The following is a 62,681-nucleotide window of genomic DNA, read 5'->3' as shown; positions in this document are numbered from 1 at the left end:
CCCCAAGATTAGGGGAGTGTGTGTATAAAGGAGACCCCAAAATGAGGCAGTGTGTGTATAAAGGAGACCCCAAGATGAGGCAGTGTGTGTGTATAAAGGAGACCCCAAGATTAGGGGAGTGTGTGTATAAGGGAGACCCCAAGATGAGGGAGTGTGTGTATAAAGGAGACCCCAAGATGAGGGAGTGTGTGTATAAAGGAGACCCCAAGATAAGGGGAGTGTGTATGAAGGAGACCCCAAGATGAGGGAATGTGGGTGTATAAAGGAGACCCCAAGATGAGAGGAGTGTGTATAAAGGAGACCCCAAGATGAGAGAGTGTGTATAAAGGAGACCCCAAGATGAGGGAATGTGGGTGTATGAAGGAGACCCCAATATGAGGCAGTGTGTGTATAAAGGAGACCCCAAGATGAGGGGAGTGTGTATAAAGGAGACCCCAAGATGAGGAAGTGTATAAAGGAGACCCCAAGATTAGGGGAGTGTGTATAAGGGAGACCCCAAGATGAGGCAGTGCGTGTATAAAGGAGACCCCAAGATGAGGAAGTGTGTGTATAAAGGAGACCCCAAGATTAGGGGAGTGTGTATAAAGGAGACCCCAAGATGAGGGGAGTGTGTATAAAGGAGACCCCAAGATGAGGGAATGTGGGTGTATGAAGGAGACCCCAAGATGAGGGAATGTGGGTGCATGAAGGAGACCCCAAGATGAGGCAGTGTGTGTATAAAGGAGACCCCAAGATGAGGGAGTGTGTGTATAAAGGAGACCCCAAGATGAGGGGAGTGTGTATAAAGGAGACCCCCAAGATGAGGGAATGTGGGTGTATAAAGGAGACCCCAAGATGAGGCAGTGCGTGTATAAAGGAGACCCCAAGATGAGGGGAGTGTGTATAAAGGAGACCCCAAGATGAGGGAGTGTGTGTATAAGGAGACCCCAAGATGAGGGGAGTGTGTGTATAAAGGAGACCCCAAGATGAGGGAATGTGTGTATAAAGGAGACCCCAAGATGAGGCAGTGTGTGTGTATAAAGGAGACCCCAAGATTAGGGGAGTGTGTGTATAAGGGAGACCCCAAGATGAGGGAGTGTGTGTATAAAGGAGACCCCAAGATGAGGGAGTGTGTGTATAAAGGAGACCCCAAGATGAGGGGAGTGTGTGTATAAAGGAGACCCCAAGATGAGGGAATGTGGGTGTATAAAGGAGACCCCAAGATGAGGGGAGTGTGTATAAAGGAGACCCCAAGATGAGTGTGTATAAAGGAGACCCCAAGATGAGGGAATGTGGGTGTATGAAGGAGACCCCAAGATGAGGGAGTGTGTGTATATAGGAGACCCCAAGATGAGGGAGTGTGTGTATAAAGGAGACCCCAAGATGAGGGGAGTGTGTATAAAGTAGACCCCAAGATGAGAGAGTGTGTATAAAGGAGACCCCAAGATGAGGGAATGTGGGTGTATGAAGGAGACCCCAAGATGAGGCAGTGCGTGTATAAAGGAGACCCCAAGATGAGGGGAGTGCGTGTATAAAGGAGACCCCAAGATGAGGGAGTGTGTATAAAGGAGACCCCAAGATGAGGGAATGTGGGTGTATGAAGGAGACCCCAAGATGAGGGAATGTGGGTGTAGGAAGGAGACCCCAAGATGAGGGGAGTGTGTATAAAGGAAACCCCAAGATGAGGGAGTGTGTGTATAAAGGAGACCCCAAGATGAAGGGAGTGTGTGTATAAAGGAGACCCCAAGATGAGGAAGTGTGTGTATAAAGGAGACCCCAAGATGAGGGAGTGTGTGTATAAAGGAGACCCCAAGATGAGGGGAGTGTGTTTATAAAGGAGACCCCAAGATGAGGGAGTGTGTGTAAAGGAGACCCCAAGATGAGGGAGTGTGTATAAGGGAGACCCCAAGATGAGGCAGTGCGTGTATAAAGGAGACCCCAAGATGAGGAAGTGTGTGTATAAAGGAGACCCCAAGATTAGGGGAGTGTGTATAAAGGAGACCCCAAGATGAGGGGAGTGTGTATAAAGGAGACCCCCAAGGTGAGGGAATGTGTGTATAAAGGAGACCCCAAGATGAGGGGAGTGTGTATAAAGGAGACCCCAAGATGAGGGAGTGTGTGTATAAAGGAGACCCCAAGATGAGGCAGTGTGTGTGTATAAAGGAGACCCCAAGATTAGGGGAGTGTGTGTATAAGGGAGACCCCAAGATGAGGGAGTGTGTGTATAAGGGAGACCCCAAGATGAGGGGAGTGTGTGTATAAAGGAGACCCCAAGATGAGGGAATGTGGGTGTATGAAGGAGACCCCAAGATGAGGGGAGTGTGTATAAAGGAGACCCCAAGATGAGAGAGTGTGTATAAAGGAGACCCCAAGATGAGGGAATGTGGGTGTATGAAGGAGACCCCAAGATGAGGGAATGTGTGTATAAAGGAGACCCCAAGATGAGGGAGTGTGTGTATAAAGGAGACCCCAAGATGAGGGGAGTGTGTATAAAGGAGACCCGAAGATGAGAGAGTGTGTATAAAGGAGACCCCAAAATGAGGGTAGTGTGTGTATAAAGGAGACCCCAAGATGAGGGAATGTGGGTGTGAAGGAGACCCCAAGATGAGGCAGTGTGTGTATAAAGGAGACCCCAAGATGAGGGAGTGTGTGTATAAAGGAGACCCCAAGATGAGACAGTGTGTGTATAAAGGAGCACCCAAGATGAGGGGAGTGTGTATAAAGGAGACCCCAAGATGAGGGGAGTGTGTAAAAAGGAGACCCCAAGATGAGGGAGTGTGTGTATAAAGGAGACCCCACAATGAGGGAATGTGTGTATAAAGGAGACCCCAAGATGAGGGAGTGTGTGTATAAAGGAGACCCCAAGATGAGGGAGTGTGTGTATAAAGGAGACCCCAAGATGAGGGAGTGTGTATAAAGGAGACCCCAAGATGAGGCAGTGTGTGTATAAAGGAGACCCCAAGATGAGAGGAGTGTGTATAAAGGAGACCCCAAGATGAGGGGAGTGTGTATAAAGGAGACCCCAAGATAAGGGAATGTGGGTGTATGAAGGAGACCCCAAGATGAGGCAGTGTGTGTATAAAGGAGACCCCAAGATGAGGGGAGTGTGTATAAAGGAGACCCCAAGATAAAGGAGTGTGTGTATAAAGAAGACCCCAAGATAAGAAGTGTGTGTATAAAGGAGACCCCAAGATGAGGAAATGTGTGTATAAGGAGACCCCAAGATGAGGGAATGTGTGTATAAGGAGACCCCAAGATGAGGGGAGTGTGTATAAGGAGACCCCAAGATGAGGGGAGTGTGTATAAGGAGACCCCAAGATGAGGGAATGTGTGTATAAGGAGACCCCAAGACAACTGACACCCAAACACTTTCCATTGCTGTCCACACAATCATAGGGTAGCACCATATGCTGCAAAAAATATTTTTCAGCAAAAGAAGCTACAATGCTGCAGATAAAGCCTGCCAGGGACTTGGTTACATCAGCTCTCTCAGAAGGGAGGGGGAGACAGAGAGAAAGGCTCACATACAGATGTTTGTGTCTTCAGCAGAAAGCAGCAGCTGGGAACTGGGGGAAGGAGTCCAAATAGATAATAACAAGTATGGAAGGAATTGTTAGTCTCACCATGGACAGCAACATATCAAAAGTTATGTTTGAGTGGAACACCCCTTGAAGCACAGGTTCCACATCGAAATAGGGCTGTGTTTACATCTGCATTGTGGTATCTGTTTCGAGCTGATCTGATAGAGCCTAAGAAAAGGTTGACAAATAGACCCCTCCTCCAGGCTGTGCTGTGGTGGTTCTGTTTGTAAGATGGCCAAAATGGAGGAGCATGTGATCATGCCGCACCCCCAGTGCCCATCACTGAGCTTGTATATCATTGTAGAGGACACTGGGGATGCGGCATGGTCACAGATTCCTCCATGTTTGGCCATTATATACATAGAATCACCACAGGGCAGCCCAGCCTGGAGGAGGAGCGTCTGATTTAAGTTCTATGAGGTACACGGGGAGCTGCTGTCAGTATATACAGTGAGTACCCTTGTTAATACTGTACACTGAACTATTTTACTATAAAGTGGCCAACCTCTTTAATTTCCATTTGTTGTGCTAAAAAAAACCCTCTTTGTCTATTCAAATACCACAGAAGGGACACAAACTGATATAAAAACTGACCTTACATTACAAGATCTCTAACAAGAACCCCCATGGCTTCTTAGAGGAAAACCCCAGACTGAAATGTGTTGTCTAAACCAGGTGCAACCCAGTAACTATAAGAATATGTTTCTATGATATTACACTAGTGTTATTGCCATGGCCCAGGTTGCTGGAGCAGACGTTGGGCCTGCTGGTGGGTCCTGGTGTTTTGGAAGCTACTTGTCAATGTGGCCAGGAGCGATAACACCCACCCCCAGACACACGGCAACCGGACTCTGGTTTGGACAGGTGTGAGGTGTGGTGTGTAGGTGCAGATGCGATAGTAGAGAGTCCAAGTTTAAGCAACTTGAAACTTTACTTGAAAAAGGTATCTTAGTGCGAACAGTTACAAACATTGCTCAGGTACTTAGTGCAAAAATAATACAATAGTTTAAGGAAGATAGATAAGTTGATAGAAGAAACTGTAACAGGTGATAAGGACCAGATAGGAGGGCCCTCGCCTAATGTACTAGGTACTCTGCCGGGATGTGGTGAAGTGTTTGAAGAATCCTTGTACTCATATATGGATGAGTCTAGTTATTTCACCTAACGACCTTTTGCCCCACATTGTCAGGTTTCCGTCCTACTGGGGTAGTACGAGTCCCCGGTCCCTGTTCTGGGTGGAGGTGGCTTGTAGTGTCCTTCCTACAAAGCTGAGCGCTTGTCAGTAGAAAGTGGCTGAACTTGAACTGTGCTCCACTGCAGGTCCAGTCTTAAGTTTGTCCGTTCCTTTTTTAAGGTGGACTATCCGGTTTTAGCTAGTCCTCGAAGGCAAGGCGAAGGCAAGAGTGACGACTCCCTTGTCTCCAGTTTTTCTAGGGTTCTGGTCTAGCAACCCATGGTGGTTGGGAAGCTAGTGGCAGGAACAACTGAATACATGTCCTGCCTGGCCTTAAGCCAGCACTAACTGCTATCTAAGGGTACAAACACACGTACAGTATCCGCAGCGATGCAAATTGGCAGCACAACCCGCTCCGGATACCTGCCCATTCACTTCAATGGGCTGACATACTCGCAGCGGGATTGTCATCCCGCTGCCCGGGTACATACTTTACCAGGACCCCGCTCTGGGGCTTCCGCTGCTTATTCAATCAGTGCACTGCCCCGCCACAGCACACTGATTGGCTGACCACCGGGAGCCCCTGCAGCAAGCCGGAGCGGGGACCCGGTAAAGTATGTACCCGGGCCGTGGGAGTTAAGGGCGCTGACTTTTAGATACTTGCACAGCGGGATTACAATCCCACTGCGAGGATGTTGTCTGCAGCGTGAGAGTGACATCTAGTGGTTGGAGTAAAGAACAGCAGCCACCTGTCCTAACCTGAGACACCTGAGTGATACAGTTTTACCAAGGTGTTAGAAGAGAAAAAAGAAACACATAGTGGGACATTACATAAGGTGATGTGGGAGCTCCAGACAGTATAAAGATGTAGAATAAAATGGCTGCCAAACAGAAGGCCCTGTTAGTTCACACACATAGGAATGATTGTAAACATTTGCCTATAAGTGTTTTTTCCACTGTAAACATACCATTTTATTATTATTGCTTTTTATTCATTTATGGCTAAAAAGAAAAGGGAATTCAAAACACATAAAATAATGTGGATTTGCAATCTTTTCACATCTTTTTTCCTTCATGGAGGTTTCATTTGCAGAAAATGTATCAAATTGTTTCACAATTTGCACTTTTCTGAAGTGGGGTCTGTACACCACTCATCATCTCAGGTGTGGGGACTCTCACTCAAAACAAAATCTCAGGATGGGTAAAGAAACCACTGGTGAGAAACACAAGGAGCTATCTCCAAAACACCACTGACTTGTTTATTAATCATTGGTCTCCACCCTGTTGGTGCCATTCTAGCCACCATGGATGTAAAATCTTTGTATTACGTGAAAATGGAAGGCCACCGTCCAGGAAAACTTGAGGGTAACAGGATTGACTTCTTGGTATGCTTCTCCATCAAAACCTCAGCCTACTTCTGCTACACAGACAATGTGCTTATCATTTGGACTACCTCTAAACTAGATTTTATTCATTCCATCTGATAGGGTTAACCCGAATTATTCTAATTTGTGGGATTATTCCTTCATCCTTGAATACATGGACACAACAAGTATTTCCCAGTAACTGTTCTTTAGAGACTCAAGACTCCTTATCAGTGTTTAAGGTCTCTCTCAGACCAGACTGTCTAGTACTGCACCAGCCTGACTGTGCAGGACAGGAAACTGCTGACCATCTATAGATTGACCTATCACAGTGTGATATGTATGTGTCTTGTGACTTCAGACCCCGCCGGTGTTGAGAGTTTATGTATTTCATGTGAATACATTGCGCATGAGTACTACCGCCCCATATTCTGTCTATAAAAGTTAACACAAATCAATAAAGGGGGCGCTTTCCAAACTTATGTTACTGATACGTACATCAGATGTCTGTGTCTGTGATTTTAAATTGTAAGCAGAACTGCAGCTGCTAACTCTAATGTGAAACCATCCTATACCTGGGAGGACCTGTCTCCATAGAGTCAGGTCAAAGTCAAAATTTAACCTTAACACATCCCAGTAAAACTATTGGTTGCTAGTGGCAACTGAGCCAGTTTCACTTTCCACCATGTTTGATAAATCTCCCTCTTTGTTTTCTTTTTATTGTGAATTGACAAATATAACAAACAGAAAACATCAGTGTGTATAACTATTAGGCCCCCTTGTCAGTTTTTACTGTCAGGAAATCCTGATCAGGAGACCTTAAATGTCATCAGGAAAGTATCAGGATTTCCTGACAGTAATCCGTTTTTACCTTCAGGAAACCATCAGGAAAAACCTTCAGGATTTCCTGATGGAAGAAGTAAAAATAGGACATGATGGGAGATGTAGTTCTGCAAACTGGATGGCCACAGCTTGCGGAAGTACAACTCCCATCATGCCCGTCTGACAGGTCATGATGGGAGTTGTACTTTTGCAGCCTGTGGCCATCCAGGTTGCAGAAGTACAACTCCCATCATGACCTGTCAGCAGGGCATGATGGGAGTTATACTTCTGCAACCTAGATGGCCACAGGCTGCAGAAGTACAACTCCCATCATGACCTGTCAGCAGGGCATGATGGGGGTTATACTTCTGCAAGCTGTGACCATCCAGTTTGCAGAACTACATCTCCCATTATGACCTGTCAGATGGGCATGATGGGAGTTGTACTTCTGCAGCCTGTGGCCATCTAGGTTGCAGAAGTATAACCCCCAACATGCCCTGCTGACAGGACATGGTGGGAGTTTTACGTCTTTGGGGGGGGGGGGGGGGAGGAGGAGAGCGAGAGCAGTGATCTCACCTGTCCTGGTCTTCTGCTGGGCTGCTGGGTAAGCGATCGGGCGAGCGAGCAGGCGGGCGGCCGAGATTCGGGGGCCGCCGGTGCTGGTGGTTGGGGGCGGTCCGGGGGGGGGGGGTCGTCAACCTGAAGTCCGGGGGGGGCGGGGTGTCCGTCGGTTGCCGCCAAGCGAGGGGGCCGGGCGGGGGCCGCCAACCCGAGGGCAGGTGCGGCGGCGGCAGCAGGACCCGGTGGACACCAGGACGCGCGGCACCAGGAAGCAGGAGGACGGAAGAGTCGGGTGCAGGGTGAGTTGTGGGGGAGAGGGGTATAGACGATGGGGGGTGAGAAGGCAGTCCGGAATCCCGGCCACTTTCCTGATGTACATCAGGAAAGTGCCCGTGATTCCGGCGCTCCCATAGACTTCTATGGGGGCGTCCGGGCCGGAATTCCGGACAAAAATAGGACATGACATCAGCAGCACATCTCCTGGTTAAACGGAAATGTGCAGCCGGAAAACAATGATTTTTAGGGCTGCTCAAACAATGTGATCAGTTCACAATTTCCCGCTCCTCGGCTGATCGCTGACACTTTTACACGGCCAATTATCAACCGTTTTTAGTTGGCCGTGTGAAGGGGCCCTAAGTGTTTTTAGACCTGCCAGACTGGGACAGATAGAGCCTGAATACTCAGCTTGTTTCCTCTAGTTCAGAGTTCTCCAAGTCACTGCTTTTTGTGTTGAGCCTTGTAAGTGAATGCTTGGCAATGAAAATGCAAAGTGAAGCATAAACGCCGGAGGGCCCCAGTGCAAAATTTTTTATAGGGCCCCTCAACTATAATGCTTAATTTATAGTACTTGCCTTCTCATATAGGGAAATGAGACTTTATGAGCCCCCTGAGGCTCCTGGACCTTGATGCAACCTCACTCTCCGCACCCCTATAGCCAAACCCTTGTAAATGAAGTTCTCAAGAGGCATGTCTTGCGCAGATGGTTCTTCCAGAGGATATGTAATGCTATTTGGAGGTCCATCCCGGGAGTACCAGTTTCCCAGTTTTTTGGCTGAGCTCACATAATGGTCTCACTTACATAATGAACACCCTTCTTGAAGGGCATGTATCTCACTTGAGCTGTTTGTAACAAAAAAAAATAGTGATATGCTTTCCAGCAAACCCCATAGACATAGATGACAATAGGCAGGATCTGTCTGTTTCAGATGAGTGTGAAACATTGCTGAGCACACTCTGTGACCTGTGAAGTCATGTCACAGGGAGCTGCTATTTTCTTATACGGGTGCTATCTATCTTGTGGTGTTACCTGTCGCTGTAATGCTGTATAAATCACTTTACAGAAGCCTCCTCTTATCACCACAGGCAGAACAGGAAGTCTCAGCTTAGTTTTTGACCTAGTGGTGAGAATGAAAATTGAAAGATTTCCGGATTATTTTATAATATATTGAGTAAAATGGAAAATAAACTAGATTAAAACAATAGTTTATTGTTTCCTGATGACACCTTGCCTTTTAACATTAAATTGCAAAACCTAAAAAGACAAGCAGTAAGGTAATGCAAATCGAGGCAGTAGCAAGCGTCACTAAGATCTGCAAATAATTATATTTCACAATCTGTGACACGTGGGAGCAGCTTCAGTGGTATAAAAGACAGAAATCTGAGCATGACATGACAGTATAATTGTGTGCCGCTTCCTGCTCGTCGATGTGCCAGCTGTTTGCTCCACAAACTGAGAGGGACAGAATCCTAGAACTGGGAGGACTTGATTTATTACTTAGATTGCTATGTGTGAAGGCTGAGATATCAGCACGGTTCAACATTGTGTGTCCCAGTGGTTGGGAGACCAATTACGAACTGGAATGACAGATGTGACCCTCTGCACGGATGAATTGTCAGATTAGAAGAATGGTGTGTGGTATTCCATTCTGCACTGAGAGTGAAATTGGACGTCACATAACAAATCTAGGCCGTCTACAGTGTCTTCAAACCAGAAGGCATGAGATTGGGCTACAAGTCAGACATCCAGCTACAGGTGTTCCATTTACCTCACACCATCGCTGTTAAAAGGCCCTATTATATGGAACGACTATTGGGCAAAAAATCCTTCTATCGTTTAAATTTAAACGATAATTGTTTTGTGTAAATGCAGGCAACAAGAAATCATTCATGTGTTGTTGATTTTGGACTGACACCAAGATCATTAGTCGTTGGCTAATTTTTCGCTGTAATTCCACATTTGTTCGCTGTAATTCCACATTCGTTGCCTAATCGTTCAGTGTAATTCCACATCGTTCGTTCAGTTGCTGGGATCAGATGGAGTAAACGATCATAGTAACGATTGTAACTAACGACTATCGTTCTGTGTAATACGGTGAACAATTTAAAGTAGCTCTTGTTTGCTAATTGTTTAAAATCACTTTATTTAGTAAGACCCAAAGGCTATCATGGGCTAGAGCAGGGATGGGGAACCTTTGGCGCTCCAGCTGTTGCAAAACTACAACTCCCATCATGCCTGGAGAGGACATGATGGGAATTGTATTTTTGTAGCAGCTGGAGGGTCGAAGGTTCCCCATCCCTGGTGCAGAGCAAGATGGCAACTGAGGCTGGAATAGAAGCCTATCCTCTTCAGTGATTAGTCCCCCTTTTGTCTTGGACACAATGATAGCCAGAGATTGGGCTGGAGGCCATGTGGGCAATAAATATGTCTATTGTTCCTGATATTGCCATACCTCCATGACTTTTCAATGTTGAGGAGTATAGAATAGGCATGGAAATTCTGCAACAAATCTTATGAACTTATGATTGAGCTAGACCATGGGTCTCCAAACTTCGGCCCTCCAGCTGTTGCAATACTACATTTCCCATCATGTCTGGACAGCAAAATCCAAATCTTTAGCTGTCCGGGCATGATGGGAATTGTGGTTTTGCAATAGCTGGAGGACCACAGTTTGGAAAACCATGAGCTAGACAGTTGGCAACAAAACATGCTGGAAAATAGGCAACTTTAACATAGACATAAACATCAACAGAGATTTTAGGGCTATATACTTGTTTTTTTTTAGCTTTAAGTATAGCTGAAATAGCAGTTTCCAGTAAGTAACCAGCAGTGGATAGCAGAAGAAAAAATTATGATTACTTGAAAAGCAATGACACTAATGCTGGGTTTACACGAAACGATAATTGGCCCGATCATACGATTAACGATGTCCGAGTAACGATTTTTTTTTCTCATAACGATCAGTGTTTAGACAGTACGATATATCGTACGGAAAAATTATTTTGCGATCGTTTTGCTATCGCGCACCCACAGCCTGGCCCCCCACTTATCCGCAGCCCGGACCCACGGTCAACCGCAGCCCCCCGCGCCGCCCTGATCGTCACCCCATGTGGCGATCAGAGCGGCGGGGGTGGCGATCGAGCCGGCGCAGGGGCTACGGATGAGCGGGGGGCCGGGCTGCGAGCAGGGGGCGGCCGGACTTTCGCGCGACAACCGTTTACACGGAACGATCAGCGAATTTTTTGCGAACGACGATTTAAGAACAAGATAAAAGATCAAAATGAACGATTTCTCGCTCGTCGTTCGATCGTTCGCTGCGTCTACGCGTACGATTATCGTTCGAATTCGATCGTTATCGTGCAAATTTGAACGATAATCGTTCCGTGTAAACCCAGCATAACCCTGAGGCATCAATCATCTAGTTCCATATGGTTACTATAGAAACAGTATGGTAAATACCAGGACAATTACAGACATAAATAGTGTATGTTTACAAATACATCAACATGCATCAGATATCATTATAGCTGCACAGTAGCCGAGAATACAGCCTGGATTCTATTTCTGATAAAAATATTGATTTGATTATATGACAATCAAGATTCCTATACAAGTCACTCCCGTTGAATAGCTGAACTAATTCTAGAACCACTTCAAGTGGACTTTAATTTTATTATTGAATTCAATAGGCAAAATCCACAATAAAACCCCACTATATTAGCAATATAAACGGATACACTGCAGGCCAATGACTGCACATAAAAAAATTTTTTCACAAGATGTGAAAAAGATTTCTTATAATCTTATTCACATCACTGGTAGCATATAATCTGCTGCTGAAGACCCGCAGTGTATTTGACCCATGTGAAAGTAGAATACAAGGCTATTAATAAGTAGTACGTGTGTAAAAAAAAAAAAAAATGTACAAACAATGGGCATTCCACCCTGAATGGCCATTGTTTAATGCTACCCGACTCCAGAATTAATTATCATGATCATTAATTCCAGCCATAGGTAGTGTTAACCAATGGTCGTTTGCGGTGGAATGGCCATTGTTTGTACAGCGTGTGAACATGGCCTAGTTCTGTATACATCATCTGTAAAACATTTGAAGCTAAGGCATTCCCAGCAAACACACTTACACCTTAGATCACACCGCAGGCTTGTTCAAACAGGTGACTTAGGGTGTGTGATGTTTTGAAGTAAGGAGATGTGACAAGTCCTGGGTATGAGGAGTCTGTAAGAGGCATGGGAAGACCAGAGATGGGGTGTAGATTGGCGTCTAAAGATTAATGAGAAAATGTAAACAAGAAAACAATATGGACTTTTTTTTTTTTAGGTTAGGAGATTAAATCGTATTTTCTTTGTAGAGATTTGCAAGTGGATGGACTGGTAAAAAGGGGTGGCATTACAGTGAACAAGAGGAGACCAGGGTGACTGCAAATAATGGTGTTAATAAATCTTTGGGATTTGTGATGTTTTCAGTTCAGTTGACCTGGGGACGGGCCCACACTTTTGTGCATACTAGACTCATCTAAACTGGTCTGTATCACCATCCATACAGATGAGCTTGAGCCATAGGCTGTATCCTTTAATTAAGCCTTTAAAAAAAAAAATCTAAATGTGTTGAAAATTGCTCTATCCTGATCCTTATTATGCTTTTATTTTTATGAGGTGTCATTTTTGTGCCATGATCTGTACATGCAACTTTTTGATTATTTTTTATTACAATATTTCCGGATTTGATGTGACCAAAAATCTGCAATTTTGCGTTGCCAAGACACAGCCCGGGAAGTATAACAGATCGCATGGTGAGAACCTGATCTGGAACTAGACCACCACAAAAGGGTACAAAATTCCCGGAAGCACCATAAACTGCAACATGCCTCCGTCTAATTCATTTAGTCTCCTGGTTCACCTGCTCCCTAGCAACAACACCCTCCCCCCCTTCCCCAGGAGAAGAAGATCATGTGGCCTGGTGTAAAAGATACCCCCATACATGCATCATCGATGTAAGCAGGGCCCGTTTCTAGGTGTCAGCTCTGTTCCTCCACATAAACAGCTTAAGCAAATATTGTCAGAGAAGGGGCGGGGAGATGCCAGAGAGAGGGTGAAGGAAAGAAGTGCAGAGCTCCGCCCTCCTGACAGGAAGAAGGGATCAGTTGCTGACTCTGCACCTGCGTTGACCCTTACCGCAGGACACCTATACAGACAGTGCTTGTAACTTTGTCAGCAGTGGGAGGGGTGCCCAGCCAACATCTAGCCTTCTATTTACTAACATGGGTGCCCTTTCTGCAGCACCGCTAGCATGCTACATGAACCCCATATGCAAACAAGCTGTACTTTGTACAGAAGACAACTTATCATACTAGAGTCCCTAGGGATGGAAACATGCAGAAGCTGACAGAGACCTGCAGGGAGTTTGTGTCTGTGGGGTATATAGTGGGTGAAAGAAGACATCAAGACTGTGTGTCGCGTAGACTTCAGGGAGATGAAGTCTTAAAGTGTTGCACAGTCATAGGAGCAAGAGGGGTACTGAGCGGGCAGCAAAGTATGGTACATTATGGGTACATTTTAGAAAGTTTTTTTGGTAATCCAAGGCTAGCAGGAGTTCCCCTTTAAGGGGTGCACAAGCCAAAAAGACAGAAATGGCTGCACATTGCACCCATGGTTGACACGAAAGCTTGTTCAGCTACATTAAAAACCAACATCAGAAGTTAGTATATAATTTGATGAAACCATATTGCCTCATGTACCAACGTGCAGATCTCTGATACACGAGTCCCTAACCAAAATACATCACTGTACCGGTCAGCGAACACAGTCCCCCTTTAAGGGAATTGCATCCTACATATGCTCTAATAGTCAGAATGTCTAAAGATGAACTATGCTCCTCTCCTATTGTCAGTGGTAGATCCAGTGCTATCTGCTTCCAGCTTTATAACAGGATGGGTTACCTTTCATATGCAGATTTACTTTTTAATTTGAAAGTAGTCAAAAGAGACACAGCAGAGTATGGAAAAGGTGTTTTTTTTTTTTTTTCTCCACCCATCTATTTTAAAAGTATATCCATGTGGTCGCCAATCTGTGATGCAAAGAAGCTGGACCTGCATTTATGCAGTTTGTTTTGCTGGCCGGGCTCCATAGACTGTACCTCATGGTCTGTGTGCATTGTCTGTGACTGTGCATAGCAAATCCACAGGTCATCTGTGATCACGGATTGTGCACTACTGTCTTAAAGCTGTGTGGACAAGACCTTATTTTAGATCAAGAGAATGTTAAAGGGGAACTCTGGACAGCCTTGTGGAAAAAACAAACAAACCCATAATGCGAAGGTCTTACCCATGTTCTTCCATGACACTCTTCATGAGGTTTCATACTAGTCCCGCTCTGATGCAGTTTTCTGCCTGTTCAATATCTCTTGCTATTCCTCTTCCCCTGCACTGCTATCAGACTACATTTTCTGGTAGTCTTTACGGTGCACGCTGAAGCTTCTCCCACCCAGTTTTCCCCTGCACTTACTACTGCATCAAGGCTTTACTTTCTGGATAAAATGGTGATGTCACGACCCGACTCCCAGAGCTGTGCGGGCTGTGGCTGCTGGAGAGGATGATGGCAGAGGGATGCTCTGTGTCCCTCCAGTGCCCTGTGTCCCTCAGTGTCCCCCTGCCATCATCCTCTCCAGCAGCCACAGCCCGCACAGCTCTGGGAGTCGGGTCGTGACATCACCATTTTATCCAGGAAGTGAAGCCTTGATGTAGTAGTAAGTGCAGGGGAAAAAGCACTTTATAAACATTTCCTGTAATAAGTGTATATTGGTGATTTGTATAACTTTTGGGGGGCAATACAATACTTTAATAAAAATTTTCACCCGGACTACTTCTTTAAATTGAGCCACAAAATATATTTGTTCAGACACCCACAGACTCCTTGTGCACAATAGTGGATCCCTGGGGTTACGAACAACCTTGTTTAGTGAACTACATTCTAATATCCAGCCACTGAAGCATTTCCAGCCATTTGACACCAATACAACAAAGTTAGTTAAAACAAACAAACCCCAAAACAAAAAAAATAAAGCAGCTGGTCTTTTGAAGTTTATTCTGAGGACATAAATTCATTGGTGAAATAAGTCCTGAGGGCTTCAACCACCTTAGGCAGAATGAAGAAAATGGTATTATACTTTGTAACAAAAGCATACAATTTTATGTGTTACACAGCAGGCGATCTCTGGACAGCATCAAGTGTTCTTGTGTCACAACCGGCTTAGTTATAAATTAGAAATTGGGGCCTGTAAATAGACTTCTGGCATATGAAGAGTTAATTTATCCAGGTAGGAAGCACTTGCTGAATAAATATAAAGCAAGTGTTTCTTTTTTTTTTTTTCTTAAAAACATTTTAGCAGCATCAGGGTGTCTAGTCGTCATCTACTGTTGGCTTTATTGTCACTCCTCTTCTTATCTGACCCCAGCCAATCAACCTGCAGAAAAAGAAGATTTAATACAATGTACACACAAGGAAAGGAAAATAAGACTAAAACAGTAAGAATATCCAGAGATGTCCTCATGGTACTGGCCTGTACCAAGCTGCAAATAAAGTATAGCAAAGGCCAGCTATGCTCAGGGCTACCTGCCAGGAAGGACTTCACATGAACAGCACTGCTGTAACGCATGCTGACCACTACACAGAGTGGTTTGTCAATCTAGCCCTTACACATTTACCTGTGTTTTAGGCCTTAAAATTGTATTTATTAAGCTCCTGGGGCTGCAAAGAACATAAAAACCCCACACTACGCTAACATTCTCCCTCCTGTGATATCTTTGGGTACCTTGCTGAACGCTCTTGCCTGCTACTTCCACGACACACTCTTCTCAGCAGTGACAGCCCGCTCAGCCAATCACTGGTGTGATCTTTCACTTCAGCCAGTGATTGGCTGTGTGGGCTGTCCGTGCCGAGAAGTGTCTGTCTTAGAAGTAGCATGCAGAGCATTTAGCAGGGGACTCAAAGACATCACAGAAGGACCTGCGGTGGGGGAGCATGGTGAGTATTTTTTTTTTTTTTATTATTATTATTATTATTTTTTCGGTAGCTCCAGAATTATGTAACAACTCTTAATGTCTGAAATACCATACACAGCTCATTAGTGTTTAGAGCACAAGCTGCTGAGCATGTCTGCCCCCTCTTGAAAACAACAGGGGTCTCAACACCTGGATCCCCACTGATACAAACTTTTGACATGTTGCTATGACTTGTCAGAAATTTGTTTAAACGATAGTTAAACTTTCAAATTAAATCATTACTGTAACTTAAATTAACTTCTGATATGTGGCACATGCCTGGCCAAGACCGATACTATAGCAGTAGCTGGTAGTTTTCCACAATCAGTCTGCAGTCTATGTTGCTTACCTCACAGAACTGCCTAGCTTGAATACAACTGTATCAATTTTCTAGCTAAAAACAACTGGAAATGTTTCACTATCTGGGAAGAATGCAGCCCTGTAACTGCATTATCAGACACACTGCTACTTTTGTTTGCTTGAATGGGGCTTAGCTGTGGTATCAAACAAAGCCAGGTTCACTTAAAGGCCTACAAAAGCTCCAAGCTCTGTTAACCAAAGTAAATGCAATAAACTACTTACCGCCAATGTTTCTCAACTCTCCTGCTAAGAGCGATTTTCTCTCCTACTTCTGTGCACACTGGATTTGTGAGCACGATTTTTCCTAAATCAGCTTTTACAGCACTTACACGACCTCCGGTGGACAGAGAACCAATGTTGACCATCAGAACTTCATTCTTGGACAATTTTTGAACCTGAAACACAAAAGATGCACTTTTCTCAGAAAGGAAGGTATTTATGTGTAATCTGATTTTATTGGCAACCATGCAAAAACAACAGATACAAATCAAATAACGTGCAATAATCTGCGACCTGCAAGTCGCATGGCGTCCGGTTTACTATTATAATAAAAGAACATGAGTATAGAAGCTAACAATTATACCATAATGCCGCTAGAGGTGCCTAAAGACACCAAAAGAAGCAATATCAACAATAGAAACGTAAAAAATGCAGGCATAAAAGCGAGGTTAAAGAAGGACAAGAGAGAGAAGAGCCAGAATTAGAGAGTCACAGCCAGTCTGACTTGTCAGCCAAAGAAACTCAGTCACCGGATGTCAGAGGCTCGCGAATAAGAGCGAGAAACTCCTCTGAATCCATGAACAAACGCCACAGAAACAACACTTTCAAATTTGTCAGATCTATCATGGGCCTCAGCCACAAGTTCCTCCATTCTACCAAGGTCTCTGAGTTCACCCATCCATTCTGCCAGGGTAGGTACCAGGGAAGTTTTCGAAAGGAAGGTATTTAGTGCAGAAATGATTTCCATTTAGTTCTTGTGCTAAACCCTTACCTTTGCAGCCTTCTTATCTCCTTCTGTACGTACTCCCAGGAGACGTCGTAGGAGAAAGTAAGAGATTTCCAATTCTGTGAATATTTCAGGCAATGCCCCAACTGCACCCAATACCTGCCCAACCATACGATCAGCACGACACAAAGTTGGGTCAATCTTGGTGCCAACACCTGCACAAACATAGAAAGATGGGGTATGATTTAAACTACACAATATAAAATCATATACAATGCTGGTAATTGGTCAATCACTAGAAATTTCTGCCACAGCAGACAGACCATTGGGTTTACTGACTGAAAATCTATTGTTAAGCCACCTGGCTTCCTCCTTCAGCTCCTATTGTGTACTGACTAAGCCTCTGTGATGTAAGGTCCAAACACTGCAGATGCTGAGAATATTGAACAACATGGGCAGGTCAAAAAGATGAGATACCACAGACGTTTGGCATTTACACTGGTCAGAAAGTATATTTTATGCACATTTATTACAAATACTATTATTTTAGTTTTTGGGGGTAGAGGGTCTATTTGGGGGGCAAGATCCCTTTAATCTTTCTGTGTTTTCAATATTTATTACATCACCCATTAAGGAGAACTGAGAAAAGGCTATTGCTAGCTATACCAATAGTGCCTCTTACCAATAAGGCCTCCGGGAGCAGCATATTGAAGGTCATTGTGCTCGGCAAAGAGAGACACAATTTTAGAAAAGATAGGCTTGCACATGAGCTTTCCTTCACTGTCTTTAGAAACTATGCCAGGGCGTACCTCTATTTCTTGACCAACCTGAGAATTAACACAAAAAAACAAAAACTTGAGCACAGACCACATTATCACACCATGTTATAATGAGGAGAATAAAAATAATTTTTTTTCCAAATGCCAATGTTCCAAAGGTCTATTTACAGTGTGTAAAGTGTTAGTGTGGTCATAGCTTTATAAATTATATCACAATATGTCACCAGCAAAAAAATTGAAAAAAGATAAACAGATTTTTTCACTTTCAAATTGCTGTTTCTATGCTTTTGTTTTTTTTAATAGGTTTATGTCATTTAGAGCTTTATAAATAGCCAGAATGGAAGTAGCCAGAAGCCACAGGTAAGGAGGGCTTGAGTTCTGAGACCTCTCCATACACTCTTCACGCAAATGGTTCATATGCCCATTTGTGGGAAAGAGCAAAAATGAACAATTTTCTGGCATGTCAAATAACTATGTGTAGCTCCAAGCATTAACTATGTCAAATAACTATGTGTAGCTCCCAGCACTAATAATTGCTGTTTTAGCTAACCAATAGCCATACCTTTAATACACCTTTTAGAATACTGCCTCCAGCTACACCTCCTTTCAGATCATCAACCTCACATCCCGGCTTGTTGACGTCAAAAGATCTAATAACTGAGAAAACACAAAACGTTATTTTAGTGGTTTAGATCAATTATTTCACAAAATCCAGTACTTCACTTTATAGTGAATTTGCAAAATGTTTAACCACAAGTGGATGTGTAATTTAGTGAACAGCTGTATAAAAAAAAAAAAAAAAAAAAAAAAAAAAAAAAAGGTATGCAGACACATTTTAGACATATTACTGTAGAGGTTGGGAATCAGACCATTTTATGCATTAATTTAAAGACAATTGGTAAATGGCTTCTGGAATACGGTCAGAAAAAAATTAGATTAACAAACTGCTGCATGCTTGGCCCGACCTGGCATGGGCTGTTTGTGGTACACAAGAAAAAAATTTGCTCTGCAGAGCGAGTAACTGGGAGCCTGCTTAAACAATATGCCATTCTATGTCATCTCAGGCAATAAGTAAATGATGAAGTCAGGGAGCCAGACTAAACTCTGTTGCTTTCCTTAGTGATTCATTTTGTGGGAAGTTTTAACTTAAAGAAACCGGTCATCACATTTATGCTGCATGAACCATGATCATCAGGGCTGTATTACCAGCCTTGATCGATAGATCCCTCCTTGTACCCATACTTAGAGAGATCAATACTGGTGGTTCAGGCAATAAAAAGTATCAGAGGTTGCCTTTAAAGAGCAAGCGAAAAAAAGATGAAAACACAACACTTCTGATGTTTTCCAACTCTGGGTTTGCGAGGAGGGCAAGTATAGTTCTTTATCCTAACGGCACCCTGAGCACAGTTAGATTGACAGAAAAAAAGTCTTTGGAATACTACTGCAAGGATGAGGTAGCTTACTTACCAATAAGTCTCGGCTCAGAGGTGAAGTCTCTCAGAGGCACTGGGATTTTCTTAACAATATATTCACACACAACTTCAATGTTATACTTTAGTTGGGCAGAGATTGGAATGATAGGTGCACCCTCAGCAACTGTACCTGTTGTAAAAACAAACAGTACATCAGTCTCAAAAGTAGAAGATTAGGAAACATTGAATTATAATATGTCACCTGGTATTAAAAAAAAAAAAAAAAGACTCATGAAGACAACAGCCCTCCATATGCTTTATTACAGCAAACAAGCATTGCAGAAGGAACTTCCCCACTCTATGAGCAGGAAAGGAGGACTGCTCTATATAAGCACCTAGCACTGTGGCAGACTCTTGCAGTCCGTGTTTAACATGAGCTGCTCCCACCTTATACTGCATTACTTCTGTAGGGGCTTTTTCAGGAGAAATGCTCGACTTGCCACAATTTTTCCTGTCATAAATCAGCTGTATTCCACTGAAACTTGGAATAGCATTAGCTGATTTAAAAGGGAAAGTCACTGGTGAGACAACTCCTTTAAAATATGGCTTCTTAAAGCGACTGTGTATCCAGCAACCCACACCACCCTACAAACCGCTAGTAGGTCATTTCTCATCTGGTTCACCGAGATCTATCAGGCTTTCTGCCAGGAAAATGCACTGCTGATAATATCAGGCGGTTATACTATAATTTACAGGCTCCATGTGAGGGGGGCGCCCGGGCCTTGTTCTCACTCGACGCTGCCAAAGCCTTTGACAGCGTCAAATGGGAATACCTCTGGTGCGTATTTTCATGTATGGGTTTCGGCCCTAATTACATTTTTATGGATAAAGTTGCTGTACTCGGCACAATTGGCTCGTCTCCGAGTGAATGGTCTTCTATCCGAGTCCTTTCCCTTACATCGGGGAACTAGACAGGGGTGTCCCTTATCCCCCTTTCTTTTTGCCCTGGCGATAGAGCCGCTGGCCTGTTTGGTCCGAGCCTCGGATGATATAGTTGGGTTCAGACATGGCGACATGGAGGATCGTATAGCATTATATGCTATTGTTCCTAGGGGATATTCATCGCTCTTTGTCGCCTGTCATAAACCTTATAGGTACATTTGGAAAATATTCCGGTTTACTGATTAATTGGGACAAGTCGCCACTGTTACCCCTGGATCCCCTTCCTAACCAGCTACGAGTGGGTGGCGTCTCCGTCCCTATAGTGTCTCAATTTCGGTATTTGGGCATTCAGATAGTCTCGGATGTCTCTAAATACCTCTCTCTTGTTCCCCTTATTAACAAAATCTGCCCAGAAAATTTAATTATGGCGTAAACTTCCTCTTTCGGTGGCGGGCAGGGCCAACCTGATTAAAATGATTTTGATGCCGCAACTCCTCTATATTCTACATAATGCGCCGGTCTGGGTGCCTATGGTGCATTTTAAGCGTATTCAGTCCCTGTTCAGAGAGCTTATATGGGATGGAAAGACACCTAGAATTAGGTTGGACACATTGCAGCGGGGAAAGGATAGAGGTGGCCTAGCTGTCCCTAACCCATATCTATATTACCTTGCCGCACAATTTCAGCAGCTTCGGGGTTGGGGTGGATCGGAATATATGGCCCCTACAGGACTACTCTTTCAACAATTGTCTGGAGGCAGAGTCCCGATATATCTGATGGAGATCGCATCTCAGACCAGGCCCTCAGACGTACCGATTCTACTGCCCATGCTGCGTAAAGTCTGGGCACAGATAAAATGCTTTTTAGAGTGTGGACAATATACTAAGTACACTCCGCTGTGGCGCAATCCTGGGTTCCCGCATCTGCTAGAATTGGATGGAGCTTTGTTTTGGGAACAGAAGAGCTTAAATGCTCTCTCGCAGCTATTTCATGGGGGAGCCTTCAAGTCCTTCGCCCAATTTGAGGAGGATTTTAATTTACCGCACTCGTCTTTTTTTAGATATCTACAGTTGCGCCACGCTATTGAGACACAATTCGGTAGATCTCTTCCGAACATAACCTCTCATTTCCTCTTAGACACGGTGTTAACTGCCTCAGATTCTAAAGGTATGATTACTCTTATCTTATCTTGGACTCTTATGTCCAGTAGACCTCTGACGATCAAGGAGCAGTGGGAGATGGATGTGGGTCCCATAACGGATGACCAATGGTCTACTGTTTTAGCTATGACGCCTAAACTGGCGATTTCCAAGGCACACAGACTCTCCCAGTTGTTCCTGGTCCATAGAGTGTACAGGACCCCTTTGTTCCTTTTTAAAATAGGCGTCCGCGCAGACTCAAACTGCCCCCGGTGCGGCATGGGAGATGCCCACATTATCCACCTTATGTGGAGTTGTGTGGAGTTGGAGAATTACTGGCGGGAGGTGGTGGCTCTAATAAGACGTGTCTTTGGGATTGCAATACCTTTGGAACCGCTGAAATGTGTCCTGGGTCTGATAAGTGAGGACGACGAGCCCTCGGGTATAGAACTGGCGATTAGTAGAATCCTTTACCAAGCCCGTAAATTAATAGCCAAACACTGGATACAACCTACCGCACCTACAGTTGCGGAACTAATTGCCAAACTTAATAGCATTATCTGCCTGGAAAAGGGGGTATACAAAAAAAGGAAAGCTATGAAGAAGTTTGAGTCTGTGTGGGGGCCTTGGATAGACGCCCCTGGTGTTTCTTCTAGACTCCTTCGAAGGAATCAGTTTGAGGCCTTTCTCCTTGCTGACCAGCAGGATAATTTTGCTAGGAGATGTGGTGACTCTGACTAATGTGGATCACCTTTTTCATATGTCTTTAGGAGAGTGTTAGAAGGCAAATATACCAGCGTCTTCTATTTTCGTTTTTTCCCTACTTCCTTTTTTCTTTCAGTTTATTTTATCTGCTGCTAGATGAGCACGGCTGGGGGACGCCCCTTGATAATACCCTATCCATGTGGACCTGCATTAGAAGCTTGGTTTTCCTTACTTGTCTTGGCTACCTACATAATTAATTGTTATATGCATATTCCTTTTGTTTGGGGGGGGGGGGGGGGGGGGTCGGGAGAAAATAGAACACTGTTTGTGTTTGTAACAAAAACTTTGTTTCAATAAAAAAGATCTGATTTAAAAAAAACAAAAAAAAACAAACGCTAGTAACATCCGTTTGATCAGAGTAAATCCTTAATGGTCATGTCTTTTAAGATGCGCCTGGTGCCTTGGTTAGAGCAAAAAATGATCTTGTAAACTTGCAGCACTGTGTCATACTGGTGTGGCCTAGAGCAGGGATGGAAAACCTTCGGCCCTCCAGCTGTTGCAAAACTACAATTACTATCATGCCTGGGCAGCCCAAGCTTTAGCTGTCCAGGCATGATGGGAAATATAGTTTTGAAACAGCCTGAGGGCTGAAGGTTCCCCATGTCTGGCCTACAGTGTCTTTGCCCCAGGTCTGCGACGCTTCTCCTTTCTTTCTCTGCACCCTATACATCATTAGGAACTTACCTGGGCAGAATTTCTATTCATCACCTGTCTAAACAGTGCATGTGCCATAGCGACACAGATGCACTGTTTAGATGAGCAATGAATAGAAATCCTGCATGTGGGTGTTCCTAATGATGAGGAGAGTGGGGAGGAAGGAAGGAGAGGCATCAAAGACCTGGGGCAAAGACACTCTAGGCCTTGGCAGTATGACACAGTGCTGCAAGTTTAAAAGACAATTTTTTGCTCTAACCAAGGCACCAGGCGCATTTTAAGAGACACCACTAGTAAAGATTTACTCTCAATAAGCAGATGGTACTAGCGGTTTAGTTGGTGGATACAGAGTCGCTTTAAGATTTTATTATATCCATTCTTTACCTACATCCATATTATTTTTAGGACTTCTATAAGGTTTTAACTATTGGAAAGTTGCTAAGACTGGAACGTGTAAAGAAAGATGAACTATAACACAGATTAGGTACTAACATAGTAAGTAACCTGCCAGTTTGCCACTGCTTCACTCACCTTGTACAAATGCAAGGATCTGCTCATATTGTTCCTTGGCTTGACTTTCTTTTACCAAATCAATCTTATTTTGTAAAATAAGGATGTGCTTTAGCTTCATGATTTCAATGGCAGCCAGATGTTCAGAGGTCTGGGGCTGAGGACACGATTCATTGCCAGCTGGAAAAAAGTAAAACCAGACGAGATTAGGCAACAAAAGAGCTCCAGTGTGTGTTACAGAATATATATTATTATATATACACACATACATTTATACACACACGTTTCTATTTTCATTCCAGTTTCAGTTTAGTGGCATTACAGAACTATCAGGTCTATTTTTTTTTCCTTTACTAGTATATGATTTGTTCCCCTCATTTTGGCTCTGTTTGGAACTGAACCTCTTCTAATATCAAGTAAATGGAAAACTTTGGGTCAATTAAAAAAAAAAAAAAAAAAGGAAATGCATCAGCATAAAATTGTTCCCAACCAATATTGGCATAGGGAGCAGCATTCCAGATCACCAAACGTATCCCTCGTTCTAGTTCTACAATCTATCCCTCAAATCTTTTTAACAACAGCCATAAAAAAAACACATGCAATCTTATATAATCTTTAGGCCGCATTCACACACCCGTAGTGCGGTCCGCGGACCACACTACCGTATGTGCATCTGTAGTTCTCTGTTCACACATTACCCCAGCGATCCGTGCCGCAAAAAAACAGTCCACATTACAACATGTCCATTTTTTTTTTACGCCATGGATCACGGCCCCGTATACATGTACAGACGTGTGAATGGGGCCATAATATAACATTGGTTTCATGTTCTGTCCACAATTGCGGACAGAACAACGGATGTGTGAATTAGGCCTTAGTGATATGTACAAACTCACCTATCAATAACAAGGCAGCATCCATAACGGCTGCGCCGTTCAGCATAGTGGCCATCAAAATATCGTGACCCGGGCAATCCACAAAAGACACATGTCTGGAACACAAGTATAGGAGGAATTTAAAAAGTGCACATGAAATACAGATTTGATTGATACCAGATATTTGCAGATAAAATCTTTATAACTAATTGCCCTATTTGATCTACTCTACCTACCTGGATCACCAACACACACACACACACACACAGTTATAACAGCCATGAACACTACTTTTTAGTGACTGCCAAGAATCCTTTCTACGGTGGTCACAGTATTTACTGAAAGCTATAAACAGTCTGTGTTTCCACTAACATAAAGGCAAAAAAAAAAAAAAAAAGCCCAAAAATAATTCCCAACGTAAATTTTACTATAAAGTTCTACATGTACAAGTTCTTAGTCATACTAAATAATAGCATAGGGCACTACTGTGTGTACAATGCACACCTTTTCATTAATCCTACCATGCTTAACCATGTAAACATAGGGGGCAGTAGTGTGCAGTGCAGTAAAACTAATTGCAAAGTTGCTTGCATTTTGCCAGTTTGGAGCTGCTATTAGCCATGTGTTTCTTTTTGTTTTTACAGGTGGAATGTTTAAGAAAAAAGTTCACTATATCATGTGAATGCAACTTTACAGCTAAATATCTATCTTTAGCATTTTCTAATTTAGGCCAACAACTCTCTAATACCATATGAATTTACTTCCAATATACCATATGAATTTACTTCCAATAAACAGATACTGACCTGACCAACTTAAAGTTGCCCTTGGTGTTAGGTATGTCTGTAGGAAATTCATCAGGGGTACTGCTGCCACAGGAACGATAGCATTCAGGGCGGGAACAGCTGGGGTCATCAAGTTTGTAGATCTGTAATGCCAGCAGTTGTTAGCGACAATGCATGTCAGCAATGAGATACTGCCAACTTATTTTTTTTCCATTGGTATCATTGTAAACTTAGAAGTGAACAAACAGATCAGTGCAAATAAGCAGCAAACCTTCTGTTTACATTGGAAAAGATAGAAATCACAGAATGATGCCTTTTTATTCAAAAATAAAAATTATATGACTATCTGCTTCTGCAAGGCTTTTTACTAGAGATAAGCAAATCTATAGTAAGATCTGCCAAACCTAATTTTAGCTCAGCGTAGACTTGTGTAAAAGCCATTCCGTTTTCTAAAGTGTTCCGCTTCCCAAGAGAAGTCTGGACGGGAGTGGCAGAATCTGCTGGAAGTTCTCCATGCGGATTCCGTAGTGAGCACCTAACGTAAGGCTGGAACAGCCCAATACGCATTAAATAGTTGGTCAGTGCCACTCACATCAGTGGGTTTAGCCACCATTCAGCTCATGTGCCTGGTCTCCTTTAGTATATACACTGACCTTAGCATTGGCATATCCCAGCTTGATGGTAATATTCCTTTCAAGTTCATTCTTAAATCGAACAGTGTGCACACCAGAAATCGCTTTTACTACGGTTGATTTTCCATGGGCTACGTGTCCAATGGTACCTAAAATAAATAACAAAGGTCAAAAACCTCGCACAATAGGTTTTTTTGTACGCTAATAAAACACAAATATACAGCATGAGCATAACATGTGTTCGGATGAAACAAGAGTTAAAGGTCATCCAGTGAAAATATTTTTGTTTTAAAAAAGATTATATATATATATATATATATATATATATATATATATATATATATTTGTAATTTACTTCTATTTAAAAATCTCAAGTCCCATACTTATCAGCTGCTGTGTGTCCTGCAGGAAATGTTTTCTTTTCAGTCTGACACAGAGCTCTCTGCTGACATCTGTGTCTGAGACAGGAACTGTCCAAAGCAGCAGCAAATACCAACACAAAACCTCTAATACTCTGGACAGAAATGTCAGCAGAGAGCACTGTGTCAGAAACTTGAAGTAAGTTACAAATCTATAAATTTTTCTGAAACCAGTTGATCTGAAAAAAAACAAAAAACAAACAAACATTTTTGCTGGCTAAGCCCTTTAAGTTCATTCAGGGGGGTTTCCAGGGAAAAATGACTGATGGACCACTGACAGCTGATGGGGGTGAGTAGAGAAGAGCGAACCGGGTTCGGGTCCATCCGAACCCGAACTTTCGGTATTTGATTAGCTGGGGCTGCTGAACTTGGATAAAGCTCTAAGGTTGTCTGGAAAACATGGATACAGCCAATGACTATATCCATGTTTTCCACATAGCCTTAGGGCTTTATCCAACTTCAGCAGCCACCGCTAATCAAATGCCGAACGATCGGGTTTGGATGCTCAAGGTTCTCTCATCTCTAGTGGTGTGTCAAAACCTGGCACCCCCACTGATCTGAATAGCTGTAGAACCCAGATGTAAATAATGTCTGGGAGGCGGACGCCTCGTTTCTGTACATTGTGTAGTGGCAGCATTGGGTTACCGCACTGCAGCAGCTCTCTGCTCATCCATCTGTGCTATGAATCATTTTTCCCCCAGTAATGCTCTTGAAGAACAAGGATATACTAATATCTGTGTGTTGTATATTACCTATATTAATGGTGGCTTGTCTGCTGATGATCTCTGGTGAAAGAGGAGTCAACTTGGAGACATCCTGTAAGAGTAAGAAGTATTCATAATATCAAATGTCTCTATACAGGAATATATATTATATAGTAAATACATACACACTATTCCTCCACTGTTACCCTATCGCCAAGCTCTAACATAAGGACTGAGACCTGGGTCCCTATGACACTATCCTTTATGTCCACAATCTGTATACAGTGGTGCCTTGGATTACGAGCATAATTCGTTCTGGGACCGTGCTTGTAATCCAAATCCACTCTTACACCAAAGCACATTTTCCTATAAGAAATCCTTGAAATGTAGACAATTGGTTCCACACCCCAAAAATTATTTTATATTCTGAACAACATGTAAAACTAATGAAACAAACATTCAGAAACAGCTGAATATAATATGTGATATTATAAGTTACTGCACAGTATAGCCAAGCAGCATATGTATCATGTATAGTAAGTGCATAAACCTGAAAAACAGCAGCGGTTTGTAGATACAGGATGGAACTGCAGATCCCCATAATGCAGTAGTGTAATATAACAGGCTAGGGAAGGGTGTGTGTTTAGCATGGATCAATCAGGAAGTGAGAATCACAGAGCTGTGCAGGAGGAGAGAGACAGAAACTCTATACAGAAGTGTAAATGGCTGAGTAAGTGCAGGCACATTCTAGAAGCAGTGTGTATAGCGGAGTGTGAGTGCAGGCACATTACAGCAGAAATGGAGAGGATGGAAAACACAAGGACTGACAGACACTGCAGGGAGCATGAAGGAATGAGCAGGACATATGTGGGCACATACATGCAGCACACTCTCTCCGGGGAGACAGGGGTTACAGCTATGAAGAGATTACCCCCACTGTCTCCTGATGTAAGCCCCTGAAGTGGATCTGCTATGATTTGGAAGGTGAGGGAGACTTCCTGGGTCAGAGTACAGTGCTTTAGACCATGCTATGGAGACTATGCCCCTTCCCCACTCCCCCTCCCACACAGTACAGGGAGCTCCTAAACCAAAGCAATGCTCTTAAACAGAGTAACAATTTTGAAAAACTGAGCTCTTCTTGCAAAACACTCTTAATCCAAGTTACTCTTAAACCAAGGTACCACTGTATGTGTTTCTACTGCCAAAGCCCCATGCAGTAGGAAAGTAGTATTTAATGCGTGCAGAGCTTCTTCAGTTTGGTCCTGCAAATGTTAGTCGGGGATAATAACAGGCAGCCATGATCACACTGCTGCCTGTCATTAACCCCTAAAGACTGATCTATAGCAATCCCAGTGTTTAAAGGGGTTGTCCGGCGATAAAAAATTATTCACAGAATAACACACATTACAAAGTTATACAACTTTGTAATGTATGTTATGTCTGTGAATGGCCCCCTTCCCCGTGTTTCCCCCCACCCACGCTAGACCCGGAAGTGTGGTGCATTATACTCACCGCATCTCGTGTCGTCCACGGTCTCCGATCGTCAGCAGTGACGTCTTCTTCGGGAGGCCAGCGGATCTTCCCGAGTGCCGGCCGCCCTCTGCAGCGTCATCCGAAGCTCAGCCGCGATTGGCTGAGCATAACTGTGCTCAGTCAATCGCGGCTGAGCAGCTGATGACGTGGCCGCGTCATCAGCCGCTCAGCCGCGATTGGCTGAGCACAGTTATGCTCAGCCAATCGCGGCTGAGCTTCGGATGACGCTGCAGAGGGTGGCCGGCACTCGGGAAGATCCGCCGGCCTCCCGAAGAAGACGTCACTGCTGACGATCGGAGACCGTGGACGACACGAGATGCGGTGAGTATAATGCACCCCACTTCCGGGTCTAGCGTGGGTGGGGGGAAACACGGGGAAGGGGGCCATTCACAGACATAACATACATTACAAAGTTGTATAACTTTGTAATGTGTGTTATTCTGTGAATAATTTTTTATCGCCGGACAACCCCTTTAAGAGAGTCAGTGACAGGAGAAGTACCTGTCATTGACTGATTGGGACCCTTGCGGCGGAATCACTGTCCCTCACAGGCAGGTTTATAATACTTATCTCCGATCTGTTCGATCGGTAATCTTCTCATAAAGTCTGCCTCAGGCTGACTCCATGTGCAGATCACCGATAATACTGATCTATGATTTTCAGACTGATTTAGAAACATTAAATGAGTTCAAGATTAGAAAAACATGGCTGCTTTTTCCCAAGAAACAATGCGAATGAATTAGAGTGAACTGAGCCGCGGACCACATGCTGTACACATGGCTGTATTTATAACTAAGGAGCCAGGGTACCGATACAGATATCAGCAAGGGGTACGGAGAAAAGGGGACAACCTCTAACTCCAACATACGCGATCTTGTCATGGCCGACAGAAGGGTGCAGTTAGCTATGTTTTCTGCTGCCTGAACAGCATCCGGACATATACATTTTCTACACAACTGATGTTGATGGCAACAAGACCCAACTGTATAGCTAAACTTTCAGTATCTGCCTAACATGAACGGCAAATTGCTGTGTCCGATATATAAGACCAGCTTACGACTCTCTGCTGTCTGGGCATGATGGGCATAGTTTTGCAACAGCTGGAGGGTCACAGGTTGGGGACTACTTTATTATGTTGTGTTTACACAAAGATTTATCTGACAGATTTTTGAATCCATAGCCAGGAAAAGACTAAACAGGGAACAGGTCTTAAAGGAAAGCCTAGCATTTCTCCTCTTCTCAAATCCGTTCCTGGCTTTGACTTAAAAAAATCTGTCAGATAAATCTCTCTATAAGACTTGCATCAGGGCCTTAGCCATCACATTTGGACGATGCCCGATCTCGGCAGTCACTGATATCACCGCTCCCTCTGCTAATGGTTCTAGTACAGTGAGAGGTGATAGCAAACACTGCTGGCTGTGTAGAGGCCACACACAGCAATCGCATGAGCATCCCCCCTCCCCCAAGTACTGTATATAAGAATAAATAGTACATGGGAAAACAGGACAGTGCTCAGTGTAGTGCTGTGCAGCAGCCCTACAACACACAGCAGGGGATCAGGAACTGAAAGGCTCAGAGCCCTGCAGTTCCCAACACAAATGTTGATGGCAGCGTCATCCCTTACTGCTGCCAGTCATTGGAAGAGATTATGTACGTAAGAAATATATCTTTACAATACAAATAATTATAACTTTATTAAAGCAATTTATTAGCAAAAAAAACCCTTTTTTGCTTAGTCTCCGGAGTACCCCTTTAATGCACACTGGTCTGATTTATCAGGAATAGAGATGAGCGAACTTACAGTAGTATCAGATTTGTGCAAGCCCGAATGTTAGACATTTGAACCCCGCTCCCTAAAGAAGATTCATGCAGCCTTAGGTCTGCCTGCAAAGCATGGATACAGCCATAGATCCATCTTCTACCAGGCAGCAGGATTCAAATGCTGAAATGCTTGCACAAACCTGAACTTACTGTAAGTTCGCTCATCACCAATCCTTAGCATTTAGCAGATGTTTAACCTCCAGGACGACACGACTGCAAAGTTGTGGATGCCATGGTGGTCAAGAGCAGCTCAAACGGTGTGTGGAAGAGCTAGGAATGGCTCTATATTCTGACACTGTGATGAGACATGTGGGGCCCACCTTGTGTCTGTGATTCGGCACCGCGTCAGGGGGAAGGCCAGCGGAGGGGCACCGCGTCAGGGGGAAGGCCAGCGGAGGGGCACCGCGTCAGGGGGAAGGCCAGCGGAGGGGCACCGCGTCAGGGGGAAGGCCAGCGGAGGGGCACCGCGTCAGGGGGAAGGCCAGCGGAGGGGCACCGCGTCAGGGGGAAGGCCAGCGGAGGGGCACCGCGTCAGGGGGAAGGCCAGCGGAGGGGCACCGCGTCAGGGGGAAGGCCAGCGGAGGGGCACCGCGTCAGGGGGAAGGCCAGCGGAGGGGCACCGCGTCAGGGGGAAGGCCAGCGGAGGGGCACCGCGTCAGGGGGAAGGCCAGCGGAGGGGCACCGCGTCAGGGGGAAGGCCAGCGGAGGGGCACCGCGTCAGGGGGAAGGCCAGCGGAGGCGCACCGCGTCAGGGGGAAGGCCAGCGGAGGCGCACCGCGTCAGGGCCAGCGGAAGCGCACCCTGTCAGGGGGAAGGCCAGCGGAGGCGTACCGCGTCAGGGGGAAGGCCAGCGGAGGCGCACCATGTTCCATCCTGTGCCCTGTATATGTGCTGCATGCATCATTTCTGTGCTCCAATGATACCACGCAGATCCCTGGACATATGTGACCGTGGACTTAGAGGATGATCCCTACTGATGAGTCATGGGTGGATGATGTTACTAATAAGTCATAGACTAAACCAATGTCATACTCCCCACTACCTATCCATCAGTATAATGACTGTACCACGTCCATCTCCTCCCCCAGACTCACTCATGTACCAGGCCCATCCACAGACCTGTGAGGCCCCATGTAACCAGCTGACGATGGTGCTCACCTATAGGCCACCATATGCCCAGGCCTGGGGGCTCCATGCTGGGCCTGCACATGAGATAACGCCCGGCGGCAGGCACGCTGCAGTCATGTGTCCCTCAGCAGCAGCACACCCCAGCACCACCACCACACTCAGCCCCACACACTCGGCGGACACTACAAGTCCACAGTACAAGAAAACTCACCAGAGTAGCCAGATCCTGCCTAGATAAATGTGGCTGCCCCAGAGTCACTCCCGGCTCGTCGCCCGCCATCTTGCTGAAGAGGAAGTCACTGGTAGACTACAGGCAATCCCACAATGCTCACTGAGCTTACTTCCGGTACGAGCTGCGTTCCAGGCCTCCAAATAGCTTTGGATAAACGCCCTTTCCAAGGAAGGGATAACAACGCGATTGGAGGACGAATGGTGACGTCAGGGCTCCAGGGCCGGTGCTGGAGCATTACACCCTTTCAGCGCCAGCATACCTGCAGCCCTGGGCTGAGCGGGTTAGGTCTTCATTCATTCGGCCGTGCGCTCTCACAGCTCAGTGACCTGTGGGGTGACCCGGAAGTAGTTCCTGCTGAGCTCTGAAGCCTACACCCTGAGCTGTGGCTGCACACTACAGATGATGCAATCTCCTCACTCAGCACTCCTCTAGTAGTGGATGAAAAGAATAACAAAGCTGTCAGTCATGGTGAAGAAACACAGAGCCATTACATTTCCATAGTAACCACTTGTAGACCAGGCAGTTCCCCCCAGCTTCATAACTAGACACATTTTTGTTGTTTGGTACTTTTTTAGGTTTTATATTAGCAATTTTTTTTTGTTTTTTTTTTTTGTAAAATTGAGGAAAAATGTAAGAAAATGTTAAGGTGTTTTCGGTACAAAACAAGTTTTTGAAAGGGTGTCCCCCTCCGCTGTGGTCTTCCCCAGGGCTGGAAGGGCTGTGGTTTGGACTGCTCTATTTTGTCTTTCTTTATTTTGTATGTATATATATATTTTTTTTTTACATATTGTGCTTCCCATAAGGTTATAAGTCGCCTTTAGGAGCCATTTTGACATTTTGATTTTTTGGGGGGGCTGATTTTCTCTGACATTTTAGAAACATAAGGTTGTTGGCAGAAAAGGATGCCCGTTAACCTGGCCCACCTAGTCTGCAATTATAATATTTACTTTCTTATTATTATCGTAGGATAGATATATGTTTATTTCAGGCAGGTTTACATTCAGTTACTGTAGATTACCAAACACATCTGCTGGAAGTTTGTTCCAAGCATCTACTACTCTTTCAGTACAGTAATATTTTCTCATGTTGCTTCTGATCTTTCCGCCAGCTCACGTCAGATTGTGCCTCCTACTGTTCAGTTTCAGAGATGAGCGCAACTTGAGCCCAATGGCTGTGTCCATGTTTTCCAGTATTCCCTATGGCTGCATCCAACTTCTTCAGCCACCAGTATTCAAATGCTGAACAATCGCACTCAAGCATGCTCAAGTTGCGCTCATCTCTGTTTAAAACACTTTCTTGCTGACACTTTAGTCCTTTAACATATGTCTTATGCTTCAGACCGTCTACCATTTTTGTAGTCTATGTAGGTGAGGTATCTAGAACTAGGCACAGTATTCCTGATGTAGTCTCACTAGAGCTCTATACAGCTGGATCACAATCTCCCTCTTCCTACTGGTTATACCTCTAGAGATTCAGCCAAGCATATGATTAGCTTTTACTACCACCTAGTTGCATTGGTACCCCAATAATCGGTACTACAGCCTGCTGAGGCCTACAACACACATCTGTAATACAAATCCACATACTTCTCAATTCAGTTTATTAGAGCCACAATCAGGTCAGGACAAGTTTTAGTATTCTTATTACAGATGTGTTTTAGACCTGGTACTCACTGCAGGACTGATCTAGGTCTTATGGCTCTTGCTGAGCTTTGTATAACAACAGTCATGGAGCTCTGTGTATATAGTGTTTGGGAAGGCACTGTGTGGTGCCATTTAGCTCCCACACTACACAGTGAATGGTTTCTGGTTTCTAAATGGCATGCTCTTGATCTCTATGACAGTAGTCATCCATCTGGTTACTGGTTGGCCTCTTCCTCTCTTTCTTTGAAATCTTCCAAGTAAAATTCTCCAATCATTTTGTTCTTTTAGGGTATAAACCCACACACCGTATACGCAGCAAATACGCAGCAGATGTGATGGTGAAGATTTGATGCTGTGTTCAGATATTTAGATCTAATCTGCTGCGTATTTGCTGCGTATCGCAGTAGTAAATACGCTGCATATACGGTGTGTGGGTTAATACCTTTATAATAGAAAAAAGTGGCCTTTATATTATCTATGCATGTTTAATATTGTCAGATTTGTCTTCTATAATCAGTTTATAAAGGCGACCTGGTTTATTCTGGTGTGGTAGACAAAGCTCCTCAACTCCACAAGAAGGGTAACTGGGCGTAGAACCAGATATAGGCAGTATGGTTAAAACAGTATTAAAATAGACACAGCGCGTTTCAAGACCATTCTGGACACTTTTTCAAGTGTCATATACAAATGATTGGTTTAAAACAGGGCTGTGGAGTCAGAGCTAGTTTTGGCAGGAGTCGGAAAAAATATACTGACTCAAGCTTTAAAAAAAAAATCTTTCAAAATTATATAATTTAATTTTCACATTAATTTTATAAATGTTTCTCATCAATAAATGTTATGTTCTATCAATTTAAGGATCCTATTTTTGAAACCAGAAAAACCCTTTCTCCCATACACTTAGTTTCCTCCATATATCAGTAATAAAGCACTGGCCCTATTAAATAAGAGTGGTCGCTGAGATGTTGTTGGTCACTATTTGGCAGCTTGTTTCTGAGCTGGAAAAGTCCATTGTGTGTGTGCTTTGGCTGCAGCAGGGTGTGTGTGTGTCTGTGTGTGCTATGGCCGCAGCAGGCTGTGTGTGCTTCTGAGCTATGGCTGCAGCAGGCTGTGTGTGCACGCTATGGCTGCAGCAGGCTGTGTGTGTGTGTGTGTGCGCGTGCTATGTCTGCAGCTGGCTGTATGTGTGTGCTATGGCTGCAGCAGGGGTGTGCGTGTGTGTGTGGTTGCGTGTCATGGCTGCAGCAGGGGTGTGTGTGTGAGCTATGGCAGCAGCAGGCTGTGTGTGTGTGTGTGTGTGTGTGTGCTATGGCTGCAGCAGGCTGTATGTGTGTGTGCTATGGCTGCAGCAGGCTGTGTGTGTGGGGGGGCTATGGCTGCAGCAGGCTTTGCAGCAGTGAAAAATCTGGAGGGCACAGACAGTGGTGAGATCATAATAAATAAGTCCTATTTACCCATCCCTGTGCCCCCGTAGTGCTGCATCACGGCTCATGGTGGTCCGCTGGGCTCCCAATTCTGTCCTGTCACGGTCCCACTCAGAAATGCCCACTCAGCCAATCAGAGAGCGAGGTGGGGCACAGCTGCTGCGCAGGTAGTTCCTGTGGGGCCCCAATGATAATATATTTATTTGTATAGTGAAATGTTTCAGAAGCATGGATGCTGACAGAGAGAGCTGATAAATCTGGGACTATGGCTGATCCCTCTATAGCACTATGTGACCCCTCTATATAACTATGTCTTACTTCTAGATCACCATGACTGACCCCTCTATATCACAGGTACCTGGCATTGTCAGCAGTTTCCCTTTGTGTATAGTGAATATTAGTTTTAAGCTGTTCAGAACATGATGGCTGGAGACAAGCTGCACACATACACAGGAGAATCTGATTTATGTCTTTGCCTTATTCCCTCGAAAGACATCCCCAGGATCATGTAGGACAGACATGTCAAAATCTGGCCCGCGGTACCATTGTTTTTTGCCCGCCTAGGAAATCCGATGATTCCCTAGAGCTGGCCCGCGGTGCTATTACTTTTGGCCCTTTTAGTGCCGGGACACTGCTATCACCCAGCAGTGTCCCGGTACTTATCCCCGCGGCGGCTCTGATCTCCCTCCCTCCAGCAGCAGCTCACCCGCGATGCATACTGTGTGGGTGATGCTGCTGGGGGAGGGAGAGAAGTCACCGCCGCTCCTATCAGCCAGCGACCACGGGAGGCGCCGGCACTGACATCCCCCGGACTCGGATCAGCTTGCCATAGTACCCGACTCCCCTTCCCTGCCGGAGCGGATAGCGGCAGCCCGCCCTCCCCCGGGCTCAGCATCGGGCGAGGGGGCCCGGGAAGGAGAGTGCGGGTGCTTTGCGGCGATTGCGCCCCGACCCATCGCGCAATGCTGAGCCGGGGGGAGGGCGGGCTGCCGCTATCCTCACAGTGCGCTCCGGCAGCGAAGGGGTGTCGGGTACTATGGCAAGCTTAGCCGGGTCCGGGGGATGTCAGTGCCAGCGCCTCCCGTCTCCTCTCCACCCCCATCATCTCCTCTCTGCCCCTCCATCTCCTCCTCTCACCCCCATCACTTCCTCTCTACCCCCATCATCCCCTCCTCTCACCCCCATCATCTCTCTACCCCCAATCATCTCCTCTTACCCCTATCATCTGCTCTCTGCCCCTCCACCTCCTCTCATCCCAATCATCTTCTCTCACCCCATTACCCTTCACCTCCTCTCTCTTCCTCTCCCCCCTTCTCCTCCTCTCTCCCCCTTTCACCCCCTCTCTCTTACTCTCCCCTCTATCCCCCTCTTTCCTTCTTTTCCCTCTCAGACCTCACTCTCCCCTTGATCTCCTTGTGGCTCAGAGGCTGGAGAAGAGAGGAAGACCCGCTCCATGCTCGGATTAGGGGAATATGATTTGTGTTTGTGTGTGTGTTGGGGCAGGAGGGGGAGGGAGTAGAATGGGGGGTATTACTATGGGGGCAGGTGGCAGGGGGCATTATTACTATATGGGGGTCACAGAAGGGGATATTATTTTTATTATTCCTAAATACGGGGACAACCCACACACCTACTCACTTTACAGCGCATGACACCAAACTGCGAAATTATTACTGTATGGGAGCCTATCATAGTGCAAAGTGCTTGGTGATGCACGCTGACAGTGCCAGGAACGCTGCAGGCCACTCTGAAAGTTCCACATATGCTGCTTGTGCGTTTCAATGAATATCAAGGTTGGCCCGCAAGTTTGTCCAAGTTTTTAATTTCGGCCCACTGTCTATTTGAGTTTGACACCCCTGATGTAGGACATTAGGAAGAAGGTGCCGAGCCAGATCTACTTTGCAACAGTGTGATAAATAACTACCCTGGTGACTGGCTATTTGTGAAGGAGCTTGAGTCAGGAGCAGGGGCGGTCTTGGCATTTCTGGCCCCCCCCCTTGACACGCGTTCCAAAACAATAGACCGCTGTGTGTTGCCCCCAGTAGTATTTACCCCTTGTGCGATACCGCCAGTAATATATACTCCTTGTCTGCTGCCCCCAATAGTATATACCCCTTGTGTCCTGCCCCCAGTAGTATATACCCCTTGTTTGCTTCCCCCAGTAGTATATAGACCCCTGTGTGTTCCCCCAGTTATATATAGCCCTCTTTGTGCTCCCCCAGAAGTATATAGACCTCCTGTGTGCTGCTCCAGTTGTATATAGACCCCCTGTGTGCTGCCCCCCAGTTGTATATACCCCCTGTGTGCTCCCCCACTAGTATATAGGCCCCCTGTGTGCTCCCTCAGGGTTTTTTAGCCCCCGTGTGCTCCCCCACTTGGATATAGACCTTCTGTGTGCTCCCCCACTTGGATATAGACCCCTGTGTGCTCCTCCAGTAGTATATAAACCCCCTGTGTGCTTCCCCCAGTAGTATATAGACCCCCTGTGTGCCCCACCAGTATTATATAGACCCCTTGTGTGCTGCCCCAGTTGTATACAGACCCCTGTGTGCTCCCCCAGTTATATATAGACCACCTGTGTGCCTCACAAGTAGTATATAGACCCCCTGTATGTTCCCCCAGTAGTATATAGACCCCCTGTGTGCCCCGCCAGTAGTATATAGACCCCTGTGTGCTCCCTCAGTAGAATATAGCCCCCCTGTGTGCTCTCCCACTTGGATATAGACCTCCTGTGTGCTCTCCAAGTTGTATATAGACCCCATTCTGCTGCCCCAAGTAGTATATAGACCCCCTGTGTGCTGCCTTCAGTAGTATATAGACCCCTCTGTGAAGCCCCAGTAGTCTTTAGCCCCCCTGTGTGCTCCCCCTGTTATACAGCCCCCCTGTGTGCTCCCCCCATTTATATAGACCCCTGATATGCGCTCCCCCAGTTAAACAGACCCCTGTGTGCTCCCCCCATATAGTATATAACACAATAAAACAAACACTTATACTCACCTGGGTCCGGGCGTCTCCTCTTCTCTTCACTCTTGTGGCCGCAGGAAGGGTTTTCCCTGCGATCACAAGAGGCCGCACTCCCCTTGTCCTGGCACCGATGCTCCAGTGATGTCACTCGAGCGCTGGCACCACAAGGACAAAGCTGCCACTTGTGACCGCAGGGAAAACCCTTCCTGCGGCCACAAGAGTGACTGACAGGAAGGGAGCCAATGTCTCCCGCCCTGTCAGTGTTGCTGCATGTAACTATGAGCGCTCATTACGAGTGCTCATAGTTACAGTTCAGATGGCAGCAGCGAGCAGGGCAGCGGCCCTGTCCAGCGGTCTTGAGCATAAGAGCGGGGCGTGGGGGCCCCCCTGGATGTTGGGGGCCCCAAGCGATTGCTTGGGGTGCTTGGTGCCAAAGACCGCCACTGGTCAGGAGTCAGAGTCGGCCCTGATAAAATTCAGGAGTTGGAGTTGAATCTGCAGCTTACCGACTCCACAGCCCTGGTTTAACACACACATATATATTACGTATACATACGTATTTGTGCTGACATCATAGAAATGTCATAGGTGGATAACAATATTTTGTCTTGGATCCCTTAGTGGAATACTTGGGAGTAGCTTCTGTTCACATTACATGTTCATTTGAGTGTTGTGCCTTCTAATCGCACAACACTATTAGATGAGAGTTTCCTGTAGTATCCCTCACCCATGTATACTGTCTGACCTACACTATGGAGCGCTGTTCCTTTTCTCATTCTGGTGTGGTGGCAGGATACTTGCTTCTAAAGTTAGCGGCCTAGGGATCTTCCAGAAGTCCCACAGAGTTACCTTGCAAGTTTGAACATGGATGATAGTTGCCCTTTAATACTGTGTTCCTGCTATTAACTTGACCAGTAATTATTGGAGTTTGAATATATTCTCACAGACTATATTATTTATTGTTTGATAACATACTTTTTTCCAAATTATAGCTCAGGTAAAATACAGCAGACTTTGGTGGCTAGTTAGCAAACCCAATCAGGGTGAATATTCAGGACTATCAAAAGGAAAGAGCCAGAAAATTAAGAAACCAACCCTAAGCCAATGTCAGGTCATGCACAATGTAATTAATGAATAGTTGTATAGATCATAAAAGAAAAAAATATATATATTTATTTTAGAAACCAATACTGCTAAAATAAAAAATACACATGCAATGCATATGTGAAGGAAGCATTCAGATGTAGAAAATGGTTTGTTTTTACAATTTCCTTAAAGCAGCAAAATGAATATACAGAATTGCAATAAACATAATGGAAGGCATCGTATGGGACTAAATTCCGGCATCCCTCAGTGTTTCACACTTTTCTTTCTTTGGTAGGGAGTCTTTTCTTACTGATAGTATCCATAGTACCCATTGTTTAAGAGCTCTGGCTTTGACCATTTCTGTTTCGCAGCACTGCATCAAAATGTCGTTTTCCATCCAAATAGAGCATTGACTCTGAAAAAGAAAACAGTCATAAATACGCAAATGCCTGACACTAAATGTAGATCAGATCACTACTGTCTATATAGTAATACTGTACTAAACTATCTGCAGGCCACTGTCTATTGATGTAGTCCGTTTTCAGCTGATGGGTAGCTTGTTCAAATTGAATTAACAGGAAAAACAGTCAACAGGAAGACCTGAACATATACAGTATAGGCCTGACTCTTGCCACTTGTAAGAGGTTCGCATGTACCGCAGTGGTGCCTAGCTGAATGTACTCAGCTCTGCTGTGCCTTCTTCTGCCATTACACATGTCTAATGAGACAATGCAAGCCCTACGTGAGAAGTCAGAAGGAGACATAAGATAAGTAAAATCATACCTACTAGCTCCTGACCACCAGTCCCATCACTCATAGCTGATAGCGGTGGTCAGGATCCAAAGATGTCATTATGACAGTAAGAAAGGAGAAACAAACTTCAAAAGAAAGTCATTTTAATAATGCAATGCATTTCCCATCACCTAATAAAAGTTTATGTGACGAGAATACTCCTTTAACATACAGTCATACACAAACACGTGTTAAGCTGCCATATGTCACATTATTAATCAGTTGCATATTTTGGCCCTTTTAAATGAATACATCAACTATTTTACTAAGGAGAATCCCTCTTGAACAGCTGGGGTATATGTGAAGACTGTATATATGCTAGTAAAAGTATCCAACACTCACTTATTATAAGCTTTCCTGAACAGCAAAGTCACTTTTATATCTCCTATATATATATATATATATATAAAATGCTCTGTAGATCTAGTAAAGTAATACAGTTGGAGAGAAACGAAGATGGTGCCTGCCTAATATAATATTTTATGATCTGGTCACTTTTAATGATTGCCTACTACTCACCTCCATATGTCTGTGGCACAATCTGTGGCACTTCTTTTTCTGACATGTATGTAAAGTGGAAGATGTTGGTAGTATGATGTTGTCGGGTGATGGGATCTGATACCTCGCTGTGCACCCTGACCTGAATGTAGTTATTCTCTGTGTAACACACCTGTACCGAGATGAAAGCACTTATATTAAACAACCTGCAATGTTATACATTTTTTTGCATAAAACTATTTCCCACACTGAAGACACTGCATTTTCGGCTGACTGGAATAATCAGTAGGTGACTAATGCAAACCCAGTTCCCATCTGTTCCAATATAAGGTCTAGAGACTCCTGGCAGTCAGATACATCCTGATCAAATGGCGTATCCCAGCAATATGCCATCCAGTAGTATGGTGTAGGATGACCAACAAGACGGATACCATGCAAATGGATTAAAATAAATGAGCCATCCAATGGGGTCGTGCATATTATGGTCTCAGCGTGTTTGTAGCTATGGGTAGCCAAACTTCCAGGCAAAGAGTGGAATTCACTGCTGATTGAGTCAGCAGATATGCCAACAGGTACACTTTAAATTGTATTTTAGCAAATCACCAAGTACACTGGTCTAGATTGTTTTGTACATGACGGGAAGTCCTCTGATTTCAAGGACAACTATGGTAATTTTTTTCAGCAAAAACAAAGTTATATAACTTTGTAATGCATTGTAATTACCGGATTTTTTTTAAATATATGTTATTATCACCATGACAATACAGGTAACATTACCCTTAAGCGTCACATCGCCCATTTTTTACCATTGGTATAACATGTATTCCAACAACTTCTGCTGGCATCAATAGGAGAACAGCTGAGCAAACAACAGTATATCAACTATACATCCAAATTATATGCCTCCATGAGGCTGAATAGTGGGAGAAAAAGATAGAAAGGAAAAGAAGAGGGAGAAAAGAGGGAAAAAAATGGGGGTGGGGTGGAAGAGAACCATGGGAACCAATCCAGTGGTATCGTGAAGTGTCCTTGCTGAAAAAAAACAAAACATTCTTGTAAGCAGGGCTGTGGAGTCGGAGTCATAAAGTCAAGGCTAGTTTTGGCTGGAGTTGGAGTTAAGTCGGAAAAATGTAGCGGCTCCAGCTTTAAAAAAAAATATTTAAAAAATGAATTTTTTAAGTTTTGCTCATCAATATATTGTTGAGCAACATTCTAATAGGACACTGGCCTTATTAGATAAGGGTGGTCGGGGAAAAGTTGTCGGTTTACTATTTGGCAGCTTGTTTCTGAGCTGGAAGGGTCCATTGTGTGGGGGGAGATCTGTGCTGTTCTCTTTCTGGATGCTGGTATATTTACATGGTATATGTATATGGTGTGTATGTGTGTGCTATGGCTGCAGCAGGCTGTGTATGTGTGCTATGGATGCAGAAGTCTGTGTGTGTGTGTGTTCTATGGCTGCAGCTGTGTGTACTATGGCTGCAGCAGGCTGTGTATGTTTGCTATGACTGCAGCAGGCTGTGTGTGTGGCTCTGCTATGCTTGCAGCAGGCTGTGCGTATGTGTGAGAAAGGCAGAAATTAAAGGGGTACTCTGGGCAACAGTAAAAAATACAGGGGGGCAGGGGGTGGTTGGTTCATAATAAAGAAGTCCTATTTACCCATCCCCATGCCCCCACAGTGCAACATGCAATGCGTTCCCCATCCTGTGATGTCACGGCCCCACTCAGAAATGCCTACTCAGCCAATCAGTGAGTAAGGCGAGGCACAGCTATAGTCACTGACTACAGCTGTGAACTCTGACTGGCTGAGTAAGCTGTCAACCATCTGACACACTCCATCCCCCTCTACAACGTTGCCAGATGACACAGCTTGCTTAGCTCCGACTGGCAAAGCAAGCTATAAGCCATATGATCCAATGAATGGAGGGACAGGAGTTTTAAATGGCCAAACGAAGGAGTGGAGAACAGAGGACGGCGCAATGCAGGGTCCCAAGACAGAGGAATTTCGAATGGCGACAAACTCTGTAGTGAGGGTAAGTATGAAAATTATTTTTCAGGGCTTTTTCTTTTTTCCTTCCAGAGTTGTCCTTTAAGTTCCACGTTGTCAGATTGACCACTATTGCTGTAGAAGACTTGCCCACAGCTGGCACATAAGCATTCTTACTATACATTAAACAGCATCTCCAGCAAAAAAAAATAAAATTCTTAAATCAACTGTCAGAAAGTGCCAGAGATTTCTAATTTAGTTCTATTAAAAAATGTTCAAGTCTTCCAACTGATTTGAAACAAAAAAAATATTTTGCTACAATTGCCCCTTAACATGTGAGAGAATGTATTGTGCATCTCATTTGTGCCACCTGCTGACCAAGATATGAATCTTACAACAAAGAAAGGTCCTACCTGAGAGGACAGGAACAGTAATGACCCGATCTCTACCGGTCTCTGGAACATGATGTCATCCACAGCTACAACAAATGGCCTTGAACCACTGGAAAAGAAACATTACAATAATTCTGGAAATTTATTTATTCCCATTTTATGTACCCCAATCAGTAGAGGATTGTGCTGGACTGTACTTATACAAAATGACATTTGTGATGTGTCAGTATCAGTTTTGGTGCCAGTATTCTATACTATACCAATATACTGTCCAGAAAAAAGGTAAGAGCAAAAGTTTTTCCACTGCTACTCCGTATATGCTTTACTTGCTGCAATATAGCTGGCTATTTTCTTTCCCGGAATAGGAGTGCAGAGGACCTCACCTGTGGGTGATCAGGCGTTGCTACATGGATAAAAGGAAACGTATCCCAGCAGTCCAATAAAATCCGGAATTTATTGTGTTATTTCCATAAAATCTTTACATACAAAAAACGTTGAAAAATTCAAAACGCATTTCCTTTTATCCATACTGTCCAGAAAGTGAGTTTAATATAGATCCTGCCAAGAATCTGCTTCTACACTGTGTTGACAGCAATTGGCAGGGGTAAGCAGGGAGCCATGTAGGAACACCTCTAAGATGGTGTGCAACAGCTCCTATTCTATACTAATAAAATATAAGACATCTAACGTTTTCCCCAGATTAATTGTATTTATTGCCAAACATCTCCATCATCCAGATTCCAGTTAACATCCAAGTAATAAACCATGTCCTGATTGGGCTCAGGTAGGAACACCTCTAAGGGCCATATTAAATGGAGCGATATTAAGCTGATTCAGGCCAATTTATGCTTTGTATAATAGAGACAACAATCAGCTGATGAAATGATCATTGGCTGATTGTTTCTTTAGGTCCAGACCTAAAATGATTGGCCACCCACTGCGCATCGCTACATGTAATAAATGATGCCCCGCTGATGGCTAACAAATAAGCTGTCATACATTACCTGTCCACGCTCCCGGTCTTCTTCTGCCGTCTGCTTGCTTTCCATAACTACACATTACAACTTCTCTGAGCTGACAGGCCGCTCAGCCAATCACTGGCTGGGACCGCCATGGAGAGTATTGGCTGAATGGCCTGTCAGCTCAGAGAAGCTGTAGCATACGGTGGCAGGAAGCAAGCAGAGGGCAGGAGAAGACCGGGAGCGTGGACAGGTAATGTATGACAGGTTAGGGCAAGGGCTGCATGGATATCTCTAACAATATCCGTACAGCCCTCCCTAAATGCCATCAGCCCATCTAATAGGACCCTAAAACTGCATAAGGCAGCTCCTTTTCTAAATTGTATACATACAAGATGTCCCATGTTTGCCCCCTGCAAATGTTACCCAGGTTACATCTCATTTCCTCACCCTTTTATGTAAAAATTACCCCTTCAAAATGTAATCAGAGGCCATGAATACTGGTTATGCCTGTGAAATAAATACCTTTGCTGTACACAGGGCCGTCTTAACAGCATTATGGGCCCCTGGGCAGAGGTGCGAATTGCCCCCCCCCTGCGGCCGCCGCCATCAAAACCCCCTCATCTTTGCATATAGTGCCCCACATAGTAGCCAATGCCCCCATATAGTGCCCCCCCATAGTAGCCAATCCCCCCCCATATAGTGCCCCCCATAGTAGCCAATCCCCCCATAGTAGCCAGTGCCCCCTTCATCCTCCAGGCACAGGCAGTGGGATACAGAGAGACTGCCTGTGCCGGAAGTGTCCTGCAGCCTCTATCATGAATGATAGAGGCTGCACAACACATCCGGGACAGGCAGTCTCTCTGTACCCCACTGCCTGTGCCTGGAGGATGACGGGAGCACACTGCCTGGAGACATCAGCTGCTGGGGCCGGCGGACAGGTGAGTTCTGGGACTGGACAAAGGCACTCACCCATAAGAACATGCACTTGCCCATCCCAATTCATACGCTTTCCTCATCAGAAAACCACCAAAGATCCTGTTGAAGATGTTTCTTTGCTAAAGACAAAAGGAGTGATTAAACAATGTGACATTCTTATAGTTTATGAAAGAGACTCTGCAGTCAGATGCCATCTAGGACTTCCATATTATAGCTATGGCAGTGATACCAGCACTTCATGAATGACAACCTCTGTATAGTCTACTGAAATTGCTAGAAAATTTCTCTTTTGCTTTGGTTTTCACATTTGGCTTTCATAATGTTTTACCTGTGGATGGCAAATTTCCAAACCCTTATATTTAGCATCTTCCATCCACATAGAATTGGGTGGCAAGACACGGCTCCTGAAGCTCACTGTCCTGCAAGACGTACAAAAAAGCACTTTAGCAAATTATAGAGGTAGTTATGCTGGAACTTGTAATTTAACCTTATCTATTATGTTACATATGGCTACAGATACAATGACAGCTGGTTCATGTTTTCTTTGAGCTTTTCTCTTACTGATGATCCTTTGCTATTAGCTAAAGACTGACCCTGCAGAGGGATAATCTATCATTCTATCTTATGTGAACGGCAGACTTTCATTCAAAGCAATATTGCCGCTGGCACCCAGCCATTTGCTTTTTACTCTGCAGTGCTACTTCCAAAGGTTTATCTAATAGAAATATGGGAAACAGGCTGGACCTTGATCAGGGTCCCTATATAATCTTCTGAAAATTCTACAACACTCCCACAAATAACTGCAAAAAAAAAACCATGAAATTTTATTAACATTTTTTGCATCATTATCCCTGGGAGATGCCATTTCCTTCACAAGATTCTGTCCCATTCTGTGCATTATTCTGCCAGTCTTAAATAAAATCCCACCCCCATTTCCCATTCGGATTTACTAATAGGTGCCATGTCTATTAGTAAAGCCCGCCAAACCTGCCTTGCGGCTGTCGCAGGGATTCCGCAAAAATGTACACTGGACCATGTGCAGATTTTTTGCATGGTTTATGGCTGTTTTCATGTGTAAGTATTGAAATCGTAGTAGATTATTTGTTCCTGGCCAAAGATACAAGTCAACAAGTCATCAAGGCAGAAATGTAGCCTAGCAGAAATCTGTAAATGAGGGTTGGTAGACCACCCAAATGACTTGTTCACTGCCAAAGTTACATCTATGATTCCTCTGAAACAACACAGCCATTTACAGTAATATGTATGTTATTGGAGCCCCTAAGTGTTTCATAGGGCTCATGGTTTGGGCAGCATAACACAAGCGACAGATTCCCTTTTTTCCTATTAAGACCGATGAAATATGGCAGTATGACACCGCCACTAAGGGTCGTATTACACAGAACGATTATCGTTCGAAAAATCGTTTGGATTTGAATGATAATCGTTTAGTGTAATAGCAGACAACGATTAAATGCAAATCGTTCGCATGTAATAAGATGTCGTTCAGTCATTCGCAGTAGCGGCAAACGCAATAACGATCATAAGTAGCAACCATTATTCCGTGTAATTGGGTGATTCCGTGTAATTCAGGTCGTTTGAGTTCGTTTATCGTTAATCGTCAAAAAATCTCTGCGTGTAATAGTACCGTAAATGTTCTCTATATCTTTATTCTTGACCCTTACTTTGTATCTAGTGTGTTTAGGAATATCTCATGTACAATCTTCCTTTCTTCTGCGGTTGGAGCCATTTTCAGTAAGGAGGCTGTGCTGAATTCAACTCTTCTCAATTTGTTCACTTAAGAAAACGTAAATAAAAAGAGATCCGATTAAATAAAGGAGGTTGCCACCAATGTACATGGTAGGAGAGAAAACTGTAGAAGTTGTAAAATATCAACAAAAAAATATTTACTTTCTCCTTGCTTTAAAAGGCTCTCCTCTTCAGGACCATCTGGTTCTAATGGATTGACAAATGCAGGCCTAAATGTGGGAAGAACAATCACATTACAATGTGTATAATCCAGGCGTCCTAGACCACAAACGATCACATAATTGGACATAATGTATTTACAATGTAAGAAAAGACTTGTGAAAGCATGTGACTTGTGTACATACCTTTTGTTTTCTGGATCTCTGGCCACCATAACAAATGTAGCATCCAAAACTGGACTGTAAGCACCATCATGGAGCTTTAGGGAGGAATAAGGATTGTTACTTTAATATTAGCATCACCACACACCTGTCTGAATGAAAGCTGCAGGGGATTTTATCATTTAAATCTTTTTACTTTTCTAGATTGCACCTCTTCCTTTATGCCAATATCAAATTACCAAATATATCATATTGTCATGTTATGCATCATTAATGTCACATTTTTCAAATAACTTTCCTATTGTGGATTTCTATGGCATCCATCATGTTGAGGAAGAGTGGGCAAATACTTACTAATTTTTCAAAATAAAAACAATCCGCAAGTAATAGGTATCTGTCTATCTCTTGTCCAATTTCCCACATTAGACTAAATTTCTTTAGTATAATGATTTCTGAACAACTTCACCCAGTGAATTGATCTTGAATGCAAACAAGGCAGCAGGAATACAATGATGATAGTCTGAACTGAAGATTATAAGAGTTGTCCATAATATGGTTTGTGATTTTTGGAATACTGGCCAACATGACTGGCGTGTGCACATAGCCTAAGGCTCAGTCATATCCTGTTCTACAATGCTACTTTAGGCCATGTTCGCATTTGTGCCCTGTTACCTTAGGGGCCCCTCTGCTGTTCACACTGAGAAGAAGTGGCAGAATTCCAAGTGGAACCCCCGCTGCGGACTCTGCTTAGAATCCCGCCTGCCTCAGTGTGTCAAGGCGATGCCTCGTGCGCCTCTCTTCTCTGCCGCTCTCTGCTCAAAGAATTGATATGTCAATTATTGAATCAGAAGCACGCAAGGCATCGATCGCATTGACACACTGAGGCATACAGGATTTTAAGCAGAGTCCGCAAAGGGGGTTCTGCTTGGAATTCTGCCGCTTTTGCTCAGTGTGAACATACCCTAAGACTACAGCATTATGAAGGGCATTTTGCATTGGTACACCAGAGCTTCTCATCTGCTAATGTCTCCTTCTATAACATTTCCCTTTGCATAAAGGATAAAAAAATTATGTAGTGCTAACTCCCAGTGGAGGGACATAGGATCCCATGAGTAACACACATATAAGAGAATTTATGTGATGTGAGATTTCCTCCAGGTAATTCAACATGTTTGTGAATATTCAATAGTATATTACAAAAATTTGTATATGAAGTAAAATGTAAGATGGTTCATAATTGTATAGACTTGTGATGTATACCTTTATAAAAACAGCAGAAACATAACATTTCTCCAGTCTCTGGGAGGAGTTTCTACTAAAATAAAGTAAATAGGAATTTATATTAGCCCTAGCTCTTACATACCTGTAACATGTGCATTTTAACTTCCATGGAGGTCTTCCCAACCCAAGAAACATGACCTGTCAACTTGATATCACAGTCAGGAGAAATAAGCTGCCTACGAAGATCTAAAATCGAAACCAAGAAAGAACAACTTCACTTTTAAAAAAAAATAAAAAATTCTGTACAAGATTGTGGTGACTACATATTTCACCTGCTCTATTTTTATGCAGTAATACATTACCTTTGAGTAATCCATACAAGCCAAAATATATGGTACCATAGTCATAGGCATCTTCATTCTGGAAACTACAACCTTACTAATATACAAAGAATACCCAAGTTCAGTAGACTATTTGCTACCCGTTGGCTTCCATGGGTAGTAAAACTCACAGCAAACCTGCAGATTTTTCATCCCATGGGTTGTTTGCAAGGTGTTCAGCCCATGGAGCGTAAGGAGTTAAGGAGCGTAAGGCATAGACTGCTGCAGTAAACAGAGTTGCAAAGAACACTGTTGTTTACTATGACGGAAGTCGCTGCTCTGATGAAGATTGCCCACTAAAGAGCAGAATCGCCACGGTCCAGCCTACATTGTAAGCCTCTTGCCCAGTCAGCCAGGAAGTTAAGTGGCAATATTGGAGCCATGTACCATAAGGTGTAGAGTGTCAAAGAAATAGTCCTCCAGGTCTGGGGTGAAAGCAGGCTAGTATTATTAGGCAGGGAAGTTGCAGGTAGTACCAGGCTGCTGCTGTTTGCTTTTTTCTCCTGTCTGGTTTTGGAAAAGGTAAACCTTACAAAATAATCTTTTTTTTTTTTTCAATTTAAAAAACCGTAGTTTACAATCATTTGTGGTTAGTGCAGCAGAGAAGAGCGTCTAGAAAGTGCTGAAAGACTTATTGCCATTGCAGTTTTAATATAAATGCAATGGGGAAATGCAGCCTTAGCACTCACAACTCCCCTTTCTGGCTATATGGCATTGTGTCTTCTTCTGTACAGCCTTTTGTGATCACATGATCATCACTAGAGGCTGCAGTACAGAGGAAGGTGCCAGGTCGTACAGCCAGGAGTGAAGAGAGGTAAGTTTAAGTCCATTGCATAGTATGCAGCAATCTGCATAGATCACCGCTTCCTGTCTGGCCCCCAAAGGGTTAAGTGACAATGCTGTGCAACCTCACTTAACTTCTTCGCTGAGTGCCAGCCTCCTGCTCAGCCCCAAGGAGACCTGCGGCTGTATACTAAAAGCCCAGCTAAAGAGCCTTCTGCTCTTAAACCCATTAAAAGCAGGGGCTCCTGACTGTGATGTTGCTTAAATAAAGTTTTAATTTTACTTTTAACTTTTCTTCTAGCTTTCAGAGTTGCCTTCTGTACTAAAATTATCCATAAATCTTGCTGTTTTCACACTGACCATTGAACCTCATAATAGGTTAACATCTACTGTTCTATAGAAATTCCTATTCATCAGTCATCTCAATATAATCATAGCAAAAGTGTCTATAAAACTTGAAGGCAGATATAATAGAATCCAAGTCTATGGTTCTTGTGCCTCCTTACTGTTAACGGAAAAGGGGCATGTTCGCTCAAGATAGTCAGTATTTGTTTCTAATTGTGAACTTTTAGAATTCCAGGGTATTTGTTGTCTAGCTTAGTGATACAGTGACCAAAACTCTAAAATTCTCTGACTTATCAATTCCAGGAGGACCTATTTTTATTTAACTTATATGTCTTACCTATTTTGTCTACTAGAGCAGTGACTATCGACAGAGGAGACATGTTACGTGACTCAGACTTTGTGTGAGTATAACAGATGAGAACTAGAACAAAAAGAGAAAACTTAATTATGCTTTACAGTCATAACAATCAGCCTTTACTAACAGTCCCTGTATCTAAGATCTCTGAAACTGAAGACAAGGTAAAAATGCAGAAGGGCATGTTATACAGTAAAGTGATACTGTCACCCCCTTCAGGTAGGTGTCACGTTCAGCACCATCAGGTGCTGTGCCTGCTGTATGTTCCAAAATTACCTCTGAGAAAGGTATCCTGGTCTTCCTTTAGGTAAAATCATTTTTAATCATTGGTGGACAGTGGACAGGTGAGGTTTCTAAGAAATTAAGTCCCTTCTCCACAACTCGATCTAGCACTGTAATATACAGCCTCCCTCATTGTGATGTGTCAGGGGCAATACTAATAAAGTGTCACTGAGGTGGGGCTTCTAGGCTGTTAGGTCACTGTACACACCTAGAGGAGGAGCAGGAGACTTTTTGCAATGGTATTTTTGGAATATACAGCAGGCACAGTACCTGTTGGTGCCTATCCAAAAAGGGGGTGACAGTGTCAGTTTAAATCTCAAACTACAAATGCTGCAGCCAGTGGGTAAGACTGTCTTATCAATGTACAGTAAACAAGTAAGACAAGGAGGAGGGAGATGCAGCTGCAGTTTCTCAGTGTGTTCTGTGTAGGCTATATGCGCACATTTTTTGCAGTCCTCAAAATTCTGGATACATTTTCTTGACAGACCCAATGACTTCAGGCATCTTTGTGTCACAAATATGGACCGTATAAATGCAGATCTTTTTTTTTGCAGTACAGATCACTGGCACCACACAGATCCGTAAACAAAAAGCAGATGTGTGCATGGTCACATAGACATCAATGGGTCTGCATAGTGTCTGCAATTGCAGACAGTTCATACGGATGTTTGCATGAAGCCTTACTAATAACATTTATCTATTTTAATAAATAACAGACTAGGGAAAAAGATCACTTCCACTCAAGGTCTTCTCTAGAAGAGTAGATATAGATATAAAACAGATGTCACGCTGGCAGTCAATAAGACATACTTTTCCTCAATCACCACATAGTCACTCTACATGTAACAACAAAAACTATTAGAGGTGTCTGTATATTATTGGCCTAGATCTAAAGGCAAACCTAAACAAAAACATAAGCCTTCTACATGTGTAACTATTATATGAAAGCCTTGCCCTTATAAGACAATTGATGTAACTGGATACTTTACCTCCAAGGCTGTCCAGGTCTTCAAGGATTCGCCCAAACCTTCAACACAAACACAGTTTCAGCTCTAAAAACTCAAATGTCTATAAAAAGTAACAACTTCTTGATGTTTTTTTTTTTAAACAAATATTGTTTGTGGAAGACATTCTCACCGGACATTGTTGTATACATTCAGGTACTTTTCTCTCAGCTGTGGTTCACTGCCAAGTGGCAACATAACTTCAATGTAACTGTCCTTCATCCTACGTGGGGGGAGATCTTCTTGCTTCTTGGCCAAGAGAGATTGCAAAGCCTTCCTTTCCTCCATAGCTTGTACGTGATCTCTAACATGATCCAAAAAAAAAAAAAAAAAGAAAAAGAAAATACACTTGGATTACTATTCAAATATATTGTATAACATGGGCTGGCAGCGGGACCAGATTGGTGTTGTTGCCAGGAAATAAAGCCACCCAGAACAAGTGTTAGGCAGGAATGGAAAATGTTGGTTCTTTATTTATAGAATCAGTACACTGCTGAATGATGGACTGGTACTGTGCCCCAAAATTAACAGTGTAATTCATGCTGGTTTATATGCATTGAAAGAAGCATTTTGGCAATTTCTTGACAATATTGACAGACATTTAAATAGGAACACTTACATACAAACCTGCCGATAGGTACCTGTGGATATATGGTTGGTGATTTTGGTGCTGATCTTCTTATTTTGCAGTAATTTAATAAAAAGAAAATATACAAATTAACCAGTTTTGTGCATACCTGGACCCTTCAGTGCATCGTCCTGCCCGCTCGTAAGTTCTCCAACTTATGCCTATGCCTATATACAGATGCATACATGAATCTGCATCACGTAGGGGCCGGTAGGACGGTGCACTGAAGGGCCCAGGAATGCCCCAGTGCACCAAACGGGTTCAATTGCATATTATAATTTAATAAAATTACAGCAAAATGGCGCAGAGGAGCAGAATAAGAAGATCAGGACCGGAATCACCAGCTACAGGTTTCTATGTATTAGGTTTTCCTTTTTACTTCGGAAAATCTATGTCAGTATTTGAAATTTAGCAAAAAAATCTATAAAATATCTATAATTCTACAAGCCCATCAGGAAAGTGTAATCTGCTAATCATGACAGGTATATACATATTATTACAATAGTATACATACAATTTTTATACAGTTATTTCCAATCCTGTGGGCAGGGAATACGTGTTATTCACTGAAAAAAACCCTTTAAAGGAGAAGTACGATTATATGAAAAAAATTTAATCCGGCAGGGGCGGGGGGGAACATAAACAATCCCAACCCATCTGATCTGTGCCTCTCCAGCACTGGACTGCCACTCTAGGAGCCTGCCGGGCTTTCAGATCTCATGCGCAGGAGACATCACAACCTGGTTGATTGACTGCCTAGACATTGACTGGGGCAGGACACCGCTGCAGTCACTGATTGCCTGAGCGGGCAATCTTTCAGCTGAGACAGGCATTTTCCCCCAAGTTGTGACGTCATCAAAAATCAAGGAAAATACCTTTTGGTGGGAGTCCCAATAATGATTGTTTGTTATGTCTCCCCTGCTCTTGCCAGATGTGAAATTTTTCAATTTGACAAACTTCTCCTTTAAAGATGACCTGTCAGCTCTTCTAATGTGTGTCTTATTAACTACTTGTATTCCCCCTGAAATAAGAAATCTGGAGTGCTTCTTCTTACAACTTCTTGTTCACTTTCTCCGATATTCCGCCTTGAATCTTATGGATAATACCAGAACTCATTTTTGGGCACAGTCTGACACTCTTGGCAATGATTGAACAGTGTTAGTTTGTGCAGAAGTGGCAACATGCGTCAATGACAAACCATCAATTTGCTCACACATTTCCAAGAGGAATAGCAATCCAACAGCACAAAGACATCTAATCATCTATTTCTTCAGCATATTTAAAAAAAAAATGTATTGAAGCATTTAGAGATCTGAATGAGGTCTTATACAGTGACTAAATACCTCCAGTTTGTAGAGGCTCCAACTATTTCCCGCAGTTTATCCCGTACTGAAAGAGAATGAGATAGAAATTGTTACTAGAGAGCATACAATACTAGCACAGAGTGACAGACCAAGAGAAAATGAAACCGGACAGAAGAGACAGCACTTAGAAAGTTCCACTATACAGCAATATATACCATCTAACCTCTGCCTATTCAGATGTAACATCAGGGTGCAATATATCACATGTTACATGTGTAAATGGGATTTAATTTTTGTGATATGGCACATTCTTTGGATTAATCTGACATTTTATCTACCCATTTAAGTCACAAATTTGTAAAAATTACATGTAACGCTAGCAAGGCAAATGTGATCAAGTTATGAGATACAAATCACTGATTTCAGGGAGACCAGCGAAATGCAATGCAGCGAAATCCTAATCGCATTGCTCCCTGGGAAGCATTGCTCCCCGGAGAGATATCTGGCTAGTCCTGAGTTTCGAGACTCTTAAATGAGGCTCCACAGGCTCTTTTTTTTTTTTTTGCAAATCCTTATCATGATTCCTGCAAAAGATTACAGCCATGTCAGTAATGTGGCTCCTGTCTGTGATCTATTCCAAAGACCTGACATATTCCAAGTAATATATATATATATATATATATTACAGACTACAGAAAAGGTCATGGTAGGAATATGGTTTTATATATATATATATATATATATATATATATATATATATATATATATATATATAAAACCATATTCCTACCATGAAGTCTTTTGTAGTCACAGTAAGTATAAATCTGTCATATGGATCAATCCTGCCAGATAAAGGCAGTAGACAGATCATAGAAAGCTACCGTACATTAACAATTCTATGGGATCTCATGTTTCTGCAAACCCCCAAAACAATAAGGATCTGTGCAGGAACTTAAAAGTGACACATGAGCAGCTACAAGCCCCAGCACTGGATACCGACAAAGGAGCAGGCATCATGAAGGTAGATGAAGAAGAAAATAATACAATGCAAAAACGTTTAGTGAAGCTTGGCATGAATGCAGAATACATGCAGTAATGCATTTTGCTAACTGGATTATACTAAGCAGACACCTGTACAGGTCACTCTTATAAGGGAATCTATGAGTTCCCATTAACATGGCAACGTTCAGAAACCATGTCATACCTGGGCATGGGTTGGGTCTGGCAACGTTTCTCAGGCTCAATAAAGTGACTGAGCTGCAAATAGGACATACAACCTGTGGTCTACCATCCTGTACAAGCCCTTTAAATAAGTTGTGGGTTTCTATAGCAGATCTTCTATGAAGCATATATTTTATTTTCAAAGATATTTAAATACTGGCCTAGTTTTGTTACATTAACCCTTCTGAGTGGTGACAAGGCAATATCTGTTATGGACAATGCTGTTATGGAGCCCCTCCCCATGGGGCACAGCTAATTCTTATACTCTACATTTTAGCGGGTAGGACCAGAGACAAGCCGGCATCCCTTTATGTTACTTTGCTGGCCAAGCACAGCACCTACTCCTAACTGTTTTGCCATGACATGGTGCTGGTGAGAAAGCATTGGACTGGACAGGCTGCACTGTGCTGGGCAATGATTTACAGTGCAATACTATAGATGATATGTAGAGGGAGAAGGAGTTACTGATGCACTGGATTAGCATCCAGTGGGCAAAAATTAAAGAAACAGCACAGCGTGGAAAGGGTTAAGAAAAATGACACATAAAAATCATAATATGATCATCAACAGGATGATTTTGTCTTATGATTTACCATTATTGTTTGCATTGTAAATTAAATTGAAGAAAATTTTAAGAAAATAATTGTTTTAGTTGCCAGTACATCGATGTATACTGAACGTACGGTGTCACAGCCTCAGTCCAGATTTACTATTACAAATGTGCCAGAATTCTGACACAATTTGCATTAAAAAAAGGCTGGAATCACACATGGCAGTTTTTGTGCCACAACCAGAAGAGAATTTACTATAAGTAATACTTTTTAGACCCTTTTCTGTTGGGTCCAGTAGAAGGGTGTGGCCTATGTAAAGGAGGTGTGGCCTATGTAAAAGTAGTGTGGTCTTAATGGGCCCTATTTAGGCATGCAATTCTGGTATGAAGTATGTCAACTAATAGTTGATCTGAACTCAGACTAGTCAGTCTTCAGATACACCAGTGTGGTACACTAAAAAATCTTGTGCACTAATGTCAAGTCACTGTCTACAGGTGCCCACAAAACTTATACTAAAGTCGTCAAAACCTGCCACTACTAATGGGTTTGGACAACAGTATAATGTTATGGGAGACTCATGACCTCCACTGACTACACCTATCGAGGAAGAGTAGGGCATGATGAATTTCTGCCACCCGACCCCTTTGTTCTGGGAGCAATAGGCCGATGCCATATAGGAAACACAAGAACGTTCATGTCTGGGGGAGGGGGGGCAGAAGAGATATTGGTCATTCAGCCGCCTGTTTAAGGTATTAGACAATTTTAGTAAAACTTGGCCTTTGTGTTTTACTTCTCTTCCCAATTGAAACTATTCAAGTTTATGAACTAACCTCAAGTGTCTCTGCAGTCCAGAGCAAAATACACAGGAGAGGTATAAAGCAAAGCAAGCTGCTAGGAGCATGCATTAAATTACCACAAACCATTATTCACATGGACTCGTATGCATCCTGTAAGGCAAGAAAAGTTTATACAAACTATGTACAAGGGTAGCAACCTAAATTATATGCATTAAGTGTACCGTAACGCCCACTGCTTCATGCCATCCTGCCCTGTGTTCTCTATTATATGTTCTAATACTGTACAGTGCACTGCTGTCTTTTACACCTATAGCTTCACAAGTCTGCAGTCCTGGAAATGGAATGTGTACAATTACAGTAGATGAATCACCTTTATGTATACCTCTTTCAATTGTTCTCTGGCCATATCACTATATATGTGAAAAAATTTTACAACTATTCAATATATTTTATGTTTAATTCTTCCGCATTTTGAAGTTATTAGTTGGTTGTCAGTGAAGGAAAACATTTCTGGCAGTGTTCATGTGAGTGTCATAACTTCTCTTAGGGCACAGCAGTGTCAGATCTTCAGAATTCACCACAGATAGTAGGAATCTTAAGAAGGCGCTATACAGCATACTATACAGACTCGCAGTAAATCCAAATTCGATAAAACGTGATTTATTTGTCTCATAAAAACAATGCATTTTGGGGTTCAAACCCATTTTAAGTCAGATGAGACCCCTCTCTCTCCTGACTTGAAAGAAAGGTTTTAACCCTGAAACATGATTTTATGAGACAAATAAATCACGTTTTACCAAATCTGGATTTACTGCAAATCTACGCTGTATAGCGTCTGCTTAAGGTTTCTACTATGCTTGGTGAATTCCGAAGTTCTGACACTGCTGTATCATTGCATATCTCCTCGACCATCTGGATCTGGACCTTGGTAAACATTGGGACCAGATGCTTTGGCTTAATCCTCTCTCCACTGATAGCGATGGGAGGTGTTGAGCTCTTAGTACAACACCCAAAGGTGAGAAGATCCATCTTTTTTCTTATTAGTTTTAAAGGTTATCCCCTTATGCCCCTTTCATAATTTTCTAGCCTTACTGAACATTCACCGTTTAAACTGGTAGGTTACCAACCACCACTCTGAAAAAACAGTGATCTGGCTGGTGTAAATATAGCTATAATGTATACTTACAATGATATAGTATATGTATAATATATGGAAAATGTATACTCTAGCTATACATTAGCCAGACCACTGCTTTTAGAGCAGAGTGGTGGTTGGTAACCGAGATAACAAGCTGTCAACAATGGGAGGTAAAGAGCAACATATAAAGGGAAAGAGGCAAGTTTGCTAAATGATTGTATTTGCAAAAATATTTAAAAGGGTTGGCCACTTTATAGTAAAATTGCTCAGTGTACAGTATTAGTAATTGTACTCACAGCACTTACTGATAGGGGCTCCCTGTGTACCCCCATAGAGCTAAAATCAGACTCCCCTCCTCCAGGCCGTGCTGCCCTGCTCTGTGGTGTTTCTGTCCATGAGATGGCCGACATGGTGGAGCATGTGACCATGCCCCGCCCCCCAGTGTCCACCCAGAGCCTGTATATGCCTATGGTGGACACTGGGGGGCGGGACATGGTCAAATGCTCCTCCATGTCGGCCATCTCATGGACAGAAACACCACAGAGCAGGGCAGCACAGCCTGGAGGAGGGGAGTCTAAATTTAAGTTCTGTGAGATACACAGGAAGCTGCTGTCAGTATATACAGTGAGTACATTTACTAATACTGTCAACTGAACAATTTTACTACAAAGTGGCCAACCCCTTTAACTTGACAAACTATATCAGTTAAGATGGGAATACCCCATTAAGGCTTGGTGCATACCTCAACTAGGGCTCCATACGTTGCTCCATTTTATTTATTTTTTAAATACTGCAAGTAGTGATTTTTTTTTGTCCTCTCCAATCCAGCTACATAAATAGACACTAGAAAGAAACCTCATGGATCCTACTGAAGTCAATGGATTTTTGGGGTATCCATCTGCATCAGTTAGTGTCCGTTGTTGAACAGATCGTCTGGCTCTATTCTGCTACATCAAATGTAGCCTAAGGTGAGGTCTGTAAGGGCATGTTCACAAAGCTCATAACAGTGTAATTTTGGGAGATGGGGAACCATGCAGAAAAGTATCATGTCAGCTCTTAGCTCCTATTTAGGTCATTGGGAGTTTCAGGGCTAAGTCAGAACCCCTGCCCCCCCATGGTGCCCACGGATCAGAAATTCAATGGGAAAATCCTTGCAGAAATGTATAGCGACACCTTGAAAAATATGCAAGCGTACAGATTTTTCTCTGTGACGCAAACTTTCCAATTTAAGTCAAATGGAGATGGTTTATTCAAATCAGCATGGATTTTATACATGTGAACGTGCCCTAAATGTATGCAGTCTATGACAGAATTAAAAGAAATATATTAGACATAGTAAGATATGCAGAGTACTTGGTTGTGGATTCAATCTACCATAGAATGACCCCCATCCCTCAGTACAATACATATTTTTCAGTTTATACGAGGTAAAAGAAAAAAAATCAAAAGTGCCAGTACTTTGTTATGCAATAATGTGCACGTGTGTAAGCAATGAAAATATGTAATTGTAGTACACATGCATCCTGATCAAGATACAGTCACTATACCAGGTACATTATGTTACAAGCAGTGCCACCTATAACTCAATGTTCTCGCACATGCCAACCTAAACATGAGATGTAAGCATATCATTAAGTGTTAGCAACCCTGATGTAGTAATCATATCGTTTAATATACTAATCCACCTTACGAGAGGTAAACCTGTTTCACCTACACAGACACCTGTTAAAGGTTACACCCTGGTTCCTCAACCTGTGGTTTGTATACGTGCCATGTCTGTAGGTGGCACTCGCACTGTCTTCAGTGGATGATCACAGCTTGGGGGGGCTCTCTGCTGTAATTTATTAGAGTAATGACTATATAGAAACTTTTTCTGTATATATCTACATGCTGACCAAACATATACTTTTGATATACAATTAATATCATTGTGTACCACCAGAATACTGTGACCATTTGCCACATCAGATTTTACACCTTGGTGTAAAGAGGGCTGTTCCTATTGTTATTTATTCCTATGACATATTACCATACTAGCATGGTGGATAAGATTTTAAGAAATTCATTCACATGCCATGGAAAAAATCCAAGCATCACTGGTGCAAAAAATGTCAATGATTTGTTGCAGTTTTTCTAACTGCCATCAATGGGGAAACCCACAATAAGGGTATGTTCAGACTGAGGAATCCACGAGGAGAAGTTCCAGCAGATTCCATCGCTCGCCACCGCTCATGGCCAAACGCATTTCCGCCTGTCCCATAGACTCAATTTTATGGTCGGGCGAATTCCACCATCCATCGAAAGAACTGACATGTGGATGGAAGAATTCGCCCGACCATAGAATGGAGTCTATGGCACGGGCGGAGATGTGCACAGCCGTGAGCAGTGGCAAGCAACGGAATCCGCCAGAACTTCTCCGTGCGGATACTCAGTCTGAACATACCCTTAATCCATAGAGAAAATGTCTTCTTGAGGACTCTGCTACGGGAATATGACATGCAGGTTTTTCAGCATTTACCTTCGTTCATATCTGGTGGCTGGCCATTCGTATGTATGGTGCTTGCGGTCATCAGAGATCTCCTAAGAAATCCAGACCTTTTACAGGTCACAGCAAGTCTGGAATCAAGATAAAAAGGGCATAAAGTAAGAAGACGTAAGCAGCAGAGTGACTAATGTGAACAGATGCCCCACTCTTAACAGCAATAAAATGATCATTTTATCATCCATGTTACAACTGCAAAATGCATGTATAGATGAAACCTCCACAGGAAGAGACATGCAAGAGCTTTCAGTTGAGGCTAAAGGTGCCCATACACCAACGACTAATGACCAATGACTAGAGTGCGACCAGCCAACTGACTAATGTGTATGGGCTTCCTGACTTTCCACTGACAGATGATGTTGGGGGAGAGAAGGATCGGCAGGAGCTACTGGATTACCCGATTGTCCCACCTATGAGTTTGTATTGGATTTAGTAGTAGTTCCATCACTACTGCGCTGGAACAATCCAAATTTGTTGTCTGGCTATGGGAGCTCCAGCTCTGGGCCCCACGCTCCTTGTTAAACAAATGCCCTCACTGCCCAGGACTTACCGATATCGAAAAACACTAAACGTGGCAGCTCAGGGGTGGGTTTGTGCTCAGCTGCCAGAGACAGCACAGAAATGTAGATAGGAGGGCATGTACCTCAGGGTGCAACCAGGATGCTGAGAGAGGGCGCCCAACCACAGATCTTTCTCTTTTTTTTTTCCATGTGAAATTTTTATTCAATTTTCATCTTTTAATACAATAAAGACAAAGGTTTTTACAAAAGACCAACTTTGGCCATAATTCGTTCAACATTTAGAACAGGAAAAATAGCCATCAAAAAGTGGTTACAAGAAGACATATCATAGCGAAATTAGCAATGAGTGTCCCACAGATCTTTCTATGCAGGAAATCTTCCCTGTACCAGTGTGGGCTGCAATGATTAAGAACCTGCCAAGTCACATGATCACAGGTCCTCAAGCAGTGTAGAGCAGCCTCACTGCACAGACAAGTTGTTTAAGTAATGTGTGTGTTGTGTGTGCAGTGTGGTAGTGTTAGTGAGTCTGTGTGTAGCATGCCTTTTCCTCCAGTCACCACTGTTACATCATTTCTTATACTTGTTGCCTCCAGAGCTGCAGTCACAATTTTGCTGTAACACAATTTTATATACTCGAGTCACCTCCAGAGCTGTAATCACTATTCTGGTGTTGCATCATTTATTATACTCCAGTCACTTGCAGAGCTGTAGTTGCTATTCTGGTGTTACGTCAGTTCTTAGGTTGCTGTCACACACAGCAGTTTTTGTTTAAAACTGCCACTACAGTTTTTGAACAGATACTATACTGCCACTACAGTTTTTGAACAGATACTAAGGGTCCTATTACAAGGAGTGATAATCGAATGAATCAGGCCGATCATCGCTCAGTGTTATACAGACAACAATCAGCCGATGACAACTATTATTGGCTGATTGTGTCTTTTGGTCCGGACCTAAAATTATTGGTCGTCGACCGTGCATCATTATGTGTAATAGCAATGCGCGACTGACGGCCGATGACTGTAAAAAAAATAAATAAATAAGAAACTGTATACATTTCCTGTCCACGGTCCTGGTGCAGAAGAACACCAAGACCATGGTCAGGTAATGTATACAGAAGGGCTGCATGGACATCACTAAAGATGTCCATGCTGCCCTTGCTAAATGATTATTGAGCCGTGTAATAGGCTGAGTAAGTGAGCGGCAACCTAGCAGATCAGCGCTCGCTTACAGGAGGCATCAGGCCGTGTAATATGATACAATTCTAAGGCTATGTTCACACTACGTAAGAGACCAGCTGTTCCGTGACCCCGCCGGGTCACAGAACGGCCGGTCCCTGGCTGGATCATCTTGGCCGGTACTTAAGTACCGGACGGATGATCTTCCAGCTGCAGAGCTCTGATGTGGGCACATCAGTACACGCCTGCATCAGAGCTTCCCATAGCGCACAGTGAAGCGAGCGGCCGGAGCCGCTTGCTTCATTGTGTGAACTGACAGGGCTTTCTGCGGCCGGAATTCACTGAATTCCGGCCGCAGAAAATTGACATGTCATTTATTTGCGGCCCCATATGGGATCCCGGTCGGAGCGTATACGATGTGTATACGCTCCGGCCGGGATCCCATTGAAACTAAGGCATTGCTCCACTGCGCCAAAAGTTTTACGTAGTGTGAACATAGCCTAAGAGTGGATTCAAAAGGAATGGGAAATATAAAACTGCAGTGGTTGAAAGCAGTCTTATACTCAAGTCACCTACCTAGAGGTAGTTCAACTAGTAGTAGTCACTGTGCTCTGGGCTGTAATATTGCCAACTGGCTATCCTGCCATGACTACAATTTACATACAGCTTGTGACGATTATAAAAGTCAAGGATGGGACTGTGGGCACAGAAGGGTCAGGTTACTGACAGGTTCCCTCTAAGGGGGCCTTTACACATACCGTATCGATTTCACGCTGTGAGTTTATCGCAATGAAATCTGCTGCGATAATGATTACTATGTAACTCAATGGCAATATATTTTTGCAGCAGCGTAATGTTTGCGTTTATTTGTACGGGAAATCGGCTGCGATGCGGTACGTGTCAAGGCACCCTAGAGGAGACTTTCCACCTTTACCAGCTGCCGGCTCATTGTCCATAGGAGCACATGGTGGATTTTTAGAGCCGTAAAGGGTCATTTTGGTGCACCCATGCCAGTAATAATGGTGCCTGGAACATTATTATGGACGTTGTGGTGGAAGCGCGGCAGATCTGCTGTAAGTGGTCCTCACCTAAACCACTGTTCACACTTAGTCTTAGTGCATAGAGTGCACTACTATATATTTTACTGACAGTTCAGCTTGAAAAGAAAAAAAAAAAGTTATTTTGTATTTTTTTTCTTTATAAACAAGCAGACAGCATGAGACAGAGAAGCGCCATAAGTGTGGGCAGAGTCCGGGTAAGAGGCACACCCTGGCTGGCACACTACATGCATTCCTGCAGCGCCATCCTGTGCCCCCCACCTCAGCCCTAACATAGAGCCCGGGTGGCCAAGCTCCGCCCCCTGCCAGGTGGGGGCGCTACACTGGGCGTTGTCACCTACTGCAAAACATATGACGTAGAAAGCTGTCCCTACCTGACTCCGAGCAGCATGTTCCCCCTCTATCACGGACACGTCACGCTGAGAGAAGTGACTACCCGCCGGCTGCAGGGAGCGATGCCCCAGACTTCTCCGCTGCCCACTGCCGGCGACACGCCCACCTGTCAATCTCCTCCACGCCGGTCCTCCAGCACCATAGAGACCGCAGTGTAGAGCGTCCGGCTACCATAAAGAGCAGGCTTCTAGTACACCCTTCTCTCAGCTCTGTGATTGGTGGCGGGGCAGGTTACAGGCTGCGGCTCTCCGTCTGTCAGGGCATGTTTCTGCAACAGCTGGAGAGCCGCCTGTACATATATAGCAGTGGGGGCTTTGTCTTGTGACTCCACTGATGGTTAAAGGGGCTCTCCAGCTTAGAAAAACAATTTCCATACACCCCATTAGGTAGTCCCTAGGTAATATAGGGGATCCTCATCTCTTGGCCAAAGTGCAAAAAGTTACACAGAGCATCAAAGTGGCCACCTCCTAGCTATATACTATATACTATATCCCTGCGGATCACCCGACGCAGATTCCGCAGCTCCCATAGGCTTCATTTTATGGTTTGCCAGATTCCGCCGTCCAGAATGGTGGAGTCTGGAGAATGGTGGAGTCTGGCAAACCATAGAATGAAGGCTATGGGAGCCGCGCAGATGCGACCGTCCACCAGCATCCGGGAGCGGGTGCGAGCTGCGGATGATTCTGTAGTGTGCACATGCTCTTATGATTTTCAAACACTTAGCGTTTAATACCCCGCAGCTGCAGAAGTTGGATGCCATC

General features: G+C 43.7%; 2 protein-coding genes across 4 annotated transcripts; both read right to left on the bottom strand.

The window, feature by feature from the left end:
• Positions 1-14,842: 14,842 nt before the first annotated feature.
• EIF2S3 (eukaryotic translation initiation factor 2 subunit gamma) lies at positions 14,843-31,538 on the bottom strand. Its single transcript, XM_069946146.1, has 13 exons — positions 31,431-31,538; positions 26,786-26,849; positions 25,636-25,763; positions 25,004-25,125; positions 24,219-24,313; positions 23,344-23,502; positions 19,368-19,502; positions 18,463-18,557; positions 17,804-17,948; positions 17,167-17,336; positions 16,398-16,570; positions 15,139-15,238; positions 14,843-15,085 (listed from the first exon to the last, which is right to left on the bottom strand). Exons 1-12 carry the CDS (start codon positions 31,497-31,499, stop codon positions 15,175-15,177), a joined length of 1,419 nt encoding a protein of 472 aa, XP_069802247.1. The 5' UTR covers positions 31,500-31,538; the 3' UTR covers positions 14,843-15,085; positions 15,139-15,174.
• Positions 31,539-38,632: 7,094 nt separating this feature from the next.
• Positions 38,633-62,056, bottom strand: ACOT9 (acyl-CoA thioesterase 9). Of its 3 annotated transcripts, XM_069946147.1 has the most exons (16): positions 61,902-62,056; positions 58,747-58,844; positions 55,214-55,240; positions 52,561-52,606; positions 50,723-50,893; positions 50,575-50,612; positions 49,286-49,369; positions 47,583-47,686; positions 46,244-46,317; positions 46,041-46,108; positions 45,815-45,926; positions 44,461-44,551; positions 44,166-44,251; positions 42,256-42,343; positions 39,880-40,030; positions 38,633-38,983 (listed from the first exon to the last, which is right to left on the bottom strand). In XM_069946147.1, exons 1-16 carry the CDS (start codon positions 61,916-61,918, stop codon positions 38,904-38,906), a joined length of 1,335 nt encoding a protein of 444 aa, XP_069802248.1. In that variant the 5' UTR covers positions 61,919-62,056; the 3' UTR covers positions 38,633-38,903. The 3 variants fall into 3 exon arrangements, with proteins under 3 accessions (XP_069802248.1, XP_069802249.1, XP_069802251.1); XM_069946148.1 differs by lacking the exon at positions 55,214-55,240; XM_069946150.1 differs by lacking the exons at positions 58,747-58,844; positions 61,902-62,056 and having other exon boundaries at positions 55,124-55,214.
• Positions 62,057-62,681: the final 625 nt, after the last annotated feature.

This window comes from Dendropsophus ebraccatus, chromosome 11 (assembly GCF_027789765.1).
Source record: "Dendropsophus ebraccatus isolate aDenEbr1 chromosome 11, aDenEbr1.pat, whole genome shotgun sequence".
Lineage (NCBI taxonomy): Eukaryota > Metazoa > Chordata > Amphibia > Anura > Hylidae > Dendropsophus > Dendropsophus ebraccatus.
Note: the sequence above shows the minus strand (reverse complement) of the source record. Positions and strands in the feature narration are given on the sequence as shown.

Coding starts and splice junctions, on each gene's coding strand:
- EIF2S3 (XM_069946146.1), bottom strand. CDS start 31,499: ATGGCGGGCGACGAGCCGGGAGTGACTCTGGGGCAGCCACATTTATCT. Junction 25,764..26,785: donor ACAAGCCACCATTAATATAG/GTAATATACAAC, acceptor TATTTATTTTAG/GTACCATTGGACACGTAGCC. Junction 17,337..17,803: donor TGCTCCCGGAGGCCTTATTG/GTAAGAGGCACT, acceptor ATGTTTGTGCAG/GTGTTGGCACCAAGATTGAC.
- ACOT9 (XM_069946147.1), bottom strand. Junction 45,927..46,040: donor CCTTTTAAAGCAAGGAGAAA/GTAAATATTTTT, acceptor CGTTTTCTTAAG/TGAACAAATTGAGAAGAGTT. Junction 44,552..45,814: donor CTAAACACACTAGATACAAA/GTAAGGGTCAAG, acceptor TACGTCTTGCAG/GACAGTGAGCTTCAGGAGCC.